At 37.7% G+C, this 72,089-nt stretch overlaps 5 protein-coding genes across 6 annotated transcripts; 2 read left to right on the top strand and 3 right to left on the bottom strand.

Annotated features, from left to right (window-relative positions):
• Positions 1-507: 507 nt before the first annotated feature.
• LOC132122888 (F-box only protein 46-like) lies at positions 508-8,931 on the top strand. The gene is made up of 2 exons (XM_059533383.1): positions 508-907; positions 5,968-8,931. Exon 2 carries the CDS (start codon positions 6,062-6,064, stop codon positions 8,054-8,056), a length of 1,995 nt encoding a protein of 664 aa, XP_059389366.1. The 5' UTR covers positions 508-907; positions 5,968-6,061; the 3' UTR covers positions 8,057-8,931.
• Positions 8,932-17,458: 8,527 nt separating this feature from the next.
• Positions 17,459-23,195, bottom strand: LOC132122886 (kelch-like protein 1). The gene is made up of 5 exons (XM_059533380.1): positions 22,731-23,195; positions 21,815-21,968; positions 21,339-21,417; positions 20,288-20,515; positions 17,459-20,212 (listed from the first exon to the last, which is right to left on the bottom strand). The coding sequence occupies exons 1-5, from the start codon at positions 22,731-22,733 to the stop codon at positions 18,688-18,690; spliced, it is 1,989 nt and encodes a 662-aa protein (XP_059389363.1). The 5' UTR covers positions 22,734-23,195; the 3' UTR covers positions 17,459-18,687.
• Positions 23,196-24,076: 881 nt separating this feature from the next.
• Positions 24,077-32,708, top strand: sars2 (seryl-tRNA synthetase 2, mitochondrial). 2 transcript variants are annotated; one of them, XM_059533381.1, is made up of 16 exons: positions 24,077-24,387; positions 24,506-24,601; positions 25,123-25,152; positions 25,349-25,489; positions 25,626-25,680; positions 25,958-26,021; positions 26,103-26,208; positions 26,364-26,411; positions 26,579-26,687; positions 30,774-30,819; positions 30,938-31,025; positions 31,171-31,283; positions 31,573-31,666; positions 31,803-31,895; positions 32,094-32,159; positions 32,253-32,708. In XM_059533381.1, exons 1-16 carry the CDS (start codon positions 24,112-24,114, stop codon positions 32,376-32,378), a joined length of 1,551 nt encoding a protein of 516 aa, XP_059389364.1. In that variant the 5' UTR covers positions 24,077-24,111; the 3' UTR covers positions 32,379-32,708. The 2 variants fall into 2 exon arrangements, with proteins under 2 accessions (XP_059389364.1, XP_059389365.1); XM_059533382.1 differs by lacking the exons at positions 32,094-32,159; positions 32,253-32,708 and having other exon boundaries at positions 31,573-31,692.
• A 4,338-nt stretch (positions 32,709-37,046) lies between these two features.
• On the bottom strand, positions 37,047-50,294 carry LOC132122884 (prolyl 4-hydroxylase subunit alpha-3-like). The gene is made up of 13 exons (XM_059533379.1): positions 49,982-50,294; positions 49,353-49,507; positions 48,966-49,189; positions 47,610-47,753; positions 41,069-41,120; positions 40,713-40,876; positions 40,301-40,477; positions 39,400-39,464; positions 39,025-39,184; positions 38,776-38,838; positions 38,413-38,481; positions 37,826-37,922; positions 37,047-37,448 (listed from the first exon to the last, which is right to left on the bottom strand). Exons 1-12 carry the CDS (start codon positions 50,161-50,163, stop codon positions 37,902-37,904), a joined length of 1,476 nt encoding a protein of 491 aa, XP_059389362.1. The 5' UTR covers positions 50,164-50,294; the 3' UTR covers positions 37,047-37,448; positions 37,826-37,901.
• Positions 50,295-60,938: 10,644 nt separating this feature from the next.
• or95a1 (odorant receptor, family 95, subfamily A, member 1) lies at positions 60,939-62,090 on the bottom strand. The gene has a single exon (XM_059533853.1). The coding sequence runs from the start codon at positions 61,967-61,969 to the stop codon at positions 61,019-61,021; it is 951 nt and encodes a 316-aa protein (XP_059389836.1). The 5' UTR covers positions 61,970-62,090; the 3' UTR covers positions 60,939-61,018.
• Between the last annotated feature and the right edge of the window lie 9,999 nt (positions 62,091-72,089).

Raw genomic sequence — 72,089 nt, 5'->3', positions numbered from 1 at the left:
GCATTTCTTCTGAATTATCTTTTATTTTCAAGATTTCCATTACGAATCAGTTAACATTAGGCCCAAATTTCAGATTTTTTCCTCACTATTTCACTTATATATCACACATCAGCATGTGTTTCATTATCAGTGGAAATGTGTTTCAGAAATGGGGCTGTAATTTCCATGTGCATCTTTAAATCTCTTTTCCGGTCTGCAAATAACTAGACATCATAATCCTACTGTAAATATTACATAAAGATTAGAATTGGGTGCAACGTCTGAAATCACAGTGTCCTTGTCATGTTGTGCTCACTACAGTACAGAAAGTATCTAAACAGACTCTACAATTATCTTTTCTGCTCAGACTTGACTTTTATGTGAAATGTAGTAAAAGTGAGAGATTTTACAGGTCATTATGATGATGAGGTAGAAGAGTTGTCCTCTCTGTGGGTGTAGAGATAGAGGAGGAGCCTAACCATCCATATATGGGCATGCCATCAACTCTCTCTTCTCATTGGTTACTAGCGGTTTTGCAGCTGCTTGTCAACAAAATGGCCTTCCTCAATTGCTTTTCGAGGACCTACTAACTATTGTGAAATAGTATTGAAACTCTGGTTAAACAATAGAGACGATCTTTTTTCTGAAACACAGTATTAACCAACATATTACTGTGTTCACTATAGGCATATATCGTTGACAAAGCCAGATCAAGACTGGGATATTTTGCTTCTTTCTCGAGTTAGCCTAAATGCTAACCTACCTGCAAGCCCTTATCGACCTCAGCTTACATCTCTGATTGTTTTTAAAACCTCACATAGAGGTTTGAAGGATTCCTGGCTTGAATTCAACACTATAGCCACTTCTTTGTTTCAAAAACAAAGCTGTCGGAACGAAATCAGCGGAGAGGACTTGGTTTCAGAGGAAGGTAAGCAGAGAAATAATTCTAGCAGATCTGCTACTGTTTTTGCTTGGCTTATTATTTATTGTTGTTGGTCGAGGGCAAATGTTACAAAACGTTTAATACAATCGAAAATAAAACCTTTTGATACCAAAGAGTTACTGAACGTGTTCCGTGTAAAACTGAAATAAGCCAAGTTAGGAAAATATAATGCAGCTTAGCTGACCAAGCTAAACATATGCTAATTTCACACTGGCGCAGATATACAACAACGTCAATAAAATACATTAATTTTAATTTAGAGTATACGAGTGTTAGTTATATTGCTACCGATTATTTGGGTTGACATAATTGCCAATTAAAACCGAAGCAGAGATGTTCGCTTGCTTTAAGATATTAAAGCTGGCTAACAGTTTGCATTAGCCAGTTAGCAGATCATCTTTTAACTGCCTCAAGTCAAATGATCCCATAAGCTTTGTCTTTATTTGGACTCTTTGTTGTTTTGAGTTGTGTTAATTGAAAGGAAACACTGAAGATGGCAAGCCATTACGTTCAAATAAGCCATAGATGAACTTGCTGAGTATGCATGGAGAAACCGGAGGACAGCTTGAAAAGCACGTTCGGATGCAATAAATCACTACATGTTTCACTTCTCATTTAATATGACTGTAGAATTATATATTAAATTATTATATTAAATATTGTATGATCTTCATTTTTGGACTGAAATATTTGTTTTGCTGTCTGATCTTGGTGAACTGTTGGTATGAGTTAATTCAGTGGTTTAGTCCTGTCGACTTGTAGGACTTCATTAAGAGCACTTTGTGGTCAAATAACATTTAAACGGATACAGACGATTTCACACTGTTATGTTTAATTGGCTTTCAGAAAATAAGGTGCAAAAATTATGTCCTGTGTTGTTCAGTTCTAAATGAATCATCTCGTGGACTGACTTGTTAAACAAGTCTTTTAACATTTTGTATGTACTGGTTATCTGTAAGCTTACTGGAGTCTTCAAATTTCTCAATCCTTTGTGTCATGATAATAAGATTTTTTTAAAGCAGTTTTCAATATTATTTTCCTGATGAATATATACAGTTGTTAATAATTATAGATTTATAATATTAGAATATATACTAGACCAATATATTATTGTACTAACGATATCAGATCAACTTTCATAGAAGGCACATGGTGTCATCTTTCAAATGCAGTAAAAAATGTTTTTAAGATGTGTTGCAGGCTAAAAATAGCAGCCCGAAAGCATTTTGAAAGGCTATACCCATTAGTGTTGTGATTGTTTTTGCAAGGTCTTTCAAAATATCACATACAGTGTGGTTAGAAACAAGGCTTTTCATACTCCAGTTCAGAGAAAAATCCAAATAAAACATCATTTGTAATGAAATACTTTGAGAGACATTATTTTGTATTTGAAATACTTAAGTAGGTAATTTTATTCTCTGAAAATACAATATCTTTCTTCACCTGTGTTAATAGTGCTGCCAAATATAGCCTATCACAGTTTTTGGCTAGATGCAAGGGAATCACATGAGGTCATGTTGGATCCATAGGGGAAGTCTTAAAGGGTTAGCTCACCCAAATATAAAAATTCAGTTGTTAATTACTCACCCTCGTGTCGTTCCACTCCAGTAAGACTTTTGTTCATCTTTGGAACAAAAATGTAAATATTTTTTTCTGTCCCTTTACAGTCAGCCTTGCAACTTACACATTCAGGATCCAGAACGGTAGGAAAGACATTAAGTAATCAAATTTTATGAAGCGATGTGAGTGCTTGGTGTCAAAAAAACAAAACATAATTTACTGAAAATAAACACATGCGTCATGGTACTCTAGTGAACACTCACTCATGTCTGTTGTGTTGCTGCCTATGGAGGGACAGAAAGCTCTCAGATTTGATGGAAAAGATCATCATTTGTGTTCAAAAGAAGAAGAAAGAAGGTCTTACAGTTGTGAAACGACATGAGATTGAGTATTTAATGACAGAATTTCCATTTTCGGGTAAACTATGCCTTTAATTCGTTCATGGTTCCATCATCCAACTGGAAAAAAACAAACATACAAACAACAACAACAAAAAAACATTGAAATCAGTTGTTTTGGTTCTCAGTGCAAACTAGCTAAGTATGTACTAAAATATGTAATATCAGATATTGCTCACTGAATGTTATTACAGGACCGAAGGAAAAGCTGTCTTTGATTGCTAGCTGAAGCTAGCTACTTCTTTCTATGGACAAAATACATTTTTTAAAGGGGCTTTATGATTTTGCAAGTAATAATCCATTTTTATTTCCAATATGTAAACAGCATGTAACAAGCAGGAGGACTGCTAAATTTTTGACCCGCTGATAAAGAAACATGAAAAATAAAGCGTAGACAAGCTCAAGTAAACGTTTATAAGTTGTTCAAGGAGGGGAAAACACTTTTCTTTTTCTTATGTTTATCTAACTCCAGTATTGCTAAATGTAATGGCACTGTCTCTTGCACTTCAAATGATTGCTTGTAAATTACTGTTTGTATTTTCAAACTACAAATTTTATTTTAAATTAAATACATTTCTTACACCAGTATTATAAATTACGTACATTTCATGGTCACAGAAATGGTGGGTTTTGTTACTGAGTATTGTGGTCATCCAGAATAAAAAATAACAACTTAAAGGGTTGGTGAGTTGTATTAAAAATTGTCCTGGCCCTTCCAAGCCTTTCAATGTGAGTAAGTGGGTGTTGGTTGTCAACAGTCCCAAAGACGTGAAATAAAGTTTGTGCATCCATAATTAAATGTCCCTCACACGGTTCCTTCCGGTGGATGAATAAAGGCCTCCTTTATCAAATCCATGTGTTTTTGTAAGATACATATCCATATTTTAAACGTAAAAAACGTTTTCTCACTTCCATTGACTGCCGTACATAGAAGCCGTTCCGGCAGATGATGTAATATATCGCATTGCGTGATTAGTGACGATTGTGAAGACAAAACAAAACGCCAGTTGTGAATTAGCACAAAACGAGGATTTGTAAAGAAAAAGGTTTGGATAAAACCAAAGAGGAGACTGGTTTTCCTTTGCTAAAGTAAGGAAACTTTGTTTCCTTTACTCCTGCATTTCTCAGAGGCACGAGCATGATGCATACGTCCTAATTCATCCGATCCATTATATACTACTTGTTGGCATGCAGTGGAATTTTTGAGATCGCATTTAATAAATGGTTTTGGCCTAAGTGTTATTTAACCTAACCACATTTAATGAAAGGTTTTAGACTAATTTGATTTTGAAAGCAAAATTCCTGAATTTCTACCTTCTAATAACGACCAAAGGATGGATTCTTGCAGAGGTTACAGATACACAAGCCCCTTTAGTAGCATGGTCATGTCTTGTTCCTGTTAGCAGGGATGATAAGTCTATTTAATTGACTACTAAAATTCATTGACATTTGTATCAGTCATTAAATTAATAGAATTGACTGTAGTCTGTCAGACCAGTCTTTTGTCTTCCTGGTCTTGTACAAAATGACAGTACTTGGCAGTAATGCTTCCCAACATGATTTTTCAAATTCATGAAAAATAACTTCATATATATTCAGATATAGCATGAAGTCGTGGCAGTATTTCAGAGAGGGCAAGCTGATGTGTGTTATGCTTACAGTGATGGCTGTCTCAAAAGAGCACATCCTTGGTTTGAAGAGCAATTGTGTTAACATGCTATTAAAATAATGGCAACAACACTCAAAATACTTTTGAATACACTGAATAAAATCTAAATCAATGGCTGGTTGTAAAAATCTGTGACAAACTTTGTGCAAATGGCAAAAAGACAACTTGCAATTAGCTGCTCAATTCAATATTATTTTTGGAGAACAATGGGTGTGTTCACATTCATTTCAGATGATTCATCACTAGGCATGGGCCGATTACCGGTTTCAAGGTATACAACGATTTTCAAATTTCACGGTTTCAAAACCACTAATATTTTTTCATTATACTGTTCCTCCGGTATGCGCTGTTTTCCACTTTTCCTCAATGACTGAAAGAGTAGGAATCCCTCAGGCTGAGTGTAGTGTAGAGAGTTACACTGATCTCTCCTCCTCCTGTTGGTGTGAGCGAGTTGTCAGTCCCGTGTGTGTAGGATGACCGAACTTAAGGAGCTGCCGTGGAACTTAAGGCCCATGTACACTTAACATTCAGCATGCCTTTCCGTCTGGCGAAAATAACGCAATGCCTATGGTGCGTGGACTGTTTAAGTATACTTTGGCCTTTATGCGATCGCCAACCAGCCATTTTTTTCCTTATTGCAACTCTCCGTTCTGGACTTACACATAATGCTTTGCAATGCAATAATTTTACAAAATGTCATTTATATAAAAACATGAAGTATGTTAACGCCCGTTAACACAGACCAGAGACGCTGAAGAAAAATACTGTAACTGTTGAAACTATTGAAAGAAAGTCCTCTATATTGATTTCGGGGTTTATATGAATGTCTTCTGAGGGGAGCTGACTGTCTTCTGATAAGTGTCTGTGGTATAATTTCACAAAGCTTGTCAGAACATTGTTTTTGCTTCAAATTGGGTTATTATTAAATCAAATTAATGTGTATGGAATACTATATATGTATACTAAATGGTATGAAATTATATGTATATGAATTATATAACTAAAATTAAATAACTGTAATTACAGATTTAGGTTAAATAAAGATGTCAGTTTTTATTTCTTTTTTCATTTTAGGAAACGAATCAAAAAAAAAAAAAAAAAAAATTCTACTGTTTCAAATATTCTGCATGTTGCTCAAAAACAAAAGATACTGTGTCCAGCGTGAATTTTTTAAATTTAAAAATTACACATTTCAGAACTGTAACAATAATATCGTGAAACTGATATTTTTGCTTAAGGTTATCATACCATCAAAATCTCATACCGGCCCATGCCTATCGAACACTATTATGATTTTATTAGAGAGGACTTACTATAGTAATGCTCATTTATTGCTGAGATTCTAACTGAGACCTTTTAACATGGTTACATGAATGCAGTAAAGCTAAGTCCTGTTTCTTTTTCTTTTCTTTTTTTAGTCCTCAGATGGAGTAATCTGTACGGCTGGAGCCTGTGGTGAATTGCAGAGTAGCTGCCCAGCATAGAGGCAGGTATGCTCCCCATGGGCTCACAATGAACCGTGACACCTTTTCTCACATCCGGCTGTGGTGCCCACGCCCCTTTGGCACCTACTCCCAGAATAAGCCATACAACAATGGTACAATCTGTAATGGAACAGCTAATACCCTCTGCAAGGCTGATGATTCGGGGCTTACAACCATAGAGACCCATGGAGTCAGTGAGGAGCAGGATGAGGATGTTGGCACTGAAAACACTCCACCAGATGCTTCGTCTACACTTCTGGCTCCACCACTATCTGCTTCACCCTCTCAGAATTCACAGATGGAGGATGGCAGGGTATTGCTTGATACCTGGTATGTCATTAAACCAGGCAACACAAAGGAGAAAATTGCCTTCTTTGTAGCTCACCAGTGTAATGGTGCTGGAATTCCCAGGCCAAGTGCCATGAAAGTTAAGGGAAACTGGGCTACTGATTGTACCAAGGCCAAACGCCGTCGTCGCTGTTCCTCTTATGACCCTCCCACTAGAGCTCAAAATGTTGTCATTGATGTACCCACAGAATCCGATTCGACGGAGGATGGTGTTGGAGTTAGTGAGACAGATTTGCTCTCTGTGGCTGAAATGGTGGCCCTTGTAGAACAGCGTACAGCCTTGGCTCTTCAAGGAATAGTAGCGCAAGGACAAACTAGTTCTTATACAGTCCATCAGAAACCTGTTGTAATCCTTTCAGAACCTCTTTCATCTGCACCATCTTCTCAAAGTGACTTCGATCTGCTGCAGCAACAGCAAGAATCCCGACGGGTTGCTCAGGCTGTTGCACAATTTGAATCTCGGCAGCAGAATCTCGACAGTACGACTTTGCGGCCAGAGCTGAATGGAAGAGACTGCATTCATACTGGCGATTCTGTGGGGGGTGCTCCAAGTCATGGACGAGGGGAAGTACGGATTGCTTTCCGGGTGTCAAGTCTGGACCCTTGCACCCAGTCTGAGCCTGTTGGTCGGCCAAAATGCATGTTTATGAGTTGTGGAGTTGGAGGGGGGCAAGCAGGAACCAGGAGCAAAGAAAAGATCACTTGCGACCTCTACCAGTTGGTCAGTCCCTCATCTCGAGATCCAGGTGCCCTCCTGGCCAGCTCACCAAAGGCTGATCCCCTCGGAGAAGGCATCACTGACAGACCTTCCTCCACAATGCCAGATCCTAACCAAGACCCTGCCTCAGGAGAGAAGGCAGCAGTTGCTCGAGAGCGGGTGACTGGCTTCCACGTAGAGGTTGTGGTCACGGGTTCAGTAGACCAATGTGTCTTCTATGGGAAGGACAGCACAGAGAATGTTCAAGAAGAGACTGTATGTTTTGCTATGCCTAATGGCACTAATTCAACTGATGCCTCAGAGGACCCACCTCCTGGCCAGCTGTTTTTTCTGCAGTCACCAGCTACTGAAGAGAGTTGCTCAGTGGTAAACAGTGGGATGCGGTCTTTAGATTGTGCAAACAACAATGGGCCAGTCGGGTCTACTGTAGAGAGGCCAGATTCCCCACTGGCAACTGTGGATGATTGTTCTGATCCTTCGTTGTGCCGCCTCTACCGTCATGTCTCCCATGACTTCCTTGAGATTCGCTTTCAGATCCAGCGGCTTCTGGAACCACGGCAATACATGCTCTTGCTTCCAGATCACATCATGGTCAATATATTCAGCTACCTGCCCACCCGTGCGTTAGCTGCCCTCAAATGCACCTGCCATGACTTCAAGACCCTAATAGAGACCTACGGTGTGCGTGCTACAGACTCTCGCTGGAACCAGGACCCGCTGTACCGTGATGACCCCTGCAAGCAGTGCAAGCGGCAATATGAGCGGGGAGATGTGTCGCTCTGCCGCTGGCACCCTAAACCTTACCACCATGACTTGCCTTATGGACGCTCCTACTGGATGTGTTGTCGGCGCACTGATAAGGACACTCCTGGCTGTCGAGTTGGGCTACACGATAACAACTGGGTACAGCCATGCGAGCTGGTTCAGGCCCGTGCCAAAAGAGACGATGGGAGGTAAAGGAGATTGTCAGGCGATTGTCATTTCTCTCCCTGTTTTCGCTCTACTGAAACCTCATGCCACTGTACTATTTATGGTTGAGCTTGCCTCTTCTATCATAGATTATTAACCTTTCTATCATTGTCAGTATCATTTCCTATCAGTGCACCATAGTTGATTCTCAGTCTCGTCATGCACAGACCAATGTTCTGAAATTTGAAAACAAATGCTGGTTAAATAAGGTAGTTTGCTGCATGGGACTTGTCTTTACATGTACTTCTGAATTGGTTAGAAATACTCATGGCAATCTTGGAAGACCAGCTCTGATTCTGACCCCAACCAGGCTAGACACAGGACTTGTAAGTTTAACTTCAGGGGTTGTTGTCAAGTTTAATTTGTTGTCCCTTTGGTCAAAAGGGCGCAAAATGATGTCACTTTACAAATCCCTGATGTCACTTTGTAATCAACAGTTTGACTGGTTGTTGGATTTTTCTGTTTTATGTGTGAATGTGAGTGAATAATATTTTGTTGTTGGACTTCATTTTTCCTCTCCTTCAAACTGATTTATGAAATCACTCTTATATTTCTTGACCAAACCTTTCCTTTTACCTATCTCTTTGCCTGCCAGGCTCTCTGTGTGCTTGTTGGCAAAAGCTGCTTTTGCCAAAGCAGTAATTAGCTTCATGTGGCTGAAAGAAAAACAACAATGAACAGGACAACTCAAAACCTGATTCTAGCCTTAACCCTGTTTGTTCTGCTCCACCAGTCTGTGAAATCTTACAAACAGAAACACTGATGCTGATCCTTCTGGTTTGGGAGACCGTTATAGGTTTCACCGTCAATCTGCTTTTGGGAATCTTTGCCTCTAAAGTGAATTAAAGTGATTTAAAACTGGAGTCGGTGCTATTTCTGTTAAAGTGTTTTAGTACTTCAACAGTCAAATATTTGTAATTCAGTTGATTTATATAAATTATTTTGTTTACGTGTAGTTTTATCTTGTTGCATTTAGTCTTTTTATTTTATTATTTTATATTTTTGCAGTGTTCATGGCTTTATTTGGTGTCTATAAGATTTAAATAAAAGGTGCACTGTGGAACTCGGTCCTCTATCACCACCTGTGGTTGAAATATAAAAAAGTTAATTGTGGAGTTGTTCTGTTTGTCTTGCTGTTACTTCGGAATTGTGGAATATTACCTAAACCCTTCCATAGTGCACCTTTTACGTGTACAGGAGAAAACAAAATCATTATAATAATTAAGTTAAATAATAAAGTAAGAAAAAGGTTTTTACGCAAGCTTTTATTTTAGTGACACCCCTTATTTATATTTCACCCATAAATGAAGATCTCCTGAACACCCTCAGGCCATCCAGCATGTAAATGAGTTGGTTCCTTCTCAGAAAAGATTTGGAGAAATTTAGCATTACATCATTTGGCTTTGCAATGTATGCTGTCAGAATGGGAGTCCAAACAGCTGATAAAAACATCACAATAATCTACGCAACTCCAGTCCATCAGTTAATGGTTTGTGAAAAGCTGTGTGTGTGTAAGAAACAAATCCATCAAGACATTTTTAACTTTAAACCGTTGTTTCTGGCTAAAATACTTTATACATGATATTGTTTTCTCCAGTGAAAAAAGTAATCTTGTCTGAATCAGGAGAGAAATATACACAGATCAAGCACTATTTTTAGGTGAAAACAGTCCAAAACAGGTAAGGACTTTTTCACTGGATGACTCGTATTTTATCCAGAAGCGTCTGGAAGCCTATTTAAGCCAGAATTGATCGACTAGATTCGTATGGATTACTTGTGGACTATTATGATGTTATTATCAGACTCTCATTCTGATGGCACCCATCCACTGCAGAAGATCCATTAATGAGCAAGTGTTAAAATGCTAAATTTCTCCAGATCTGTTGCAATAAATTGGATGACTTTAAAGACCTAGGGGTGAAAAAAAAAGAGAAAGAAAATCAGCAAATTTAAAATTCTGGGTAAACTACTCTTTTAAACATGAGGTATCTTTACTGTTTGAGATTACTGTTTGAAAAAGATGAAACTTTATGAAACTTCGAAAAGGATTTCATTTCATTTTCAATGACCCATTTAAATGAATATTTTCACACATGACATTTGGTAGTCATTGATTAACAGACTCTATAGACCGGGGTGTCAAACTCAGTTCCTGGAGGGCCAGAGCCCTGCAGAATATAGATTGAACCCTAATTATACCTGATCCAACTAATCAAGTCCTTCTGGCTTATTTGTAAACTACATGGTATCTGGAGCAGGGTTGAAACAAAACTCTGCAGGGCTCTGGCCCTCCAGGAACTGCTATAGATGGACATGAAAAATTCATTGAATTTAAATAAGTACCCATGTCCTGTAAGTCCTAACTGTACACACTTTGGAGGTCTCCCTTATCTGATGCACTAATTTCATAAGTTTCCAGACTGATGAGTTGAAACCGATGTGTTTGATTAGGGAGAATCCTGAGACCAGGCTTGGGAAGCAATGATTTATGTACTATGATCGGTGCTTTGCCTTTATGCATAGTAACCCCATAAACAGCCAAATAAACAGTCACTTACATTATTAGGGCATTAGCATTGACTAAATACTTCAACGGTGGGTCTTCACTTTTGTCAGGTAATGGTTTTGATGCTTCAGTCACTTCACTTCTGTGGGCTCTGCACTATAGTGGCCCTTTAGGAGCAGGAGTAGACACCCCAAATCTGCACATACATAAAATATCTTTTATGTACAAAAGTATTTTTCTCTAAACTATCTTGCTTTGATCCTCCTCAGTTACGACCTTTTTCTCTTCCTCTGCTTCTCTTCGAGCTTTCCTTCCTCGTTCCTCCTCTTCCCAGTCCAGATCAACCCTTTCTTCTTTAGAATGGCTTAAGGTAAAGAAAAGGTGATGGAGCTTGGCAAAGAGAAAAGGTAAATGTTATTTTTAAGAAGTATCCTCAAGTAGCTTCAGCAGTAGCTAAAACTTCTTACATGTTTGTCCTCTATGGGTGGAGTGTTGTTGCTAATGAAAAGCATCAGAATAGCAGTGCAGAAGAAGAGCAATACTGCAAAATAAAGGTAATGAACTCCACAAATAAGTTTTGTGCAGTCGGAGGGAATGAGGCAGCTTCGTGAACCATATGCAAATTTGGGTACCATACGACACAGACCCATTACCAATCCTACCATCAGGCCCCAGAAGACTCTCTAAGGAACAAAAGGTAAAGATTTTTTAGTTAAATTTGTGTTCTGGCATTAAATGAAGACTAAATATGTTTAAAGCAGTGAGTTACTTACTGACTCGTTGGCCCTCTTCACAACAATGGCAAGGAAAAAGAGTTTGCAGTAGGTGGAGCTAAGTAACTGGTCACAGATTGAATATAATCAAACAGATGACCGATCTGGGCTGCCTGGACAACTGGGATCCAACAAATGCTAATGGCGACCATGCAGAGTATCCACACCCTGTCACAAGTTAATGTGTTCAAACGATGAAAATAATAGAAGGGCAAATTTTTTATATAGATTTTTTTTAAGCATATATGAGAAAGCATCGTCTTTTTCAGAAACCTTTGACTACTCAAAATGCATCATCATGAAAAACTGCAATAACTTTTTTTTAAGTAATTTTAAAGTAATAATGATGTAATCTACTATGGAGCGAATTTTGTGCCATCATTAAACAAACAAATCCAGCATTTTGCAAACAAACGCAATCTGATTGCAAAGGAAAACTCAACTCGCAAACAAACAGAAAACAATGTTCAAATACAAAGGTCAATTTGGCGCTAAACCAAGGGATTAATTTAGCTAGTCACTTTCATCCTTCATCTGCCATTTCCATTTCAACACTTGAAAAATCCAGTCCTTTATCCTTTATCTTCAGACCTGACCAGTGTTGGGCAGTAACTATGTAACTAAATAACGTAATTTAATTGCTAAATAAATGTAACTGTAATCTGTTACAGTTACTGAGAAAAAAGTATAATTAAATTACAGTTAATTATGAAAACAAATTACAGTTAATTATGATTACAAAGGGCGTTACATCTGAATATTTTCACAAATATACATATTTAAAATTATGAGACACAAATGTTTCAGGAGTTGAAGACAGAATACGACACACGCTTACTCCAACTGTTTTATTTCCTGTTTTGGTTTATGTATATGATTATTTATTTTTAAGAACTGCCTTTTTTCAAAGTCATTATTAGATGCCAGTGTTTCCTGTCATAGCTATGCAAAGATTTGATTTCAAAAACAGTATCATAAACTATATCTTATTTTAAATCTGTATTAAACCTCAAAAAGATTGCAAAGTAAAAAGAGCTGCTAAAGTCCTATTTTGAGGTGGATGCAGAGATGTATAAAGTACTAGAGACCCAGACTTGAGTAAAAGTACAAGTGCTCTATCAAAAAAATGACTTGAGTAGAAGTTGAAGTGCTCTTTAAGCACCACACTTAAGTAGAAGTACTAAAGTATTCAACATTTTTTGTACTTAAGTATTGCAAGTAGTCTATTTGAAAATGTACTACTCAAGTACTGAAAGTAAAATTACAAGTGTGTTATGTAGTTATTAAGAAAGTACTCAAAAGTTTGAACATATTGTTTTTACTATTTCAAATGATTAACCTAAAGGACAATCCAAATTCCTTTGACTGTAACTTTTTGTAAACAAAAAACAGATTAAAGGGTTAGTTCGCCCAATTTGCAAAATTATGTCATTAAAGGCAGGGTAGGTAAAAAAAAATGTATAAAAAACTTTTTTTCCAAATTTGTTTAAACTTTATTATATATCAATACATAATTAAAATGTAAGTACTCTGAAAAAGAAAGTATAAAAATCGAGTGACTGTAGACCTCTCACGACTGTTTTAAAGACAGCTCATTATTTCCATTCACTCCACCCCCTCCCTTCTGGGCTCCTTCCAAAGCCTCTACTATGTATGGCTCGCTAAGTAATGTTATGTTAGCTATATTACGCAGCTACGTGTGCTAATGACACATGCTTCATGAAAAAAATATGTATGATCAAAATACAAAAAGAAAGATTTACCTGTCCAGCAGAAATAAAGCCATCAAGGAGTCACTTTTCAGCCCCTTGAGTTCCCTCAGTTCTCGCCATCGCTGGAAAGCCACGCCGATTTTAACTCGCGTTTTATTTCTTTGTTTATCCAAAGACTTTTTGTTCATTGCCTTTTCTTGTACTGTTACTGTCTTCCTTTTTTTGCCTGGTTTGCCTTCACTAACTGCATAGGCTGGTACTGTGAATTTTGCTTGCTGTTTCTCTGCCATTGTTTTGGTATTCCTAGGATCCGTGCCTGTTGAATCAAACGTGCTGTTTCCTCGAATCAAACGTGCACGCGCAAGTGGGCAGGTCATGTGTGGCAAAAGGGTGGTTGCCATGGTTGCGAGAGAGTGACAGTCGCCTAAGCCAATCCTATGTTTCGTCCTGAAATGGAAATAATGAGCTGTGTTTAATACAGATTAAAACTCGATTTTTATACTCTTTTTATCAGAGTACTTACATTTTAATTATGCATTGATATATATAGAAAGTTTAAACAAATTTGGAAGAAAGTTGTTTATACATGTATTACCTACCCTGCCTTTAATAACTTACCCTCATGTTGTTTCAAACCCGTAAGACCTCCGTTTATTTTTGGAACACAGTTTAAGATATTTTAGATTTAGTCCAAGAGCTCTCAGTCCCTCCATTGTCCAGAAAGGTAAGAAAAACATTATCAAAGTAGTCCATGTGACATCAGAGGGTCAGTTAGAATTTTTTGAAGCATCGAAAATACATTTTGGTCCAAAAACGAATCATTCGATGTAACTGGATCTTTTTTAAACAGTTCACCAAATCGAACTGAATCGTTTTAAACGGTTCACAAATGAATTAAGCCGTTAACTTTTTTATTGTGGCTGACACTCCCTCTGAGTTAAAACAAACCAATATCCCGGAGTAATTCATTTACTCAAACAGTACACTGACTGAACTGAACTGATGTGAAGAGAGAACTGAAGATGAACACCGAGCCGAGCCAGATAACGAACAACAGACTGACTCGTTCACGCGTCAAGAACACTGATCTATATATATAACTTATATTATAGATCAGTGGTCAAGAACCGTTTCTGTCAGACGTGTCCGATTCGAGATCCGAGGAGCTGATGATACTGCGCATGTGTGATTCAGCGTGAAAGCAAACCGACACACAGAGCATGAACTGAACTGATTCTTTTGGTGATTGATTCTGAACTGATTCTGTGCTAATGTTATGAGCCCAGGTAAACCGAAGGCTTGCACTCAACGCCAATGACGCCATTACGTCGAGCGCAAAAGAACCGGTGAACTGTTTTCTTCAACCGGTTTATTGAATCGAACTGTCAGAAAGAACCACTGGTGATTCGAAAACCGATGCAACCTGTTCTTGACTCGTGAACGAGTCATTATCTGGCTCGGCTCGGCGTTCATTCTCTCTTCACAGCAGTTCAGTCAGCACGCGCAGTCTTCTTAATCGCTTGATTCGCTCAATGATGTGCCAGCTTCATCAAACCTGCCATCTACAGTTCTGTTTGTAATGGAATGATTCGTAACATTTTTATAATTGTAACGAGTAACGATGCAGCACATAAAAAAAATATCGGAGTAAAAGTATTAAACTCATCGAAAATATGTACTGAAGTAAAAGTGGAAGTAGGAGAAAAAAATAATACTCTAGTAAAGTACAGTACCGCCTTTTAGTACTTAAGTACAGTAGTGAAGTAGTTCTACTTCGTTACTATACATCTCTGGGTGGATGTACATTACAATTCAATTATTATAATCTTAATTCAAGTGGAGAAGGATTCTGAAAGTCTGACAGTAATCAGTGTTGAGTGCACTGTAATATTAACCCTGCCTGCTTTAAATGATTCAAAATAATCCAAATTTGAAAACAATAGAAATTTAGAAAAGTAATCAAAAACGTATCAAATGTAATCAGTTACATTACTTTAATAAAGTCACTGAAACAGTTATACTACATATGACATTTTAAATAAGGTAATTTGTAATCTGTAAAGCCTGGTTCACATGGCAGGATAATTAGGCCGATTTTAGCCCTGATTCACCCCTTCCGACAATCTTAAGGTTGCTCCGATTATCGTAAAATAATCTGATCAGATATTCCTGCCGTGTGTGGTGTGTTAAGACTGCTCTCCTCTGCTCGGAAGGACGTCAGGACCGCTCCGATCTCAAATCGGGGATATCCAACATGTTGGATTTATTTGGCCCGATTTCTTCTCGTGTGTGGTGTCCCCCGAGGACAAACGATCACGCCGCCTGTGGCGTGTAGCCAATCAGAAAGCAAGGTGACAAGGCGGCGAGGAAGTACCGGGAAACAAAATCAAAACAGCCGGCGGCATGGCGCACCAGAAAGTCTGGTGGACGTCGGAGATGGAGGACTTTGTCTCCACTCCTTTGACCATCGCCTTTTCTTGTTTTTCTTATGTTTTTATTTCGGTTACAAACAAAGCACAAACTATGGTCACTGCATCCTCTTCGTCCGCCATGATTGTTTACTCTGAAGTCACGTTTGATCTCGAGGGATTTTGCGAGATTTCCCGTCTGACCTGGGAATGCTCGGGAGTCCAATCGGTTCGTGTGTGATGTGTTGATTTTGCCGTGTGGCTGCACACCACACACTGTACGACCAAAACTGTTAGACCCGTGATTTTTTTATCGCCGTGTGTGGGGTCTCTCAGGTTTGGAAAATCAGCCGACAATTTTAAAATCGTACCGTGTGAACCAGGCTTAACCTATAACATTTCCAAACTAACCTTCCCAACACTGGACCTGACACCTTGCAACTCAGACAAAGAGAGTTGACAAATCAAACTAAAATATAAACCCATATTGGATTTTAAAGGGTATCTTTCCCTATAAAAAAACTTTTTTTTTAAAACTGTAATAATAACTTGGTTAATCCCCTATCTTAGCGCCATCTACTGTTTTGGAAGAGGAAGTTACTCAACTGCATTTGTGAGAAAATCAAGCCGAGAGATCTGATAAAAAGCCAACTGTCTCACACTCGTAACAGACAGGTATGCATTTGTATGCACTAGATTTGGTATTTGTTCAAAGGTTACATGCAATTTGTTGGATGGTTTGTATTTATTTGTGAAATATCATTTAGGCTCATTTATTTATATTTGTAAAACACTATTACTTAACTGCGCTATCGCTTAAATTGACCTTTGTATTTGAACATTGTTTTCTGTTTGTTTGCGAGTCGATTTTTCTTTGCAAAGCAGATCGAGTTTGTTTGCAAAATGCTGGATTTGTTTAAAATATGGCACGAAATTCGCTCCATTATGTGCATTAAAACAGACTCAGACTTACATTTTCCATATTCTGTATCCATATTAAAGTGTTGTACAAACATCATAATTAAAGTAACAGGATAAATGAAGTGCTACAGCATGGTTTTTATTTTAGAGAATAACATTTTCTTCAATTTTCCTAAATTTAAGTTTGTATTTCTCTTCAACATACAACACCTAAACATTTTTTTTTTTTAGTATTTCATGGGCTTTAAATATGTCACTTGGTCTCTACATTAAAATATACAGTTCTGACCTTATTTGGAAATGACTAATAAGAGGAGGGATTAACTCTTTCAAGGATGATGAGATTGTGAATGCATCAGTTGTGTCACTAATGTCTAGTTAATAATCCTGCACTTTGGTGTGCAGCATTATTACTACTTAACTACAATTCAATTGCAACAACTCACTTATATTTGCAGGACAAGCAACAAAGTAACATCTGTTCAGTTTATTTAATGCAAACCAGAGCACAGACTTTCCATTCGAACAATGTTCAATATTCGACAATTCTAGGTCTTTAAAAGCAAACAGACCTGTTTGACATCAGATGGAAATACAGTCTCTTTGTCTCTGAGAAAATGTTACTGTAAGACAAAATTACAATAACTTATCAAATCAATCATACAAAAAGCAGTCATTTGGTTTCTATTGCGAGTCTATGCTTTAAAACATTTCAGATGAGATGACCAGCTAAACCCAAAATATGCCAATAAAACACTACAGATACTTAAACTGATCCACTTCATTGAGGGCAAGCTGAACAGTGCGTTACAACGATGTGCAGAAAATCAATCACTCTGTCATTGTCTTTAACTCCAACTTCAAGTGGACACCACAAAAATCACACATGATACTGTAACATGGATTGTGTCAATGCTAAGACTCTTGTTTGTTTGCATTATTGTTCAATATTAGTTCAATAATGTGAGATTATTGAAAAGAGATTAGTGAAAAGACAGAAAATTCAGCCAAAGCGAAAGCGTGTTTTTTGATTTCATTTGTCATCTTATTAAAAAAAAAAAAGGGGGAGTTTAAAATACAGTAGAGTTTGCAGCACATTAAATCTGAATAGTCACATCATTTAGAATTAAATAATGCTGTTCATCAGTGTTTATCAATGTTTTAGACTGCATATGATGAAACAAAATGTAATGCAAAAAGATTGCAAACAAAAAACTGTTTCAGACCATTAGTTCAAGAGAAATAAAAATAATATAAAAGGGAAACTGTAGCCAATAGAAGCCACTCCTTTATTAAATGTAATACATTTCTTGTGGTTGAGTACTCCGATAAAACACTCTTACAAACTTCATATGCTAGCAATCGCCTACAATGTAAAATTTCAGAGTGGCCAGATAAACTTGTTTTCCTTTCTCTAAGCAAATTATTCAGGCATATGATTTTGAGGCCAAGACGTCTTTTGAATGCACATCTAACAATTTAATTTGCACATGTATTTCCATCATAGTTTGGGTGCATGTCTTCAAAAAAATAATAATAATAATAATAAAATTATCCACCCCAAGCAAAGTGTACACATTTAAGCACATTATGCTAATTTTATTCACATAATCGTACATCCAGAATTTTTAATGCAAATGTTGGGATATGCCATAAAAATGCTTGTTGATGGAAACCCTGGAAGAATCTCATGATGTTGCTAAATAGCTGTTAAACATAAGTGTAATTTGACCACACGGTCATCAAAAAACAAACAAAAAAAAGATAATTTAAAGCTTACACTGTTTAGATCCTATATTGAGCGGTTATGACTTTATAGTAACAACTGCTGTTATGGTGGGCATCTAGATGTTCTTATGTGTGTAAAACTACATTCAGCCTCAAAGCAATAACTTTAAGCAAAAAGGTTCAGACTTTTTACTCATCGAGTCAAACATATGCATAACCTGTTTTTTATATATATATATATATATATATATAAGTTTTGTTTTTTGCTGTGATTCAAACATTTTATTATTCTCCAAGATGATACCATTTCTAAGATCAGATTGGGGCATTTATGAAGAATTGTCATTATTAAGTTCAAAACATTCTGAAATCATATTCAATTGTTACATATATTTTCTGTCAGTACTTCTGTCAGAACAAAAACTCGCGTTCAGCTTGCAGAAATGAAATAATGAAATTTAAAACATCTAGACATCAACCAAGAGTAAAGATGCAAAAGTAGGTGCATAAACGTTTCCAAAATGCTTGTGTGTCTCACTGAAAGGAAAAAAAAAAATAAAATAAAAGAAAATCACACTGCCTGATTCGTCCTGTCGATCCGCAAGACTCTGCACGACCGGGTCGGTCGTTTCTCCTTCCCACGTTTCTGCTGAGCAGCCCGAAGACGTGTTAAAATGTGTTTTTTGGGGAACTTAAGAGTGGTACATCCAAACTGGCTAACTCCTCCTGTATCCCCAGGTAATTTCTCCCGTCTTTGGACCCAACTTCGCCAGCCAGGTTTCCAGCAGTAGACGCTGTCATAAAATCTTGATCCATTCTCACCACCCAATACATAAATCCTGCGTTTCCATCTAGCCACACCTCCGGCAGCAATCCTCCTTGGCAGACCTGGAAAAACCACGGGACTAGGCGCACGGTCACTACCTCCACCCCCTCGCTCAACTCCGACCGCCACCTCCCGCTCTAATCCTGATCCCCGTCCTTCTCGGAAGAACAACACACGTCCTGTGGCATCTAGTGGTTCTGCCTGGGTGTAGTTGCCATTGAGGAACTTGGCGGCATCGCGTAAGTAACCACCAATGGCACAAACGCCACCACGTACTGCTACACCTCCAGCCAGGCAGGTGGCACCAGAGTCAAGCGCGACACGGCTCCAGGTATTTGTAACGGTGTGGTATATAAGCACACCAGCATGCACCACAGCTCTGCTCTGCTCCAGTGTGGTACCGCCAAGCAAATAGAGACGACAGCGGAGGGCAGAGCAAGCAAAAGATCGCAATGGCAATGGCAAACGAGGTCCTGATGCCCAGGTCAGCGTGTTAAGGTCAAATTTTTCAGACGTGTCCAGAAATGCTGCTCGGTTACAGCCACCAAGAGCATATAAAAAACCTCCGCAGCCAAGAAGACCCAACATCGCACGTGGTTCAGCCATCGATGGCTGTTCAATCCAGCGGTTTAGCACGACATCGTACTCATGAAGTGCTGAGGAGACCTCGCTACTCCGCAGGATGCCTCCCGCAACAAACAGTCGGCCTCCGACAGCAGTGCAGCCGGGACAAAGCAGCGAGCCCAAGGCTGCCAGCTTCTCCCACTTCCCTGTACGAGGGTCGAAGCAATCCACCGTGAAGTCCCTTTTCTGTAAAGACTCATCCTCCCTTGGCTTAAGGTCTACACAGACTATTTTCTTCTCAAACATACCTTCTCTAGGCCTCAGCGGTCCTCCCATGCCCTCGGTACTGGCTCGAGGCCCAAGTTCTTGGTTCATTCGGTGGCTCTCTTCAGGGCCAAAAAGACCGGGGCGTAAATGGCGTAACAAATTGGGCATGTGAATGTAACGATCAGCTGGCTGGTATTCTGCCCAGCGCCTTGCTGCATCGTAAACCTCAGTCTCAGACTCCACACCCAATCGATCCGACTCCAACAAGCTGCCGAGAGTCCCTGGGTCCAACAGGAGGAAGTCTCGCTGCCGGGCCACTCGAGGAAAATGCTGGCCTACCAGCCTCAAAGAAGCCCGAAGAAGCAGCTGGTCATGATGTGAACGAGCCAAAGAGTACATGCCCAGGCAATTGTCCACAGACAGGTGCTCAAAAAGGAATCTAACGAACAGGAAAATAAAATGTGAGCATCAGCCAAACAAGACACAAGGTAGAATGATCACATCTAAATTTTACCTAGAGCAAAGGTCCTGCAAAGGCATCACTTGAAGACGATTGGCTGCTACAAACAGATCCTCTGCCGTGTCGAGACTAAGACCGGCTTCCCCTGTATAAACAAAGTGGATAACAGTCTCCATAACAGAAGGGGTCACCTCCTCCAGTCGGATCTCGGTAAGACGAGACTCTACGAGAGGGCTGGTAAACATGGCACGGAAATATGGACTGACAGCTGCTAAAAGAACTCTGAAAAAAGACAAACGGTGCACACGTGTCAAAACGGAATAGTTTTATATGTACACTACCATTTAAAAGTTTGAGATTTGTTATGCAAAAATAAGCCCCTTATGCTCACCAGATTTATAAATATTTTTACATTTATTCTTATGCAAAGTGGAATTTTCAGCAGCCTTCAGTGTCACGTGATCCTGCAGAAATCATTTTACTATATTGATTTGTTGCTCAAGAAACATTTTTGTTGTGGAAATGACTTTTCAGGATTCTTTGATGAACAGAACAGGGTTTCAAAAGAACAGGGTTTATTTGAAATATAATGTCTTTTGTAATATCACTTTTGATCAATTTATTGCATCCTTGCTGAACTAAAGTATTAATTTGTATAGGAATCTTATTAACCCCAAACTTTTGAATGGTACTGTACATCATTATATTGAAATACATATAATTAGAATCTTATCAACAATTTAATGTATAGTTACACCATTTTTTAAACGATTCAAGTTTCATTTTTTATATATATACACACACATATATACACACACACACACACACAATACAGAACTACCAAATTTTGCTACAAGTGTGATTGCATCATATAATAATTGCTGTTAAGTGTTCATCGTCTGTTTGATTACGTCTTTAATAGATTTTTCCGAAGAATTTCTGCCATATGCACACAAACTGACAGTTACCCCTGATAAGCTACTACTAAATATTGTAGAAACGTAATTTTCTGTAAAGTTGCTTTGAAATTTGTATCGTAAAAAGCACTATACAAATAAACTTGAATTGAATTGAGCAATATGACTATCAGACAAACATAACTCACCTGTGACACATAAACTTTTTTCCCTCCACCAAAAGAGTGACATCACACAACTGCTGAGCATCAAGCAGCTGTTTTAACCCTGAATCAGATGACAAAGAGACAAACAAGGCTGATTAAAAAAAAGTGGCTAAATGATTAATCATTGTACTAATCAGTGTCACTTTGCCACATTTGATGAATATAATGGCATTCCATTGTTTTGCTGTTTTTGAAGTACTGAAAAGTTTTTGTTTAATCATTACGGCAGAACAAGATCTGTGGGGTCCAAAGGTCTATCAGTGAAAATGCATCTATTTTGCATTATCATCTAGTTTAAATCTAATCTGACGTTTTAATTACAATGCACTTATTACAATTTGAAGTCTAGTATAGATATAAATGGTATAAAATGAAACAATAAATGTCATCATAGAATCCATAATTCTAAAGTAACAGTATACATAATCCAATGTTCAAAAGCACAACCATCGTCTCACCTTGAGTCACATATTCCCCCAACGGAGTCGAGTAGTCATCAGGAAAATCTTCTTCTTCGGAGTCACTATCTGAGAGAGGTTCTCCTCCACCTCGATCTGCATCCTTCCATGGCTGTGGACGCCAGGTGACCGCGCCACCTTTGACAGCATTCATCTGTGACACGAAGTTCATTTAAAGTACATTGTTTAGATCTGATGCTCATATAGTGACAGTACAATACTGTGCTCACATTTATAGTTTCTAGGGCTGAATATATATATATAGTGGTGGAAATACACTGAATGGTAAAATTACAATGAAGACTTTTAAAGTAGTTTGGATAACCAAATGAGACGATTATCATTATCGCCGCCTCCTTCCTTTGGTCAAAAGTTTTTCTTTTTTTTTTTACAATTTTCTATACTTTTCCCAGGCCTATTGACCTTGAGTCTAAAAGAGGGTGAGGAGACATTGGGTTCGAGTGCCTCAGATGACTTACAACATCTCTAAACTTCTCAGTGAAAATTTAACGCTTACATGTATGGCATAACCTGCTTGAAACCTTCAGTTCGTCCCTTACATTCTTAAGCTGTTCTCGAAGCAATAACTTTTGTCCTCCTTCTCTAATCCCTTCAGAAACACCAGATATTAATGAACAAGAAAGGTTGAAAAGCTGTTTTCAATACATGCAATGAAAATACTGAATTATACACATGCATGTCAAAAACGAATGGGATCTTTCATGCTTTAAAAGATATGCAAGTGGATCTCTGTGACTTAACAAAAATAAGATTAATCGTATATAAGCAAATGACATTGATTAATATATAGTAAATATCCACAGTAGATTTATTATACAGTTTTCTCAAAAGCTATAGTAGCCTGATGTGTAAACACATATTAATACTACACTACATTTACGTTAGTAGATATTACCATTAGAGGAGCAGGTTTCTATCAGAGAGAGTGAGTTGATCCCAGCAGTACAGGACTGTTAGATGGTTTATATTCTCGTATCTCTGGAGGGGTCTCGAGCTCGGGTTTGTGTCTCAAGACAGACGGCCTGACACTCTTCGGCCCGTTCACAGCGCCTTGAGCTTCTCGGGTAGTTTCAGCGCAGATTGTTCGGGTCATCACGGTGTGTTGTCCATCCTTAGCATATGAGCACAAAGATATACCCGCGCGCCTGATGTATCCACACTGACTGCTCCGTGTGGGTTATTAACGGTTGGTAATCCGGACTGGACCAAAGATAACGTAGTCTCGAGAGAAATAAACGGCTGTTTGATCAGTAATATCAACTATTGCTCACAGCTGCCAGCATTGCTCCATGATTGGAGGCGAAGCAAGCTGAGGGAACAACACACTCGTCTTCTGCTTTTCTCATTGGCCTGTTTACCGGATGTGACGGATATTTACTTCCGTTCCAATTGGAACCGAGGGCCGTTTGTTTTAACTCTATGGTTTTAACCTTTTATACAGTCTATGGTTTTAACCATAGACATAAATACCAAAGCTTAAGAAATAATTATTCGAATTATTATAAATATAATATTAAATAATATTAAAATGATTAACTTTTATATGCACGCAGTGAAATCTTACGACGAAAATTTTTGGATTTGATACTATTTTTTTTGTATGTATGCAGCATTATGCCTCCATATTCACGATCTTTAGTAAGTCTATGTTTTTACGAAGTTTCCTAACCTTAGAATGGTTTCTCAAAAGGACATTGTTTATGGACTTGTGAGTAACATCAAAGATGTCTTTCTGGATAATAATATTATATTATTACAATATTCTGGGAAATTCACATCTAAGAACTTGAGAGTGAAACCTTGGTTTTGTGTATTTTGTGTTTCTTTCTTTCACAAATTTCCTTAAGGCGATGTATAAAATGTAATTTTTTCCATGATAAGAGAATATGATTTACAAGAAAAAACTTAGCCCTTTAATTTCATCAATTTGTTTAATTTATTGTTTTTTTTTTATGCACCTGATCGCACTGATCTAATGCAAATATATTTTGTTGTTGCCAAGCTGCTTGTACTTGTGTACAAATGGTTCAATAATACAAAATAAGAGTCTTACGTATTTCCATATTAAAATAATGTAGCACTACTACAGCATAATAAGCGTGAACGTTTTTGAGTATCAACGTGTGATAAGTTGTCAAAATCGTTTATTAAATGAACGAATTAATATTCTATTGATGTTTTTCCCCCTTTTTTTCTAAGTCACACTGTCATCACATTTCCGATCGCGTTTGGACGAAATCAATCCTATCGGCTTCCGTACGTGTGTAACTGTCAACATGTTCAGCATGGCGTCCTCTGTAAGGGCAGCTACACGTCTTTCCTCTTTTTATCTGTTTATGTCTTCCAGTCACAATGTCAGCAGTGGGTTTAGTTGGTCCTGCCGGCTCTGCTCCTCTCGAGCGGTCAGGAGCAGTCTGTATGAACACGTGCGGGAAGGTTACAGTCACAAACCTGAACTGGACATGCAGCGCGTGTGTGAGGAGCCTGACGCAGTGAAGGCAGATCTGGAGCATCGGAAAGGAGATCTACGAGCAGCTGATGTCGGAGTCATAGTAAGACAAACATTACATGGCATTCATTAAAACAATACTGCTGCGTGATCCCCACGGCTGTTTTAGATAATGCATGTGAATGAGTAAATGAAACATCTTTGTGATGCAATGTGTCTAGATCTCAGTCTGGAAGAAACTACAGGAGGTGCAGAAAGAAATCTCTGATTTGGAGACGAGGAAGAATGTGATCAGTGCCAAAGTCCGCGCTCTTGTGGTAGGTGTACGCATGCATTTATGTAGTATATGTTTTAATCTAAACGTGCATAACAATTTTAAGGGATAGCTTATGCCATCCTTTACTCCCCAAACCTGTATGATTTTCTTTCTTCTGTTTAGCACAGTTGACGGTAGCCATTAACTTCCATAGGATTTTAATTTTTTGAACTTACCCTAACCCTATAACCTAAAATGTGTCTTATGCGATTTAATGTGATTTTTTATAGTTCTTAAAAATCCTCTTTGCTTTATACATAAAACATTTTAAAACCAACAGTTTACCAAAAAATTGTGGATTAAAGTCAATTTCTGGTGTATACTCTGGCTGTTCTCTTCTGTAATGGGGACAAAAACATATTTAGCAGTCTATATAATTAATTCACTATATTATATCTTTAACTTTCTATCTTGATGTTGAAATAAAGATACTGTTTATGTTATTTGTCAACTGGTTACGTGCATCATTTATTTCTGGATAAAAATTTGCTTTAGTCAGTGCACTTTTTTTCTTTCTTTTAGGATGAACATGACAAATCTACTTTGGCTAGTGTAAGTGTCAGCTTTCTTTGATTTCTGTACGTTTTTATGATTTATGATCTTTTAATGAATGAAAATTTACTTGAGAATTTAAAGCTCTGAATATAACTATATTTCAGTGATGTTTCTGCTTTTCGGTGTGTACTATGCATTATATGCATGCCTTTTTCTACAATACTGGTTTCTTTCTCTGTTTCGTACTTGACAGCTAAAGGAGTACACAAGTGCTAGAGAAGAGGGTCGAGCAATCAGAGAGAAACTTGGTCAGTTGTATGTGCAAGAGGGGGAGCTGGAGAAAGAACATTACTGCCGTGCCTTAAGATTGCCCAACAGATCACATCCAAGTGTGGTACAAGACCGCTCACCTTTTCACAATACAGAAAAATATTTTCAATTCGAAAGGACATTTTATATAGTAGTAAACAGGAAAGCAAAGGTGTGCTTTTACTTAAAAGGAATGTTATTTTTCTCCTCTTGTCTTTTAGCCCATAGGGGATGAGAGCCATGCAAGAGTGGTTGAATTGGTTGGTGAGAAACAAGGTACATTTATTTGACATAAAAAATATTCATAACCATATCTCCTTCAATTGTTGGTCTAAAATACAATTTAGGGTTTGGTTAGTAGCAGCAGTCATGACTTGTATTGACCTTGAGGTCTGACTTTCCTGATTTCTTGCAACAGTTGACAGAAATTCTCTAGTGAGATCAGTGTTTAACACAGTATTTTAGTTATTTTATGTAAATATTTGTACCTTTATCATGGCAGTGCCTGGTAAAATGTACCACAAGATGTAATAGTGTCTTGTGTCCACTATAGAATTTGATTTTAAACCAAAAGGCCACCTGGAAATTGGAGAGAGTCTTGACATCATAAGACAAAGGTTAAATGTTTTCTTTCTCTCATATTTTAATTTGATTTAATAATTTATATTAGTTTATCATTAGTATCTCTTTCCTCTCAGACGGCTCGCCCATGTGTCCGGGCACAGGTCATACTATCTCAGAGGTGCGGGGGCCACACTTCAGTTTGCCTTGCAAAATTATACTATGGATTTTCTCCAGAAACGCGTTAGTATGTTTTCATCTTTTGGAATAATTTGTACCCATGAATGGAACTTACTCATGCAAACTGGGTTGATTTTTTTTCAATTTTTCGATTTCTTCTTGGAGGGTGAGAATACTTAATACATCAAATGTTGTTTTAAATTCTTATAATTTTACAGGACTTTATTCCCATGGTTGTTCCAGACATGTTGAAATCAGTGGTTTTTGTGAGTTCTCCTTTGTTTTAAAATGCATTATGTTGATTTTTATGTAGCAACATTTTTATTACATTATAGTTGTGTATTAAGATTCTAAATGGAAAGATGTCGTATAAAAGTTTACTTAGTAACAACCTATAAAGAAACTCAATGACATTTTTGCATCTGTTGTTTAGGAGGGTTGTGGGATGCAACCTAATGCTCATAAATCACAGGTGTACTCTCTGGACCCGTCACGCTTTCCTGACCTTAATCTTGCTGGTACTGGGGAAGTAGGAGTGGCAGGTGAGAAAATCATGAACTTCTGTCATATGATCATTAATCATATGATAATTAGAATGTAATAAACTATGTAAGTTAAAATTTCAACTCTACTATAAATTCAACTGTTATTTTATAGATTAAATGTCATTTTTCGTTACATGTAAGCTATTGCTATTAATCAAATTATTCTAAAATAAAGACCAGCAGACTCCAATATTTCAGGTGTTCAAATATTCTCATAGGGTTTTGCGGGGCATTGAAAAGCATTAAAAGTCATTAAATGGATTTTGCGAAAATTAAGGTCTTAAATGGCATTAGAAGTCATTAAATTTAATTTCTACATGCATTAGAATTTTTTAGATGGTTTTGGAGAAAAATTTCACCAGTTTATTTTGAATAAAGGGCCTTCATAATGAATAACTTTGATAATAAATAATAAATACATTTGCTTGACACCAGATATAATGTATTTTTTTTACTTTTACTAGTGGGTGAAGGACACTATAGTTCATTTATGTAAATTAGTATAGCAAAATTAAGTGAACTGTGAAATTACACCCAAAAATTCTTCATTCAGTGAACTACTACTAAGAGACTTGTTTCAAACAAATTAAAAACCTTTGACCAGTAATGCGTGTGTTAAACATACGGACCAGACCCAAGATTTGGCACACATGTGATTCGTGGATAAATTAAGTTTAAACATCATAGAGTGAAAGGTTAATAATTGCACATTTCGTCTTGCCAATTTACATACTAAAGCAATTTTAACTCGCTAGCTGTTTTCTGTGTGATCAGCCGCTGCCTCACACACCCGAAGTGTTAACATGCAGAAAGAGAGAGACACCACGAGATCACTGAATTGATTCCTCTTTCACATAGACACAAAGTCATGTTAAAATACTTATTTTTGTATTCTGGTAAACACAGTCGGTTTTGTTTAAAAGGACACCTGTTATGCCCCTTTTTACAAGATGTAATACAGGTCCTTCTCAAAAAATTAGCATATTGTGATCAAGTTCATTATTTTCCATAATGTAATGATAAAAATTAAACTTTCATATATTTTAGATTCATTGCACACCAACTGAAATATTTCAGGTCTTTTATTGTTTCAATACTGATGATTTTGGCATACAGCTCATGAAAACCCAAAATGCCTGTCTCAAAAAATTAGCATATTTCATCCGACCAATAAAAGAAAAGTGTTTTTAATACAAAAAAAGTCAACCTTCAAATAATTATGTTCAGTTATGCACTCAATACTTGGTCGGGAATCCTTTTGCAGAAAAGACTGCTTCAATGCGGCGTGGCATGGAGGCAATCAGCCTGTGGCACTGCTGAGGTGTTTCGGAGGCCCAGGATGCTTCGATAGCGGCCTTAAGCTCATCCAGAGTGTTGGGTCTTGCGTATCAACTTCCTCTTCACAATATCCCACAGATTCTCTATGGGGTTCAGGTCAGGAGAGTTGGCAGGCCAATTGAGCACAGTAATACCATGGTCAGTAAACCATTTACCAGTGGTTTTGGCACTGTGAGCAGGTGCCAGGTCGTGCTGAAAAACTAAATCTTCATCTCCATAAAGCTTTTCAGCAGATGGAAGCATGAAGTGCTCCAAAATCTCCTGATAGCTAGCTGCATTGACCCTGCCCTTGATAAAACACAGTGGACCAACACCAGCAGCTGACATGGCACCCCAGACCATCACTGACTGTGGGTACTTGACACTGGACTTCAGGTATTTTGGCATTTCCTTCTCCCCAGTCTTCCTCCAGACTCTGGCACCTTGATTTCCGAATGACATGCTAAATTTGTCCAAAAGTCCAGTGCTGCTTCTCTGTAGCCCAGGTCAGGCGCTTCTGCCGCTATTTCTGGTTCAAAAGTGGCTTGACCTGGGGTATGCGGCACCTGTAGCCCATTTCCTGCACGCGCCTGAGCACGGTGGCTCTGGATGTTTCTACTCCAGACTCAGTCCACTGCTTCCGCTGGTCCCCCAAGGTCTGGAATCTGTCCTTCTCCACAATCTTCCTCAGGGTCCGGTCACCTCTTCTCGTTGTGCAGCGTTTTTTGCCACACTTTTTCCTTCCCACAGACTTCCCACTGAGGTGCCTTGATACAGCACTCTGGGAACAGCCTGTTCGTTCAGAAATTTCTTTCTGTGTCTTACCCTCTTGCTTGAGGGTGTCAGTGATGGCCTTCTGGTCAGCAGTCTTACCCATGATTGCGGTTTTGAGTAATGAACCAAGCTGGGAGTTTTTAAAAGCCTCAGGAATCTTTTGCAGGTGTTTAGAGTTAATTAGTTGATTCAGATGATTAGGTTAATAGCTCGTTTAGAGAACCTTTTCATGATATGCTAAATATTTGAGATGGGAATTTTGGGTTTTCATGAGCTGTATGCCAAAATCATCAGTATTAAAACAATAAAAGACCTGAAATATATTAGTTGGTGTGCAATGAATCTAAAATATATGAAAGTTTAATTTTTATCATTACATTATGGAAAATAATGAACTTTATCACAATATGCTAATTTTTTGAGAAGGACCTGTATAAGTCTCAGGTGTCCCCAGAATGTGTCTGTGAAGTTTCAGCTGAAAATACCCCACAGATCATTTATTATATGATTTAGAAAGTGTCTATTTTGAGTGGAAACAGAAACAAACTTTAGCCGGATTAAGGTAATCAAAAATCTCTGTTTACATGGTAGATTCTTAATCAGAGTATTGTCTTAATCATATTAAAATCTGAGTATTTTTGTGTAGGGGAATTTACAGTTAAAACCCAAGGACCAGATATGTCGCAATGAAGACCAGGAGTCAGAGATGAGTTCAATTAATAATAATAATTTTACTTGAAGAAAATAGTTTGCAATTTCATCAGCAGAAGTCAGCTTCAATACTCTCGATGGAGTTCGTAGGCCGCTCCAGTACAACTCAAAATCAACCACAGTTATACCCTGACAGAAGATACTAATTGCGTCAATACATAAGTCAACAAAATTCTGATTGGTTCCAAAACCTGGATAAACTCTCCAAAGACGTATATCTGATACGCTGGACACTGGCAGTTGATTGTTTGTCCCGGGACTGTCTGAGCTTCTCCCTGTACAGACAGATACTAACACACATACACAGAGAACTTATCTAAAATTCAAGGCTTTCTAGCACTGGCGAGTGTCTTATCATTACGGTTGGATACACACACATAATATGTGGACATTAATCTTGAGGAAAAGAAATACAGGGTAGAACAGGATTCTTTAATATCTCATAAGCGCACATAAGGTTACACATTTCACTCTTGCCAAAACTTGATTAATAGTCAAACAAGAAATCATGTAATAATATAATTAATATCAGTATGAAGGATATGGCAACTCGGCATCCACTCCTTCAGTTGTCCATGTAAACATACTGACTGACTTGCTGCCACCTGATGGCGGTTTTAATTTCACATTTAAATTAATTGTAAATATCAGTATTCCATGTTTATGTTTTTAAATAACAAAATATTATTTATGCATTTGTAACTTCAGGTTAAATGCATTCATATCCCTCTGTGTGGGAAATTCATCCGATGCTGCTTCTGTGTTTCCTCTGCTGAGCAAAGATGAATTTTGTTGATACTGATATAATTTGTTTGGCAACAGCCCAAATGTCTTTTATTCTAATCGACTGATTTAATGTAAGAATTTGACTCAAAAGATGATGCACACTTCGTGGCTTTATAAAGGTAAAAATGCCCATAAAATTTAAAAATCAATTTAAACTTATAGGAACAGATTAATTTCTATCACTGCTGTGAACTAACCCGCACACAGAATATGAAGGATATCAAAAACAGGTTTTACACACACCAGTACATAAAAGCACATTTAAGAGGGTTTATTCTCCAAATAACTGTTCCAAGTTATATTTTCTGTCCACTATATTATTACTATTATTTTGATTTATACCTTAGTTTGGTTTGTGTATAGCATTTAATAAGTATTTATATGGCATTAAAAACATTCAATTAGATTTGATGATACCCGCAGAAACCCTGTCACAATCAAATTATGATCTAAAATTGTGAGCAAGAACAAATTTTCCTTTGTTTTGCTTTCCAGGCTATTTCATGGATCATGCTGTTAATTTCAAGGATTTACCCGTCAGGTAAAAAGAAGTGCCTGGTTGACCTAAATGCCTGCCTGAATACTACATTAAATTGTTCATTAACTGCTGCATGTATAAAATATTATTCATAAGATAAACTATTTCTTTTATGTTCTAGGACAGTCTGTAGTAGCACATGCTATCGAGCAGAAACAGATACTGGCAGAGAGGCCTGGGGGCTCTATAGAGTTCATCATTTTAACAAGGTAATCAGAAAACAGAAGTGGTAGCATGCAAAATAAATGTCCATGTCAAGATCAAGACCAGTGAGGTCAAGATCAATGCAAATATAGTACAATGAACATTATGTGTTACCTTATTAGGATGTTTACTATGTTTACATTCATGCAGGTTGAAATGTTCGGTGTGACTTCGAATGAAACGGGAGAGGAAAGTGCGCAATTGTTGGATGAATTTGTCATGTTACAGAAGGAGATTTTCTCTTCTCTGAAACTTCATTTCAGGTTTGCAGTCTAAAACCAATGTTCCACCAGTAACCATCATCAATATACCACATATAGCATGTCACGGGTTGCTAACTGATGGTCATTTCCTTAAATGTTTTTGGTATTCTGCTCTAAATTCAATAAAATAGAAGTATAGCATTTTCTTTTTATTTAACTGGCTTGACAATTTAAGCTAATAGTGGTTCTTAATCTCTGTTCATACCAAGGACAAAATAGTTTATTGTGAAATATTCATTTTCTGCACTATGAAGATTTGAAGATATGCTAATAACTATTTATCTCATAGAGTCTTGGATATGCCCACTCAAGAATTAGGGCCTCCTGCCTTTCGAAAATATGATATTGAGGCATGGATGCCAGGACGTGGCGGCTTCGGAGAGGTTGGAATGATACTTTAAAACAAAAAGTAAAGAGTCGTTGTATTTGTAATTTATATACACGAGTAAAAACAAAAATAATAATAATCTAAAACATAAAAAGAGTATGCTTTTGGTAAATATCAACTTTCTTTGTTAGATTTCCAGCGCCTCAAACTGCACAGACTACCAGAGCCGGCGCCTTAACATTCTCTATGAGGGAAATGATGGAAACCTTAAATATGCACATACGGTAAGAGACTATTTATAATAGTTTGTTAATAATATGGGAAGTGTGGTTTTGTGTCTGCAATATTTCCATTCTATTTATCATGCTGTTAAAAAGGAAATTCAATTGTAGGAGATAAGTGAACAGAATCATCCTTCAGCACAAAAATAACTTTAGCAGTCAATGACACTTATGTTTGTTTTTTTCCTTCCCATATTTTAGGTTAATGCTACGGCTTGTGCTGTTCCACGCACTGTCATTGCAATTTTAGAGACACACCAAACCAAGGTAGAATTTAAAGTAAAGTAACTTGTTTATTTTTAAACCGACATTTATTTTATTTTGTTGTTTATTTTGTGTTTTATTATTGTCGTCCATTAGGAAGGGACAGTTCTGGTTCCTGAAGTCTTGCGGCACTACCTCGGCTTGGAAGTTATAGAAAAACCTAAATACACTCCTGTTAAATATATAGGACCAAACCAACCCAAGCGTCATACCACAAAATAACTCCTTAATAGTATATCAGACTTCAGTGAAGTACAGTGAATGCAGTGCAAATAGGTCTTTGAAAAAAATCTTGACCAAGGGCTCATCAGGTAATCACAAGAAAGACTATGGGTGCTCCAGAGAGGGAACAAATTGTCAAAAACAAAAAGTGGATCCCATTGCAAAAAAACAAATCCACATCCATGCACTCACATAGCAAGCAAAGTAAAAAGCCTTTAATTATAAGACAGGGCTACATATTAAAAAACACAAACGTGTACCAGCCCAAGCACGCTTTCATCAGGCATTTAATCAACACCCTGATGAAGACCTGCTTGGGCTGATACACATTGTAAAAAAAAAAAATAAAAAATAAAAATTTGTATTGTTGGTGTCTCATAATTAAAGGCTTTTTACTTTGCTTGCTGTGTGAGTGTCTGGATGTGGATTGAAGCATGGATGCCAGAAAGTGACGACTTTGGAGAGGTTGTAATGATAAAAGTAAAGAGTTGCTGTGATTGTTATTCATGAGTAAAAAAATAAAATAATAATAATTTAAAACAAAAAGAGTCTGCTTTTGAGTCCTTTTGGTAAATATGAGATCCATTTTGTGAATATTATCTCAAACATTTATGTGGCTTATACAAATTTTCAATAAAAAGTGAAAGAGAAGTGACGTGTCCAAGTATGGTGACCCATATTATGAATTTGCGATCTGTATTTAACCCATCTAAACGCACAAAACAGTGATTACACATCCGGAGCAGTGGGCAGCCATACTGGGCTTCTTCGTAAATGGGTCACACTTAGCTTCCTCCCGCCCGAAAACGGGCGAAGCCTTAAAATTGTACTTTACTTTTTCCCAGGATAACCAATCAAATATATTTTTGTTCTATAATGTTTTCTGATTATTATTTAGAATTTTTAGATTTTTTTATGATACTTTGCATTAATTATATAATTTTTATGAGCTATTTTTTCCATTAGAATTAATATATCATTTTTTATTTTATATTTATTAAAAAAAAAAAAATTCAATAAATGCAGCATTTCACATCAAAATAGAGTGCCAGCCTAAAAAAAAATGTTCCAGGAGAAGAACTTCATCTAGTGGCTTTAAAAAATAGCCACTTTTGTGTAATGTCCTGTACCAGCCTGTAGGCTGTCTATAGCTTCCTATATATCCTATATAGAAAGGCTTTTTGATTCCTTTTGTTGTTTTAGACATGATTTCTCTATCTTATTCGTTTTTTTTATTTAGATATACATTTAGATATTCTAAAAGATGATTACTTTATTTTCTTAACAAAAATGTTTAGATAAGTATCAGGCTTTGCATTATGATTACAATCAAACTATAGCATTTGGTTAGAAAGGGAACACAATGTGTGTGTGTGTGTGTATGTGTGAGTGAATGTTTGTGTGTGTGTGTGTGTGTGTGTGTTGCATTTGAGCGAGAGTCTCTTTTTGTATTTTTTATTTATTTATTTTTGCATATTCTCAAAATTTGCTGTTGCAGTCTTACCAGTCTCTCTCTTTCTCTCTCTCTCTCTGTGTGTGTGTGTGTGCATTTGAGCAAGTTTTTTTTTTTCATTTATTGATTTTATGTGGAATATTCTACAAATTTGCTGTTGCAGTCGCCAGTTTATCTGTGTGTGTGTGTTTGTGTGCGTGGGTGTGTGTTTGTTTGGGGGGGGGGGGATCTTATTTGCACTCTTGATGTTCTAGAGTGTCACCCCTTCATTGCTGTACACTTTTTTTCAGCACAGTTGCTGATCTGTAGCTTGTACCACCAAAAGTTTCTCTGAGTTTTCCTATTTTTTCGTATTTCCCATTCATTTCCTATGTCGCCCGTTTTCGGGCGGGAGGAAGCTAAGTGTGACTTTTTTTTTTACGACCCTTTAACATATCAGAATCATCTCCTTGATTTTTTTGTGTGCTCATATAGGTAATACAACAAAAGTCACCAAGTTTCATCCCCATCCGATGAAGCAAAAAAATTAAACATTTCAAAACGTTCCAAGTTTTCGCCCGTTTTCGGGCGAAGAAGCCCAGAGGGTTAATATGAAGGCAAATACTTAAGGGTTCATTTATTTGCTCGATCTACTTCAAGTGCTGTTTTCAAACCTGTCAACAGTGTGACATTTAGGATAGCTAGGGCAAATATCTGCATGGATAACTTGGGTGAGAATCATATGGTATTTAACAATTTCTTAATGTATTGAGAAGTTACAATTCCTCTTTACTTCTTCTTAAAGCAGTACTAGTTCTTGTGGTATTTTTACTTGGGCAAGACAGAAGAGATAACTTTAGATCATTCTTATTCAGACTACAAACTCATGGCAACAAGTAGTGAAAATGACTGATGAAATGAGGTTAACAGAAGGAGAAAATATTTACAGAAGTATTCATATCATGCAGTTAGTCTCTTGCCACAATTGAGAAGATAGCATGCTGGTAAACTTTCCATTGCTATCAATCATATCATGGGTGCCAGTTTAGCAGAAAAATCTACCTTTAACAGCCCAACTGGTGTTTTTTGAGAATAAGTCTACGATTATGACTGTGTGCACAAAGTGTGTAGTTATTATGTCCTCCTTTGTAGTCTATAGAAGTAAAGCCAAGTGAAATTTATTAAGTAAATAGCTTAGGTTGTGACAGAAAACGGGGTCTTTCCTTCTGTTAAAAAAAAAAAATTCTCCATGCGTTTGAAAACGTGCAAGAATAGTACTATGAAGCACTGTCAAGAGCATGCCAAACCAACAGGTGGTGATATGATATCAATCGGAAATCCATGTTGGCCCATCAGAAGCCTGAAAAAGTTTCCAGTAGGCGGAGATAACAGTGCATGCTCCGAATATCACAAACCAAAATCAGTTTTCACTGTAGTTTACTTGAAATTATGATTATAATGAGAAAGTTCATTTAAAGTGTTGTATAGATATATTTATCATGTCTGTGAAGTCAATATTGCCTAGATGGACAGAGATTTTGCAAAAAGTTAACTTTTGAAACTGCGGTCAAAAATTTGTAAATTGCATTATGAACGAGTTTTTGTTTTCGACTTGAATTATTTATTTTTAAAGTAGTATTCAAAGCACTTTATAGATATGCGTATAATGTCTATGAGGCAAGTATTCACTGAGTTTCTGTAAATTTTAGTGAATATATATATATATATATACAGTCGTGGCCAAAAGTTTTGAGAATTACATAAATATTAGTTTTCAGAACATTTGCTGCTAAACTGCTTTTAGATCTTTCCTTCAGTTGTTTCTGTGATGTACTGAAATATAATTACAAGCACTTCATACGTTTCAAAGGCTTTTATCGACAATTACATTTTTTTGCAAAGAGTCAGTATTTGCAGTGTTGGCCCTTCTTTTTCAGGACCTCTGCAATTCGACTGGGCATGCTCTCAATCAACTTCTGGGCCAAATCCTGACTGATAGCAACCCATTCTTTCATAATCACTTCTTGGAGTTTGTCAGAATTAGTGGGTTTTTGTTTGTCCACCCGTCTCTTGAGAATTGACCACAAGTTCTCAATGGGATAAAGATTCTGGTCCCCGAGCCACTTAGTTATCACTTTTGCCTTATGGTGCTCCATCGTGCTGAAAAATGAATTGTTCTTCACCAAACTGTTGTTGGATTGTTGGAAGAAGTTGCTGTTGGAGGGTGTTTTGGTACCATTCTTTATTCATGGCTGTGTTTTTGGGCAGAATTGTGAGTGACCCCACTCCCTTGGATGAGAAGCAACCCCACACATGAATGGTGTCAGGATGCTTTACTGTTGGCCAGACACAGGACTGATGGTAGCACTCACCTTTTCTTCTCTGGACAAGCCTTTTTCCAGATGCCACAAACAATCGGAAAGGGGCTTCATCTGAGAATATGACTTTGCCCCAGTCCTCAGCAGTCCATTCACTATACTTTCTGCAGAAGATCAATCTGTCCCTGATGTTTTTTTTGGAGAGAAGTGGCTTCTTTGCAGCCCTTCTTGACACCAGGCCATCTTCCAAAAGTCTTGGCCTCACTGTGCCTGCAGATGCGCTCACACCTGCCTGCTGCCATTCCTGAGCAAGCTCTGCACTGGTGGTACTCCGATCCCGCAGCTGAATCCTCTTTAGGAGACGATCCTGACGCTTGCTGGACTTTCTTGGATGCCCTGAAGCCTTCTTTACAAGAATTGAACCTCTTTCCTTGAAGTTCTTGATGATCCTATAAATTGTTGATTTAGGTGCAATGTTAGTAGCCACAATATCCTTGCCTGTGAAGCCATTTTTATGCAACGCAATGATGGCTGCACGCGTTTCTTTGCAGGTCACCATGGTTAACAATGGAAGAACAATGATTTCAAGCATCACCCTCCTTTTAACATGTCAAGTCTGCCATTCTAACCCAATCAGCCTGACATAATGATCTCCAGCCTTGTGCTCGTCAACATTCTCACCTGAGTTAACAAGACGATTACTGAAATGATCTCAGCAGGTCCTTTAATGACAGCAATGAAATGCAGTGGAAAGGTTTTTTTGGGATTAAGTTAATTTTCAATGGCAAAGAAGGACTATGCAATTCATCTGATCACTCTTCATAACATTCTGGAGTATATTCAAATTGCTATTATAAAAACGTAAGCAGCAACTTTTCCAATTTCCAATATTTATGTAATTCTCAAAACTTTACTCATATAAACATCAGTATTTTCAATTTTCATCAAACATTCTGGTGTTTATCTTGGAAATCAGAAAGAAGAGGTCAGCTTGCCCTTAGGGCTGCATGCAAAACCACTCCTCAACCCACAAACAAACAAATACTGTGGCAATCTCTTTATTTCCCTGTGCTCTTCAGACAGTAATGAGAATTATCCATGTGTCTCTCTCCTTAAGGCTGTGGTCTCAAATCATCAATGAAGGCAAACACCTCTCCCCCCTTCATTTTCATCCTTTCATTCCATTGCTTGCCAATGTTGCTCCTTTAGGAGGGTTGACTCTTGTACTTTAAGTGGTCTGTTGCTTTCTTCATTCCTCAGGGTTAAGGCTACAGCGACGTTGGAACTCCTGCCCATACTCATGAACCCACTTATTGGCAACTAGAAAAGAAAAGACTTGAAAGGCTTCAAAAGTCTTGGAATAAAGCATATTAAAGGATCTGTAACATCTTTAATGATTTGTTTTAGGCTTAACAAGACAGTGAACGAGTAAATAATAACAAAACTTTAATTGTGTCCTATAAAAGTAAAATATCAATTTGCAATTCGGTGAAGGTCCACATTTTTCCTTTGCTTTTTTAATTTGCTTGAGCATTCCTGTAGCTCAATTAGTAGAGATTGGTAGACACTGTCAACATCAAAATCATCTGTTTGATTTCCAGGGAATTTTTATCAGATCAACTTATCAAATGTGTATCTTGAATCCAATGCGAATAGCTTTGAATAAAACAAGACATCATATGAATCCACAATCATACCCCATTTATCGCCAACGATCACAGGGCAGCCAGCATGAAGAGTGTCAACATTTCCTTGACCATTTCTGTGAAGATTTCACCAGAAGAGAGCACCATTCTGGAAAGCAAACGCATAAAAAAGAAAATGACAAACTAATTTCAACCCATCAGTTGATACTGTAAATCCTATGACATAAGTATAGAATAAAGAAAAATCCCATAGTAGTTATTTTTTATGTTTATGTAGTCTAAAAGCTTATTTGACTGTGTATGTAATAGCCAAAAACCTGAACTTCTATTCATTCACATTCCCTTTTATCCTCTATAAGAAGTTGTGCTGGGATACAATCCCCTTAGTGGGTGGTGAAAACCGGAGTGCCTGGAGGTAGAAGTAAAAAATTATAGATAGCTATCTGTCAGGGTCCTCGAACACTTAATTTATTGAAACAACACCGACTCCCGACACTAAAGCTTTTGGTGTAACATGATATCCAATGAAATGCCTGACCTAAAAACAAAAGCGAACTGTTATCATTTAGCATTGCGTGGCATAGCTTTATGAAAGCTGTGCAGAGTAAAGTCTGGTTGTCTTCTGTCTGGTTTCATACCTCCACTACAGGAACACTGAAGTTAGCGTAAATAAAGGCTGTGAATCCTCCTGCTTCCACAGAGCTCAGCTAAAGAGGGAAAAAAAACAAGTTAAGTTGCTGAATGCTTCTAAAACTCACTTACTTTCTCAGTCCAAACTATATTGACAAAATATTGTGTTTTAATTAAATTTATGCATTTAGCAGATGCTTTTATCCAAAGCAACTTACAGTGCATTCAGGCTATCAATTTTTACATATAATGTGTTCCTGGGGAATCAAACCCCCAACCTTGCGCTTGATATTGCAAAGCTCTACCAATTGAGCTACAGGAATACAATTAAGAAAGTAAAGCAGTCAAGAGCTGGACTATTTTTTACTTACATATATCATGAATGTAGCCACTCGATTCCCAGTTTTTAGTCTGTACAATGGACTTGAGTCAGACTGCCATTAAAAAAATAAAATCCACAATGGGTATGCATCATGACATATAATGTACATGCAATATAAATGATCAATAAGAAATTTCTGCATTGAAAAGAACTTTGTATTTCTGAATTTTTGGAAATGTTTTCCCATAGATGTGTATCAATGAAAAGATAAGAGTAAAATAAAATTCTTGTTACTCACTGTGGCATGGTCGAAATGAGGCTCATAGTGTCCCCCAATGCCATAATTTACAACTTGGAGATATTCAGCATAAGGAGGCTGCACATTCAACCCAGTGACCATACTGATGCGCCTGTCCATTTTGCCCACAACTCCATGGGCTGACTCTTTAAGCCATGCACTGAAAGATAAATGACAAACATTTTAATGTGAAAGCCGGGTTACACACTAAGGAAGTACAAAACGAAAGAAAAAATTGATATTATTGGAAACTGTATATAATATTACTAGTAGTATTTACCATTGAGATATGTCGGTTTTGAATGTTTAGCAGTAGGCTACTCTAGTATATGAGCTTATTTAACTTTCATGGGGTCTTAAAAAAATGACTTGTACCTTTTGCTGATGCGATATTCTGCAGTGGCCTGATTTACTCCTGATGCCACAACTGACCTTCTGAGCTGAAGGACAGCATAAAATATATAAATATAAATCACTGTGAAGATCAAAAGTACACATTTGAAGAGAGATAAAGAGCAAGACAAATAGATAAGATCAGAACAAAATAATATCTTGCCATTTCTGTTATGTGAGAATTCCAAAAGGAAAAAAAAATACCAAACTGCTGGCAGGGAGTTTTAATCCAGCAAAAAAAAAAAAAAAAAAGGACAGAAACACATGATTTAAATCTCAATCTGCTCCCACAAAAAGAAGAGAAAAAAAACACAATCTGGGTGGAACAACTGACGAGCTGTGAGCACAGTTGATTCTGACTGCATGACTTATGTGCTCGTAATTTTTTTCTCCAGCTCAGTTTAAGTCGTCAGGCTCATGTTTTATGATTAATTATTCCTGGAAGAGGAGGAAAAACTAGCACACAAAATGTTGTGTCTCTCTTGAGAAACTGCCTTTATACAGACACTTTGAAGAGTTTATACATGTTGAGCTGGCCATTAAGTGGGATACATAGTTTAAGAAAAGTGGGTAAAAATTGTATTGTTCAAAAGAGGACAATGGGAAATGGTAGCACGATAAACTCACCTGGCAACAAGTGAGAGCTTTAGTCTTTGCCAAACATTTTCCCTCAATCCAAAAATGATCCAAAACTTAGTAACATCCCAGTTATGGTCAAAATTCAATTATATCATGTCAATTTATATTTATGTCAATTTATAACGAAGCAAGCATACTGCACCATCAGTGATGCATTGTTTAATTTTCAATAAATTACTTCCAGATCTTGGCAAAATACTCATTGCATATCCAATTCTGTATGTTTTCACATAAAGGAACTCACCCCTGGAACAGCATATTCTCTGATGCTTTTAGCTTCAGCTCGGGTGACAAAGCTATGGAAGAGCACAACATAAGGGTGCAGGCTGATTAGCTCTCGTTTAATTGGTTGCAGAAGTAAACCAGGGTTGCCATTGGTGAAATAGTCACAGAACAACCTAGGGTTCTCAAAATGTTTTGGCTGCAGAAAGAAAGTGTGTTACTATGATTATTATTATCATTATTATACAGACAAGTATTAAGTATACACCACTGGTTGAGCCAACATTGTCCAACGTGACTGAATAGCCACATTGTTTTACTAAAATTCCATTTGGTGCCACTAGTCGTGCAGAAATTGCACACTTAAAGCAGGATAAACAGTGACCACCACATTGTTTGAATCACAAGCTGCGTAGCATAGTGTGGAATGATACCTGAGAACCTTTTGTTTGACACAGCTTCTCATAGACATTCCTGGTTCTCAGATAGGTGGAGTCAGGCCTTTTCAAATCCAAGCTTTGGTTAGTAACAGGCGGACTTTCATCAAGGAGCTTCTCATACTTCTCCACATTGAAAAATACCCTACTGTTCATAGGATCTAGAAAACAAGATTGAAACTGCATTGTGTAACTGCAATATGATAGCGAACTTTACATATACATTATATTTAAAGTCATCTTTATTTATTAATTAAAAATAAATGGATCTGTTTGGCCAACCATTTTATTTAATTTTTTTCCTCATTGTCTCACATATTGCTGTTGGCTGATAGTAGACTGCAGAGGTTTACCATGAAGCAATAGTTCCTGGGAGAGACTGAGGGCGTAAGATATGTTTCCAGTCTAAAAAACATTGAAAATAGTTAACAAGTGTAAAATCTTCACGAGATTGCAAAATGCATCCATAAAAACGAGAATCTTTGGCCCCCGTCTATACCTAGTACTAAAATCCATTGAGTGATCCAATCATAAGTTGTCAGCCAAGACACATTGCTGTTAACATCTGCTTGTAAAATGCATGACCACAGATATTAAGAGGAGTTTTTGGTTTTGTGAATACATACACTGCTCAGTATCTACACTGTTCTCATTAGTTTTTAATTTTATATTTTCCATTTTAATTTTAGTCAAAGTAATTTCTTTAAAATTGTTTAAGGTAATTTTGTTGTTTATTTTTGTCATTATTATTATTATTATTATATTGTAAGAGGCCAAGCACCGGAGGTGTGTAGGCACCTTTTGTATCCGTTGGCATTACTCTTCTTCTTCTGTTTCTTCCGCTCTTGAGTCTATGATTGCCCATAGAACCATTAGCCTGAAAAATGTCTCGACATTAACCATAGCTAACTCATCAAACTCTCTAGTGCAACCACTTGTCCAAATTTTCACTCATGTTTATGGTAATAACTTTTGAACCATAAGAAGGAAAATAATTTTTTCGTCTTCGCTCATGCCAAGTTGAATGGACACCAAAATTGAATTAAATTAAATTACAAATAAAATAATCGTAAGGTTTTGTTTTTTCGCTATTTTTAATTGTTCGTAAAACCTACTTTGGGTCCAACCATTCTCGAATAACACACGAACAAATTATACGAAAAGCACACAACAATGGATCTGAGGCTATATCTCTGCAACGGTTTGGCGTATTGAGACCAAACTTGGTGTGTGTTATAACAAGCATGGCCTTAGACTACATGCAGTGTTTTGGCGCTGTGCTACCTAGTGGTCAGGAGATATGGAAAAAGCATATTTTTTGCTTATACACGTCTGAATGGCTTTAGATTTGGTGTAGCATGCTGAATTGAATGATGCCCAATTTTCCCAGGTCAGCCATTTTGGGGATTTGCCATCTTGAATTTTATTGTAAAATGCTATATTTTTCAAATGCATAGACGTATCATTATGAAACTTGGTCCTGAAAGAGCCTAAAACGTTTCGAGGCAGATGTATGGCACACTCTTAGGACACATAAAAAAAATTTGGTGGTATTGTGCCGCTTGGTGGTGCTATAATTGAACAAAACATGAAATTGCCATTGTCTATAGTCGTGGCCAAAAGTTATGAGAATTACATAAATTTTGGAAATTGGAAAAGTTGCTGCTTATGTTTTAATAATAGCAATTTGAATATACTCCAGAATGTTATGAAGAGTGATCAGATGAATTGCATAGTCCTTCTTTGCAATGAAAATTAACTTAATCCCAAAAAAACCTTTCCACTGCATTTCATTGCTGTCATTAAAGGACCTGCTGAGATCATTTCAGTAATCGTCTTGTTAACTCAGGTGAGAATGTCGACGAGCACAAGGCTGGATATCATTATGTCAGGCTGATTGGGTTAGAATGGCAGACTTGACATGTTAAAAGGAGGGTGATGTTTGAAATCATTGTTCTTCCATTGTTAACCATGGTGACCTGCAAAGAAACGCGTGCAGCCATCATTGCGTTGCATAAAAATGGCTTCACAGGCAAGGATATTGTGGCTACTAAGATTGCACCTAAATCAACAATTTATAGGATCATCAAGAACTTCAAGGAAAGAGGTTCAATTCTTGTAAAGAAGGCTTCAGGGCATCCAAGAAAGTCCAGCAAGCGTCAGGATCATCTCCTAAAGAGGATTCAGCTGCGGGATCGGAGTACCACCAGTGCAGAGCTTGCTCAGGAATGGCAGCAGGCAGGTGTGAGCGCATCTGCATGCACAGTGAGGCCAAGACTTTTGGAAGATGGCCTGGTGTCAAGAAGGGCAGCAAAGAAGCCACTTCTCTCCAAAAAAAAACATCAGGGACAGATTGATCTTCTGCAGAAAGTATAGTGAATGGACTGCTGAGGACTGGGGCAAAGTCATATTCTCCGATTGGGGCATCTGGAAAAAGGCTTGTCCGGAGAAGAAAAGCTGAGCGCTACCATCAGTCCTGTGTCATGCCAACAGTAAAGCATCCTGACACCATTCATGTGTGGGGTTGCTTCTCATCCATGGGAGTGGGCTCACTCACAATTCTGCCCAAAAACACAGCCATGAATAAAGAATGGTACCAAAACACCCTCCAACAGCAACTTCTTCCAACAACAGTTTGGTGAAGAACAATGCATTTTCCAGCACGATGGAGCACCGTGCCATAAGGCAAAAGTGATCATAGGTGGGATCGACAAAGGACAAAAAAGCAGGAAACTATACGGTGCACTTACCACCCCCCCCCCACCACACGCACACAGTGACATAATTTATATAGTATAATAATAAATTAATAAAAAATATTGTACTTGTTTTTTCTTTAAATGAATTTATAAATTAAATTTAAAAAGGGAAGAAAAATTTAAATACACATCTAAATTATTTCCATTTTTATTCCAAAATTATATCCATTTATTGGGCATTTCTTGTCCTCCCAGATGTTTTGTTTTTCCTTATTTCTATGGTTCCCTTTACATCTATTAAAAATAACATCTTTATTTGCCTCTATAGTTTTGAAAGGTATCTTTTCTTGTGTTTTTGTTCAGCCATTTTGTCAGTTCTTTATTATAGACTTCTATGATTGCTAATTCACAACAGAAGACGATTATTAGGTTGAACGTTCAGAATACGATTCCATAGGTTATATTTCAGCACGAATTTCGCGAATGGACAGCGACTCTTAAGTAGCATGTAGAACGCGTTCATGTCAAGTAAAGTTTTTGGGAAAAGCACATGGAATTGCGTCGAGCGTTTATAACCTTGCACGTTGAGAGCGCTCTTCAGAGCTAAGATACATTGTTATCGGGAAACTCGACCCAGATCAGATTTAAGCATTCATTAAAGTGAATCGGTTCAAAGGAGTCATTAGCTCGCAAATTGGACGTGTCGTTAGTGGACAGATATGCTCATATGCTCCACACATATAATATATATTTTATATATATTTATATATATATATTTTATAAATATTTTTTAAGGTCGCACAGATTAAATTTCAGGAGCATATGCGACAAAAATGTTGGCAATTTCGAGCCTTGTAGAAGCTGCTAAACTTTCTAGCTAGAAGTAAGCAATAACCAACATGGCGTTACTTTGCTAAGTTAGCCCAGAATCGTTTAACATTAATGTTATGGAATCATGACAAAAGTGATCAATTGATTGGTCAAATTTTATAAACCTGCATATAAAAATGAAAGACAATATATTGGATTTGCTTGAATCACCCGTGTTCACGGTCTTCGTCAGTCAACTGAAGCTGTTCACGTGAGTAGATGGTTGGGTGAGCGCGCATTCAGAACGGTGCGAGTACACTTTGAACTTCAATCGTGACAAATTATTGGACTACTTGCGGAGTGACATGACATGATTCAAAGGCACAAAAAACGTTGACAGCGGTGAGCGATCATTATGTTTACCAATACCCGACCCATCGCAATCGCCTACACCCCGAAACCCCACCCCTGAACTTGTGGTCAATCCTCAAGAGGCGGGTGGACAAACAAAAACCCACTAATTCTGACAAACTCCAAGAAGTGATTATGAACTTTATGTGCCATAGAGACAATGACCATAAAGTACTCAAAAATTGAGACATTGCCACCTTGTGGTCAAAGGTTATAATGACATTTCAAATAAATGCTAATAACGTTCTGTGAATTTTGCCTATTCTAATGAGACTGGTATTAATAGATTCATTGGGTCATGCTGAGAACAGTGATACCAATGTTTCCATAACCAAACTTCCTGTCTGGCATTTTGATTTTCTTTACAAACCTACTTTTTCGAACTCCACCTAGACCGTTTGTCAGATTTTCACCAAAATCGAATCATATCATCTTGACTAAAATCAGACCATGCTGACACAAAGTTATGGATTTTGTGTTGATAGAAAAAAACATTTTCGTATACCACATCAACGAATTTGAGGCATTATGCTAAAATGACACTTGAGGCTGTATATCTGCAATGCTTTGGCATATTGGCACCAAACTTTGTGTGTCATTGTCAACTCACACAGAAAACACCACATCGATTTGATAACAGCGCCACCTATTGGTCAAACGTGATGAGCCAATAAATCATAGTACTAGAGGTTGTATTTTTGATTTTTCAGCCGTTTTGACTAAAATGATCCTAAAATGGATTCAATTACTTATTTCTGCAGTTGGTCTGATGCTAGCTTCTTTAGTGCTTGGCCCCGTAATTGCTGCTTTCAGTTAAATTTGTTATTATTATTGTTATCTGTCTATATAGTTTAGTACATCACAAAATTTAAATAAGAAATGTTGTTTTGGTAACTAACTTAAAATGAAAATGTGCTGTACACAATTAAACAAATTTTAACCAAGATTAATCGCATGACTTTTTCTGCAATTAATCACATTATATTGCACAAAATTCAATAATGAATTCAAAAGTAGTGTGTTGGACACTTTTATTTTAAAAGTCCTTCTGTATGAACAAAATGGCGAAGTATTCCCTTTACATAGAAGCAGTAAAAATCCTTATTGTAAATCTCAACTTAAACATTAATGTAATCAAATTAAAAACTTGTGTATTCTTCTTGTGATGGTGCGTCTTAAGGGAGGCTCATACGTGCCTTCATTCATTGCGATCCTATAGGATATATAAATATATATCTTAAAGTCTGTCTGGACGTGACAAAGTGACAGTTGCAAATCATTTGTATGTCATAGATAGAACGAGGCATCAGTTTACCTTTAGGGATTTGTTGTGACTCGTTGGAAATATTCATCACATCCAGTGTAGATAGCATCACTGGTTATAATGGGTTCTATAGTATTTTGTCGCGCCGCTAGTGTCCAGTGTAGACAGACACAGTGTTAGGCCCACCCCAAATGCTCTCATTGGTTGAGACCAATGATGACACCGATCCCAAGACAGTACTGATGAACATCACACCCCTCCTGTGACCAGTGCTTGAAGTGGGCTGGTACGCACAAGTATGCAGAACCGGCACTTATACAGTAGGTGGCCAGCCTAACTGGGCCTTACCGCCGCGCGTAGCCTTTAGAGTACCTGCACTTTTTTGTGCACTTCTGATATGCTGGTACTCAGAATAAAAGCATCAGGGTCTAGGTGATTATATGTGTAATGAATTCAACCTTCGTAATCTTCGGGAAGAAGGAGGCGGGAACCGGCGGACACTCAACTGAAACTTTAATAATCCAAATAAACACAAAACTGCGCACCAGCCCCTCACGGACGACTGATGCACACAAAATAAAACCAAAACATAAAATAAAGCCCAGGCCTGGTCCTCTCTCGTCCTTCACTGTCGTCGCTCCAGTTTTATATCCTTCCATCTCCTCCGTGGGCCTCGAGACCGGCGGGTCGAACAGGTGTAGCTCATCTCCAATCACTCCACCAGCCTCGCTCCCACGTCCCTCGGCCCCGCCCCACTTGTCACAATATGATACCATTTATATGACTAAAAAGGACACTATATAAATCACACTACCCAGGCGGTATCACCTCTCATCTCAACCAATCACATGAATGAATGAAAGTAGAGTGTATGGGGCGTGAGAGCATGTCAGGGAAGGCTCAGAGGAATAATAATGATTTATTGATTACTAATTTGAATCAGTACTTTATAATGAAAATAATCACATCACATCATTTTGAACCGGTAAACTCCTGGAAAGTCCAAGGATCCAGTAAACAAATTCAAACAGTAAGTTCAAAACAGCTCTAATGCAGAGAAAACACGGCCGATTTCATCAAAGATCGCGGAGAGAATAGTGACTTATGTCCAGATGTAAGTAAAATTATTATTTTCAGTGTGTATTTTGCTTAAAAGCAGGAATGTTTTATAATGAATGCTGAGTATGCGGTGGTCAGAGATTTAGCGATTCTGAATGGATCCGTATAGTAGTAAAGGCAGGCAATTTAGTGGTCTTTGGTGTCTCCTGGTGGTCTTGTTTGGTATAGCAGCTTGACTTGTGCTAATTTGTGTAGAAAACTTGACCGATCTTGACTGATTTTGTCACTATACACACTCATTGTGAATTATTAAAGTGATTCTTTATTTAATATAAATAAATAATAAAATAAATGGGGGTGCGGGTGAGTACCGGCACTTCTTTTCTACCACTTCAAGCACTGCCTGTGGCCCATGGTTTGTCTTTATGTGTATTCAGAGCCAGTGAGCAATGGACATTCAAAATAATAATAATTATATTAAAAACTGCGTTAATGCATGGAAAAAAATTTTTTTTGGATAATAATGTATTAACTTGCCCAGCCCTGATTTTATTTAAAACTGTTCAGGACCCAGTTTAAACTGGATTGGATCACCGAAGATGGATCTTAATACCTGGTTTGATCATATTTATTTTATAAGAGGTACCATACCTTAAAATGAGAGAAAGCTAAATGGTCAAGGGCATCTTCAAGTGTGCCTTCATTTTCTGGACTCCATTCTCTTCCTCGAAAGAGATGAACTGCCTCCTCAAACCACTGCACAGAATGGTAGTAATCTTCCAAATCATAGGCCACCTACAAAGCGAAAAGGATAATGACATCCCACATATCTGGATTTAGAATCTTTCTTAAAGGGGTCATATGATTCTATTTTAAAGATCATTATTTGGTGTAACAGAATATGCTGACATGCTTTAAGGTTAAAAAAAAAACACATTATTTTTCAAATTCTGCATATTATTGTAGTTTCTCTATGCCCCGCCTCTCTTAGTATCATTTTCTACAAAGACCCTCCTTCCGACAAGTACAGTCTGCTCTGATTGGCCAGCTTACCCAGTGCATCGTGATTGGCCAAATACCACAAGCACACGTCAGAAATGTTACACCCCTTTCCATAATTGCGAGCTTCAGCTTTAGTAAATAATGTCCTTAGTTTTACCATCAGTTCAAGCCCGAAAAGGGAAGAGTTGAGTGATAGACACAGTGAAGATGCTCGTATGTAACTGCAGTACACAAGCCACGATTAAAAAAGCTGACTCCACTGTGATGTGACTGTCTCTCTCTCAAGCACACACACATAACGCATTCTCTACATGGCGCAAAACTCTCCATTTGAACAGTCATTTATGTCATAAATGAGGCGTTTTAGCCCGGTCTGGATAAGCCTTCTCTCTTAGATTGAACAAATTATTTTGTGGGAGACTTTGAGCTTTGTAACTCTGCAGATCTTACACATGCACAAATAGATATAAAACATACCAAAGAAAAGGTAAAATAGAAATAGCATCATATGACCCCTTTAAACAGTTCAGTCAAAAACCATTTAGTCACTGATTATTCAGTGTGTTACTTTATGAATGTTAAAAGAGTTTCCAACTGTTGGCAACACAGCATATTTTACTTGGTAGTTGTTCAGATGGTGGTGAAGAAACAGACAGTGCTTATTACAAGATGGCAACAAAACAGGGCTTTTCCTTATGCATGAAGGAATAAAAGTATAAATCATTTGGTATGTTATTCACCACAAAAGAGGCACCATTACTAAACAAACTTGAGTAGTATGGAATGTACATCAAGAAGTAATATTATGCTCAAGTGCCGGGAACACATTCTGAACACATTTTTCCAGAGGTTTTCCTAGTGATTCATAACACATTCCAAACTCTGAGAGCATGTGCAGGAGTGTTTCTTGACCCCTCTTAGTGTTACGCTTGTGACAAATAAGAAATGATTAGCCTTAATGCCATGCTATGCTTTGCAGACTGGAAATAAATCAGTATGTCCCACCTTTCCAACAAGGAAGCAGTCGTCCCCAGATAGTGTATCAGACACAGGAGGTTTGTAAATGTCAAACGCATTTCCATCTGTGATTCGCTGGAAGTGACCTCGCACAAGCCCCTCCACACGTAGATGATACACATCCTGAAGTCTCATCAGCCCCTGTGCTGCTCCCTGAAGGTCCTCCAGCGTGGGTAAGCTGCCTTCCATCCTCCTGTAGCCCTCCCTAAGGGCTTAAAGAAAACAGTAAATGGGGGTTGTGAAGGGGTAGAATTAAGTGAGACAAGCAAGCCAAAAGTTCAGTGAAAGAAAACCTATGAAGCTCCAGGTACATTTATGAAGCTGTGGATCATGGCTTATCTTAAATGCATATATGTGTGAAGGTCAGCAAACTACCGTTAATATTTTCTTCTGCTTCATTGCTATTGACAACATTCATCCATTCAGACTTGAGTCTTTTGACCAGTTTGAATGCAACAATTGGATTAGCTATGGTAGCCGATGGCTCATTGTATATCCCACTGTGCAATGATGTGACCCTTGAGAAGAACCTAAAAAATATAGAATGTTATTAATATTTGGCTGTATTTTTTATTTATTAAAAAAAGTTTTACAATAACAACAAAATAACAACTAAATCTGCCTGTTGTCACCTTCAGTGTTGGCATAGCTGTCAATTTAACAAAACAACATGATACAGAAATGCCCTTTACAATTGTGTCTTTTAAATTTTTATGTTTAACTTATAAAAATACTATATATATATATATATATAGAAAGCCAAAATCTGAAAAGTATATGACATGTATAGATACAAAACTTCGCTTTGTTGAGCAAAGTTTGGCATAGTTATTAAAATATACTGTCGTACATTTTATATAAACTGTCGAAAAGTGTCGTATATTCAAATGAACATTTAATCACATATATTTCTCACAGAGTAATGATTAAACATCATGTGCCAATTTATTAATTAGTTAACACTTTTATACATTTATATAAATAATAAAATTACTTTCTCTTACCTTTTAATATCGTCAAGTCTTTGTATTTCTTGTTCTAAATAAATTCTTAAATAATCCACGAGTTGTCTTTCTGCGAAAACTGCTTGCTTCACGCTCATCACTGAAGTGAACATCTCACCGAGCGATTTGTCAGATATATTAACTACGTATAAAAATATGAAGAGACTAAAGTATGAAGACATCTTATAAGGAAGATTTTTAAGAGGTCTTACATATTAATGAATTGAACAGAATGAGTTATTCCACAGCTTTTCTTTCGTCTTCAAGTTCTCACGCAGGATATGAGAGAACTTGCACAGCTCATGATGAGCCATGCGCGCGCGCGAGGGTGGGGGTGGCTGTAATATGGGGTGTGGTTGTGGTTTTAGTAAGACCACAAGGATAATAATACAGAATAAAACATCGTTGAACTCATTGCTTCTAAACAGTCCTGTGTTCTAAATATATCGTAGAAGCTTTAAAAAATGATATTATTATAGACATAAATAATATCATGGCATCACAAACAAACGTTTATAAAGAACTTTTAAACGATTAATCTTAATGAAATTAAACCGAAAAACGTTTACAACGTAAAAAAAAAAAAGGGGGCCCTGCATCAATGCTTTTGATGGTCTAAGTTCCAGGTGGCAAAGTTATACTGTATGAATTACCAACCCAGTATAAAGATCTTCCTCAAAAACTGAATGTGATGTCAAATGAACAACCAATAGTATTCCTGCTGCTTTCTTGCCACTGTATCCCATTGCACTAATGTTATGGAACAGCTGGAACATTTTATAAGAGAGTCATTGTGCAGTGAAGGATTAATACTGCAATATTGACTGCCTGTGGTCAAAAGAACTGCTTTGAATAAGCAAACCTCAGAAATGTAGCTCCCACAATATATCTTCCCTAAAATATAAACTATAAGGACCACAAGAATTGAAACTGCAATTATACACTCTACTTAAACTTAAACTTGTTGACAGAATCATGTTCAGACAAAGTAAATCAGAGAACTATAGATGATAACAATTTACTATGTGTTCTGCCTCTTTTAGTTAAAGAGTTTTTATTATACAGCCTATTTATATACCTTATATTGTTTATAATCTGCAGTCTATGTTAACTTTTTTATAGACTAGTACAGAAATGTTTAACTACAATGTAACATGTCTAACCATTTTCAGTCATAAGATGGAGCCATTTAGCTGTGCTGTCTTGCATTTATATAAAAAGACTGTATAGGCCTGTGTTTAATATTGAAAATAAATGCATGATGTCAAACTGTGGTAACTGAATTTTACAAAAATATTACAAATTCAGTTTATTTTCAAATTCAGTTTATTTGCATTTTTTTATTTAATATGCAACAAATTTACCTGCCACACACATTGTGCTTTACACACTGTCCTGTTAAGGAGAATGTTAATGAACTCCCACTGTTTCCTGATGTTAATGAAGCTCCAAAGGTGTCAGTGTATTCCAGAGTTCCTGTGGCTCAGTGGTAGAGCATTGCATTAGCAGCGCAAAAGAAGATGGGTTGAATTCCCAGAGAACACACATACTGGTAAAAAAAAATGCATTGCCTGAATGTACTGTAAGTCACTTTGGATAAAAGTGTCTGCTAAATGCATAAAAATGTAAATCCACTCATCAGATCTCTGCCTGTGCTGCTTATGAAATTTTGTTCTGCTCTAAACCAGCTGAGGAGGCCCTCTCTGAACTCTCGTTATGTCCTGAACCTGCCATGGAGGCCTTCAGTGAATTTTCGTCTGGTCATGTCACTGAATATGAACTCTTAGCCCAGTCTGTTACAACCAAAGAGGCCATCTTAGAACTCACAACCATGCCTGTAACTACTCCAGAGACAGTATATGAACTATATTTTTGCTCCGTTACAGCCGAGGATGCTGTCTGTGAGCTTCCTGACTGTTCTGTTGTGGCTACAAGGGCCATTCTGGAACTCTTATCCCTGCCTATTATGGCCATGGAAGCCTTAAATTAACTTTCTGTATATCCTGTTAACTCTGTCATTGCCAAAGAGGACCCCAGTAAAGGGTTTGTCTATCAAGTTTCAATCAACGAGTTTGATTCAGAAGAATCTATCTGTCCAGTTTCAAACTATGAGTCTGAATTTGAATTATCAGCCTGTCCAGCTGCTATCAGTGCACTTGATTTTGAACTATCTGTCTGTCCTAATGAGTCTGACTGTGAATTGTCTGCCAGCTTAGTTTGATTCAATGAAATGTCTTCCAGTCCAGTGATAATTAATGAGCTTGAGTGTGATTTATCTTCCTGGCGAATTTCTGTCACTGATCTATCTGCGTTAGCTTCTGTCAATGCCCTTAAATGCATAGTTCACCCAAAAATGAAAATGTCATGTTTATCTGCTTACCCCCAGGGCATCCAAGATGTAGGTGACTTTGTTTCTTCAGTAGAACACAAACTGAGATTTTCAACTCAAAACGTTGTAGTCTGTCACTCTATAATGGATGTGAATGGGAATCACGGCTAAAACAAAAAAAAAAACATACACAAACAAAAACAAATTAAACCATGTGGCTCTTGACGATACATTTATGTGTAAAGACACAAAACGATTGGATTGTGCAAGAAACTGAACAGTATTTATGTAGTTTTTTTTACCTCTAATGCACTGCAATGCCTGAACTGTCTGAGCTGTACTGAGAGCATCTTCGATACAGCCTGCAGTGATGCATCTTCTTCTTCTTCTTGCTTTATGGCGGATCACAGACTTATACGTGCATTAGCGCCACCTATCTCTCAACCATTGACCATTGACACTCTATCTACAATCTCAATTGGGAGTGTCAATGGTCCATTTTTGGGTGAAATATCCCTTTAATTTTGAGGTACATGCCAGTCCTATTCTAGCCAATGCAGTTGATTTTGAACTGTATGTCTGTCCAGGTCACACTCAATCCCGCTTTTATGGTTGTCCACCTTGTCTGCTCCGCTGTGGGGGTCTTCTGCTCCGTCTGCATCTATCGTGGTGGAACTGTGTGCGGTCTGCTCTTGCCTGGTGGTCTTCTGCTCTGTCTGCTCCGCCATGGTGGTCTTCTGCTCCACCGTGAGGATCTTCTGACACATCTACCCAGCTGTGGTGGTCCTCAGCTCCACTTGTTCTGCTGGCTCCGTCATGGCTCCTTGTTTTGCCGGTCCTGCCTCAGTCCAAGGTCCTATATCTCCACATGGACTTGGCCCTCTGGCCTCCTGGAACATATAGTGTTTGGAGCATCTGGAAGCTACTCCTTGGGAAAGGGCTATGTCACGAATCTGGTCCGTGGCCTTCCATCCAATTGCCATCAGAGATCACCCTTCTATTATATTGACTCTCACACTACACAGACTGTTTCACATTACCTTGGATTACATTTCACATGTGCCATTTCACTAATCACATGCTCACCTGTAGCCGGTTACACACTATATTACACCACATCTTTTTCAAATCGCCAAGTATTGTTTAGCGTTTATCACTGTTTTAGCTGATAGCTACTTTACGAAGCCGGTCTAGTTTTCTTAGTCTAGTCATAGTTCTGTCTAAGTTTTCCCAGTCTAGTCATAATCTTGCCTTGCCTGTTTTCCCGTGTTCAGATTCTTGCCTGTGTATTTCGGAATAGCCTTTCATCTTGACATTCTGACTCTGTTTACCCCTGCCTGGACTATTGCTGTGTACCTGGATTATCTCTCTTTACCTTGCCCTGTAGGATATTGTTCACCAGAGATTGATCACTTCTGTCCTTTAATTATTATTTGTCTTGCGGTTTAAAATAATTTCTTAATAGAAATCTGCATCAGCAAATCTTGGGCACAAAATGCACAGTATTTCAAAGCAGTGAAACATCTTTAATCCCGCAATCCATATTCAAGTGGACAGAAGCACCACCACAAGACCAGCATAAACTAGTGATGGCAAGATGAAGCCATAGCATTGAAGCTTTTCATCCAAGTGGTTCACAAAAGGGTTCATTTCTCAAGGCTTCATTTGCTCACAATACCAGCTGGTGGCCAAACAAGAAGAATCATTACAGATGACTTTTGCGCCAGTTAAGGCATAGAAATAACGTTGAAGAAAAAACAAAAACAAACAAACAAAAACAATTCCATATAGACTAATCTATTTATTTAAATATTGTATAACATAATATAACATAACTGTGTAATAAACGTATTGGCTTAAAATTAATGGGGCTATCAAATGTGTGTAAATCAAGTCTTTTCTTATAATAGGCAGGAGGACCAACATTATTAGTCTAAAACTGGAAAGTGGCTGGGTTTAACAGGGCAGAGGACTGTGAATTTACAAGACTTGAACCCCTTCCTGAACCAGTCAGGCCAAGCGAGGCATCGGCACACAATATAATCATAATAGGCCACCTGACCTCCGTGTATATGTAAATATCAACATTTAACAAGGCCTGCTCAAGCTGAATGAGTGGAGGCAATAACTGGAATCCATGTAGAATAACAGTTTTTAAGACTTTTACAGCTGATTTAATATGATTAGAGCTTGCTATTTTTTAAGAAAGGTAATATGCAGGACGCAGAACTGGAGTAACTCAGGAGATATGATTTGGAAACACAGATTAGTCACCAGTCACAGGCGAACTTGAACTCGCAGCAGGTTGGTAATGGCGAGCGATCAGCCCCGGCCGAGACTCAGCTCCACAGAGAGCGTCCAGAATGACACACAAATGCCGGGAGCAGTGTACTGGACAGGAAACATGTGAGAGACACTCGACGAGACTTAACCTGACTTGAGAGATAGACTTTTTTTAAATCAATTTTTTATTTTTATATTAGCAAAATAACATGCATTCAAACAAACAGGGAAGGGGGAGCAACAGACATATTATCAATAATTTACAATCCGAAAGAGAAAAAAAAATTATATGATCATTCCAGAATCTCAGAAGAAAAACACTGCCACGCATCAATAGTACCAGGTTTTTGCCCCTTTAATTTGTGCCATTGTACATTCACAGGCCACTATCCCAAGGTCTCCTAATCTGAAATGTTTTTACACACATGTGCGGAGTAAATCAGTTTTGTATTATTGTCTTTTTTGCAGCTGTAAAGACAGCAAACAACATTCTCTTCTTTAATGAACTTATACAGGAGTTAGAGTCATCATTGAGAAGTCATAAACCTGGATTAGATGTGTAATCAATATGTAGTTAAAAGGATAAAACAGGATTCACATGTGTCCATAGATTGACAACAATTGGACTGACATTCCCAAAACATGTGGAGAAAAGTACCTTGATGATACAGAGTTACAGATATGACAGTTATAGGTTGATTGCAGTTTAATTTTAAACCTCTTGTAAGTTATGTATGCTCTATGGATGACGTTGTATTGGATAAGACAATGAGCCAAGTTTTTAGAAGTTAAGATTAGATTAGACCACAACCTCTCCCAGTCGACCGACAAGTCAAAATCTGTTATTTCACGATTCCATATGTTTAATAGAAAGAGGCTTTGCAGTGTGATCATTAAATTGATTATGTATTACAGAAACAGATGGCCGAGCAGAGGATGGTGCGATCCAATCCCACATAGGATGAGAGGAAATGGGGGATGCAGGGAACTCCATAGACCTTGAGTGCAGTGCTTAACTGAAAAAAGACTGTGCTGGTAAACAAAACTTATTTCTTAATTATTGAAGCAAGCAAAGTCCTTGGTTATCATATAAGTCACTGCAAGTGGTTATGCCCAATGTAGACCAAGAGGGCTGACAAATGGCCGATTTCCACATGAAAAATGTAAGTTGTGCCATTAGCGTGTTACAAAATTTGAAAGCTCCTCCCATGAGGTGTTCCACCCTTTTCCAGATCCTAATAGAATTGTCTACAACCGGGCCAAATTTATTTTTTATAATTTTTTATTTCCTGAGCCGGCAAATAAAATATTTTGGAGCCTATGTGGTTTAATCTTGTCAGCTTCAATTACTCTCCATGAAACTTTAGATTGAGGATCGACCCAAGTATGAAGAGCCTTAAATTAAAATGGAAATGGAACAGCCAATCCTCCTGAAAGTATAGGACACTGAAATGTGACAAGTTTTATTCTGGGTCGTTTACCATTATACCAGACAGACTTCTTGAACAGTAAATCAGAAATGATACCATGAACATTAAACGTCAAACAGTAAACTGGCAAAGAGGCCAGAAGCATGGCAACATTAAATGGCATGGGAGATGAGAATGCTGATTGCGATTGTGAATAGCTGAACTGAATGCAGGGATGCAAGAGAGAGAGAAAAGGAGGACAACAAGCCTAACTTATGACACAACTGACATAACACATTCCTAATCACTGTAACATTGAGAAAGATTAAGATCACGAAAATATTGGTTATAAGAAACAGACAGTCATAAAAAATATATATATAAAGGTAAAAAAGGTATAAAGGTAAAAAAATATATATATATAACGCATCTTGGTGCACTTTTTCCCTGCCTTGTGGAATTGAGAAGTTTTTGCTAGTGTGATTAGTTGATCTGTTTTGAACCATTTTTTTTTTTACATTTGCAGATATCAGTGCAATCTCAAATCTCTTATATCACGAGGAAACATGGTGTTTCACTGTTATGCTGATGATACTCAGGTCTACATTTCTTCACAGCGTAACAAAACATACCAATTCACAAAACTAATGAAATACATAGTTAATATATTCCTACTGCTAAATTCTTTAAAAACAGAGGTGCCATTGTACCAAAACCTCGACATTTAATAACCTAGAACACTGTCTAACACTTGATGGCTGCTTAGCTAGGTCTTCGTCGTCAGATAGCAACGTATGTGTGCTATTTGATAGCAATCTTTCATTTGAAAGTCATATTAACATTTTCCGTTTTAGATTATTAGGTTAGATTATTGTAAGATTATTGCTTTACCGGGTGGTTGCTCTGTGCACTTAATAATCAAACTCCGGCTGCAGGCCATGTTGGTTTTGTATGGCCAGAGAAGAACTGGCCCCTCGAGAGAACCTGGTTTCTCATTTTGCGTTTCTGTCACAGATGGGTTTGGGTTCCTTACCACTGTCACCTTTTGACTTGCTTAGTTGGGGACATTTAATAATGGGTAATATTGTCTATTTGATTGCACAGACACTATTGAAAGAGAAGAGAACTGAGCTGGACGAGGACATCACTGAATCAATGTTGAACTGACTTTTACTCAAAATAATAATAATAATAAATGACTGTTAACTATTGTTTTATTTTTGGAGATGCTTTAAATCAGAATTGAACTTTGAAGTTAGTTAATAAAATTGAAGTTAATAAAAAATACAACTGTTCATTGTTTTTCATGTGAGCTCAGGTCCAATAAATAATGTTAGAAACAATTTTAAATTTTACTAATGTATTAGTAAATTAACTAAGATTATTAAATGATTTGTAATTATTATTCAATGCTATTGTAACGTGTTACCAAAAATGCACAAAAAAAAATCGCAAAATTGTTCTGTTTATAACTCACTCAACATTTTATCGATTTAATTGTTTATTAAGATAAGCGAGTAAATATTTAATTATTGGCCAGAGAAAATATACCAAGCCCAATTTAACAACTATTTTAGCCGCCATATCTTTAAGCCCAAAATTGTATTTTCAATAGCTCATGCTTAAAAAAATACTGGAGAGGGAAGAATCATTCTAGTTGAGATGGACTGAAAATATAATTGCAGTTTTATAGACCCAACTATATTGTACTATACACAATGGCGTTAACTACTGTAGCAAGTTAAGAAAATGGATAGGCAGAAATGAAATCATTGGATATCACGGGATGCAAAACTCAAGATCTGACTAGAAATGTTGCTCCAAAATAGGTATATATAGTTATTATTTTATTGTTAAATATAGTCTAGCATCATTACAGCATAACAATCTTAATTTCCTTATTTCCTTGTGTTAAAGTTTAACATGTTCAAATGTACATTTATATTAAGATTGTGGGACTCACACAATGTGTGTGTCTTCATATTTTTAATTTTTTTAATGTGTCATCACGACCATATCCTGCTTTGATATAATGGCCTGGAATGGTAATGGCTTGCTGGAATAATTAGGTGATTGCTGGTTATTAGATACAGTATTAGCAGGATATTATATTTAATAAAGTTAATAAAATGTGTTTCATTTCAGATTATTTTAAAAATGTGTCTCTCAGCAGAGGTAATGGTAGAGAAACGGTAAGTAAGGACTGATGTAACATGAGACTACTCATTGTTGCTTGTTACCTTTGTCAGATAACCCAAAGCAGGATGAAAACATGTTTATTTCATGACTCTGTGCTTTAATTAGGCTCAAGGGAGGCAATCTAACTGTCATAACGCTTCTAATAAGCACAAACTATTATTGTATTGTATGTGTGGTCAATAAACATTTGCTCTCTGTATTGGCTCAATCATATCATATGTTAAACAAACAAATATACAAATAAACAAATTTTAACAAATAAAACACATAATAACAATTCATTCTTTATTGGTTTATATGTTTATTTGTTCATTTATTTGTATTCATATTTATATGCACTGTTTACTTTTCCCCAATAAAGAGGCAATTACTGGTAATTACAATGTCTCCCAAACTTCACCGCATTTTGGATGTACTTTTATTTATTTTCTGAAATCAGGTATTTTTAAAAAAAAAAAAGGTTTCGTTTCATGTAGAATACACAGAAGTATCTAAATGAAAATATGACACCGTAAACCACTGGAAGCATGTACAGTTGGAATATAGCACAAATACTAGTATTTTTAAGGAAATTAGTAGTCAGTATACTTGCATTACACACTAAAATTATGTACTTTGCTGGTGAAAACACATACATTTCAGAATGCAGCAAGGAACATCTACATCAGAAACAGTTTCTTAATACCACAGACATCATTGCTGTGTATTTGCATATACAGTAACATAAGATTCTAGCCTTATTATCATCTACCATAAAATCATTAACTTGTCTTTTACTTTTTGATACCTGTCACAAACAAGGTGTATGGCCAATAGCTATGAGGGTTATAAAGCATGCATAAATGCACATTTAGCGTATTGTTATTGTTATTGTTAACTATAAAAACTCAATCAGCTGAACAAAAGATCTTAAGTTGGGAGACATGTGACCTTACTCAGTGAATTGAGTTAAGTGAACTACTTCATTTAAAAGTTGAGTAAACTCAAAAAAGCTGTGCAGCAAATTACCTTGTAATTTTAAGTTACGTCAACTTTTCTTTTTTTACAGTGCAGCCATGTGCTGCGGTGCCCTGGGAACAATTGTGGGTTTGGTGCCTTGCTCAGGGGTCTCACCTGAGTCTGTGCAAGAGTGTGCTGGTCATTCACTCCCCCCACCTACAATCCCCCTACAACCCCGGTACTGAGAATCAAACCCACGACCTATTGGTTACAAGTCTTATTATGTGCATCTGATTACACTTTCATCAGGTTATAACGTTTATTGTTGCTACATGGGTGTTCTGTTTTTCATGTTGTTGAATACTTTTGGTAAAAACTTAAGTAAGTTATATTGAGACGGTAGGCGAATGCTATCTTCTCCCTACTTTCAAATACAAAAAAAAAAATATCCTAAATAGACATAGAGTTTCTTAAATGAAAAAAAACCCACTGTACTTATTCAAACATCAGTTCTTTATTTACCCTTGTACTGGAAACAAGCAGAGATCAGTCTCCAAACTGTGTTCGCCACTTCATTCTGCATGGAGGCAGGGGTGGAGTTTTAAGGTTTGGCAGACAGTTTAATGATCCAATGGCATTACGAGGTTTAGTCACAAGCTCTTTTAAATGCTTTTCATTGGTTAAATATTTGTAAAAACCCACAAACAGACATAAAGATGACCAATAGCACTGATAAAAATAAAAAAAAGCTGAAATGTAGGGACAAGAAATTTCAGGTCGACAGCGGCAATATGTAGCATGTATGTTTATTTACATATTTATTTGTTTGAATTCAACATGTAAGACTAAGACATTTATGCATATGAGTAGGATATGCAATTACAGCAACTTCATCTTCCAAAATGCAAAGTATCTATATTTGATGGTTGTGTGGAATATATTTTATATTACTTCCAAAAAAAGCATGCAGTACACACATTGCAGTGTAGCAGACGACAATAAGCATCATGAATGGTCAGATTTGGTTTTAGTTGATAACAGCCTCCATATCGACTGTGCTCACATTTTCACAAATATACCTTTAGCACAAGTACGCTATACACAGGTTTAGGGTAAGTAAGTTCTTTAAGTTTTTAAGAAATTAATACTTTTATTCTGCAAGTATGCATGAAATTGACAGTAAAAGGGACAAAAGTGATAGTAAAGACATTTATAAAGTTACAAAAGATTTCAGTTTTTATGCGTTTGAACTGTATATTCATCAAAGAATCATAGAACATATATCATGGTTTACACAAAAGATATTAAGCATATTAAGCAACTGTTTCCAACATTGATAAGAAATGGTTTTTGAGCACCAAATCAGCATATTATAATGATTTCTGATGGATCGTGCAACACTGAGTAGTAATGGCTGCTGGAAATTCAGAGATAAATAATAATAATAATAATAATAATAATAGTTATTATTATTATTATGCTTCATTTGTCCGACATGAACTTTCTTACAATGTTATCCTAAATTATATATTTTCGCAGAATTTAATATATTTTCATTCTCAAAGATTCTCAATCTTATAGCAAATAATGCACATAAGTTAAAGGATGAATTCCTGAATGATATTAAGATCTTACAGTAATGTAATTATTTTTTTACACTCAAGCATGGGTATATTATTATTATTATTATTTAGCTTTACATTTTTAAAAATATATTTTCAATCCAAACAGATAGATAGATAGATAGATAGATAGATAGATAGATAGATAGATAGATAGATAGATAGATAGATAGATAGATAGACAGACATTACAGAATGTAAATTGATTTTAAATGCTTGATCTGTCACTCTCACAAAACCCATTGTTCTTGCACAGTTATTTAATTATTTTGACTTCTTTATGTGGGTCAATCCGTGCACCATAAAAAGGCATGGCTTTCTTCATATAGCTTCTGAGGCTCTCATCTCTAAGTCCATAAATGAGCGGGCTCAGAAAGCGGGGAAGCAGAATAAAGCAGAAATAATAGATAAAAGATATATCTGCTTGAGACAAGTTTATACGCTGGAAAAGTAAGAGTTCTGCGACAGGCTGGGAGAAGGCCATCACGCTGAGGAGCAGCTGGAACCCGTGAAGCAGCACTGTGTGCAGAGCCTTCCTCACTGATACCCGGTCCTGCCGCATCCGCCGGGTCTCCAACAGGATCCGAATGTATGTGAAGAGGATAACCACAGCGACCACTGCAAAGAAGATCCCATTGAGGCTCACTTTGAACAGAGCCTGAATGGGAGAAGCAGTGAGCACAGTGGGTTTACAGAGCACAGGTGTTGAATGGATGTCTACATTGGGCTTGAGCCGCATCAAGACAAAGTCAACAGTGGGCAGGATGCAACTGATGATCCACATGCTTAGAATGATGATCCAAATCTTCTCAGCTCTCCAGATGGCAGGACGGTGAAGAGGATAGAAAATAGCCACGTAGCGCTCCAATGACATAGTGGAAAGGATGAGTGGGGTGTTTAGGAAGGTAGCAGTGGACACAAAAATCAGTGGAGCACAGAAAATGACCGCAAATTGCACACCACCCATCGCAAGCAAGAAAAGAGATACGGAGGAGAACAGCTGCAGGGTGTCGTTGATCAGCATGTAGGTAAAGAGGATATAACGGGAGCTGTCAAAGAATTGCCTGTGAGATGCAAAGGTGCACAGCGTCAGGAGGATGAAGAACAGGAAGGCAATGAAGAACGGAATCACCACACACACCTTCACAATGACAGAGAGGTTAATGCTGGACGTCGTGTTGCCTGTGAGGTCTGTCAGATTCTGCATGGTTTCAGGCACTCTGCAGAGCAGCGGATGTTACAAAGGCTGAAAGGGAGTTAAGTTGCAAAATCAAATTAACTTAATCTGAAATGTAGTAAATGAGAACAATATAGAATAGCAGGAGTTATCTCAAACATCTAATGTAATGTTCACTGGATTATTAATAGGAGATTCTGCATCTGATCTGATTTCCATTCACGAAATAAACTTTACACTTGTTCACTCACCACACTGCCTCTGTTGGAAGAGAAATTAAAAGATAATTAGAGACAGGCAGCCCACTTTTATACTGCTGAAGATTTGCTTCATGATAAAGGAATGGGATCTATTTTCCCAAAGGATGGATTAATTTCACGCTATGAACGCAAAGCATCATTATAGCAATTAACAACCAAACAATCCAAACAAAACAAATCGAGTTGGCAGTGACTGGAAGAATTGTTTGTGAATCAACAGGCAATGTGCTTTTGAAAAAACAAATCATCTTGTATACAAGGTTTAATATGTAGACATATTTTCTTTATCTGGTTAACAAGACCATATAGCAAAACTGCGTTAAAGAAAATAATGAATTGCTTAAAACGTTTTTATTTTTCCATTTATTAAATACGCTAAATATCAATTAATTGTTAAATGTATTAAGTTACATTTAATAAAGACATTTTGCAGTAAAGTATTTTTAGTTTTTAATTAATCTGTTATATAAGTTGTCAAATATTCACTGTTGGATAAGCACATTCAGAATGTTTGAATGTTTCTTATGGCTAGTCATTAACAGAGCTATCATTGATTGACTGTGAACTGTGGTGTTCTGCCTTATTTTACCATTTTGTTTGTTCTGCAGTGCAGTAGAAGAAGCTGTACTCAGAGACAAAAGTACATTAGGAACTTGATCTGTATAGTCACATGTGTCACTGATAAGGGAAAAGTGATACTTACTTAACAGTTGCTTGTTTTATGGAGTGCACTGACCTTAAATGTGGAGGGAAATAATCGAGCAGCAAAATGTAAACAACAAGTTTTATGATAAGGAAGATCTGGAGCATTTTTTGGGGTGTGGGGGGTTGTGGTTGTGAAAGTATGCATATCCCTGTCTGCATGATTTAGGTCAACAACAAGGACTGCTTCTGCTCTCCAACTATTTAATTGGCTGCAAAATATTAAACTTTGTTATATTAACTTGGACATTGCATCTTTGCTCATTTCTGCATTTATGTTGTAAATGTGAGTCAACTGCCATGTTTTTAAACTTCAATATAGACCTTTATTGTTATTTAATTTGTATTGTTATTTTAATTAATTTATCTTTTTTTTTTATTGGTTTATATATCCTTCCATTCTAACACTGGTAAAATTTCAGGATTAGACGTGTATCACAGAAACTCATTGACCAAATACCTTTTGTGACTTATTACATGCTTTAGAGGTTGTTAAGGAGGCCATCAGTGGTAAACCACATTTTTTATATCAGTGTAATTAATTTGTGTTTCCTAATTGTTTTGCCAATTATACAGCCCACATATGTATATGTATATGTATATGTATATGTATATGTATATGTATATGTATATGTATATGTATATGTATATGTATAGGCCTTCCATTCTAACACTGGTAAAATCTCTAAGGATCAGACAAGCATCAAAGAAAATAGATTACAAAATCTTCCCGGGGTCAGATCCTATGTGACTAATTAAGTGCTTTAGAGGTTGTTAAGAAAGCCATCAGTGGTAAACCATAACATTGCATTTAGGTGTAATTTGTGTTTCCTAATTGTTTGGCAATGATGCAACCCACCTGGCAAGAGCCATGTGGCCAAGCGGCCTGATCCCTTTGCACCGATCCAAGCTTCAAAGCAAATGTTTATTTAATGATTTTGCGCTCTGATTAGACTCCTGAGTCTTTCCTCCACCACACACAGAACTGGTCTGTTAGAATGATTTAAATATTTTTAATAAACATAGGTCCACAAAAAGTGCAGCACCCAAGACACCAAAATAGTTTTGTGAAACTTTAAAGAAAGAAAAGTTATGTGATTATAATTGCTGGACTTTGTGATACTCAATATCTCTCGATATTACCAGTACCTGGTACATTTTTAGTACCACCTCGTTTTTTTTGTACTCTTATCAAAATGTGACATGTAAACTCTGTTGATCATGGATTGGCCGGAGAGAATCGTCACTACATGTGTCACTGAACTTGTGACACAAACACAAAAGAACAGCTAGATTTAAATCAACACAGCAAGCAAAGGATCAAACGCAACTCTTTATAACAAGTGCACCTTTTTTAACAACCCAAAAATGGCTGTCGTTGTTTGTTGGGGTAGTATAGATGTTCCTCTGGTGGAAAGCAGAGGAGCGGATCCAGCGAGAGCTTGATGGGGTGACACGGAATGTTTTTTTTTGTTCACGAGTCGCTGCAGTAAAGGTGGTGCAACTGTAACAGCGTGAATAATCCCGCCCACTCTACAGCAGTACTAAACTACAGTGGAAATGTGAACCGAGCCAAATCAAGCCATGCCGTACCATACTGAGCCGTACCCGAGCCGAGTCATACCACACAGTGTTAAAGCACCAATAGAGAATTTCAGGGCAAGCATGGGCCTACAATCGGCTAACAATATCTAGACGGCTTGACACAAGGGGAAAGCCAACAAAACAAGAAATAGTCCAGGCGCGGTGCCAACACAGTCCAAAACAGAAAGCCAAAGGTTTAACCCGAGAGAAACAGGCAGTAATCAGGAAACACAGGAAGTCAGGCAAGACAAAACTATGACTAGACACTCAGGACTAGAAACTAGGACAGAAAACTGGCTCCGTAAAGTGCTAACACTAGGAGAGTGATATACGCATACAATACTAGGCCTAAACAGAAACACGGAATGGCTCGGTAAAGCAGCTAACACCAGGAAAGGGAAAAATGCAGAATAATACCAGAGGTGGAAAGAGTACAAAAATATTCTACTCAAGTAAAAGTACCATTACATTAATGAAATTTTACTTAAGTACAAGTAAAAGTACCAGTCTAAAAAATCAACTCAAGTAAAAGTAAAAAGTAGCTCATTTAAAATTTACTCAGAGTAAAAATTACTTAGTTACATTTTAACAGTGGGAGGGAGTCAAAAATGGGACAGGCCAAGGGTGTCAAACTCAGTTCCTGGAGGGCCACAGTCCTGCACAGTTTAGATATAACCCTAATGAAACACACCTGATCCAGCTAATCTAATCATTTAGGTTTATTTGAAAACTACATGATATGTGTGCTGGAGCAGGGTTAGAACTAAACTCTGCAGGGCTACGGCCCTCCAGGAACTGAGTTTGACACCCCTGGGATAGGTCTATTAATCTCAAACTAGTTGTTTTTAATTAAAGGAATCAGTTATTTAGAATAATAAAACATTTGGGCTGTTACCAGGCAAATCAGTATCAACAAACTCATCTTTTCAATACAGAGGAAATGCAAAAGCTTCATCGGACGTGGCATTTAGATGTATTTACACACTGTTTAGTGCAGGACAAGAATGCATTTAACCTGCAGTTACAAATGCATGAATAATGTTTTGATATGCCAGACATAAAATGTTGAATGCTCATTTGAAATTATAAAAACTTAATTATAAAAAAAAAAAAAAATCAAAAGATACTTTAAATGTGAAATTAAAATGGCCAGTATGTGTCAGCAAGTCACTGTTAATAAGTGAGTCATTGCGATTGAACCAAATCATTTAAACGGTTGATTCATTCAGAAACGAAACACTGTCATGTTGCTCAGAGATGCAAAATTTTGCTTTGGTGGCTGTGTTTGGAATAAATTTTTGTTGTAGAAATACGGCAATATGGTGTCTAAAACGCAAGTCTCTTAGTTTGCTGTCCTGTTGTAAAATATAAAAATATATAAATATATATATATAAATATAAATATATATTTAATAAATATAAATATAAATATATAAATATATATATATATATATATATATATATATATCAGTGGCGGCTGCTGGTCTTTCAAAGAGGGGAAGCTCATTTTCGGCCTACATTATAACCCTCTGATGGTCTTCATTTGTAGTGACACTCGGGGTCTTTTTGACCCCAGACAATAACATTTCATTTTGTCAGAATCAGAATCAGAATCAGAATGAGCTTTTATTGCCAGGTATGTTTACACATACGAGGAATTTGTTTTCGTGACAGAAGCTCCGCAGTACAACAGAATGACAGCGACAGAACATAAAACACATAATAAAAGAATATAAAAATACAAAAAATACAAATAAGTAGATAAGGAATGACAATATACAAATTTACAATTGTAGGCAGGTATATTACAAAAATGCAGTTATGTATGTACATGTATATTATGTGCAAAATGTAAGTGTATACTAAGTATGTGTGTTAGATAAATTAAGTGTATGTGTATATAAATATAAAGTGTAGTGTGTTCAGTGTGTTCAGTGTGTATCAGCTGTTCATAAGATGGATTGCCTGAGGGAAGAAACTGTTCCTGTGTCTGGTCGTTCTGGTGCTCAGTGCTCTGTAGCGTCGACCAGATGGCAACAGTTCAAAGAGGGAGTGTGCTGGATGTGAGGAGTCCAGAGTGATTTTAACAGCCCTTTTGCTCACTCTGGATAAGTACAGTTCTTGAATAGATGGGAGAGTTGAACCGATGATTCGCTCAGCAGTCCGGACTACCCTCTGTAGTCTTCTGAGGTCAGATTTAGAAGCTGAGCTGAACCAGACAGTTACTGAAGTGCAGAGGATGGATTCGATGATGGTGGAGTAGAACTGTTTCAGCAGATCCTGTGGCAGGTTAAACTTCCTCAGCTGGCGAAGGAAGTACAACCTCTGCTGGGCCTTTTTCACAATGGAGTCAATGTGAATGTCCCACTTCAGGTCCTGAGAGATAGTGGTGCCCAGGAACCTGAATGACTCCACTGCAGTCACAGTGCTGTTCATGATGGTGAGTGGGGGGAGTGCAGGGGGGTTTCTCCTGAAGTCCACAGTCATCTCCACTGTTTTGAGCGTGTTAAGCTCCAGGTTGTTGAGAGTGCACCAGACAGCCAGCTCTTTAACCTCCTGTCTGTAAGCAGACTCGTCACCGTCCTGAATGAGGCCGATTAGTGTGGTGTCATCTGCAAACTTCAGGAGCTTGACAGAGGGGTCCTTAGATGTGCAGTCATTAGTGTACAGGGAGAAGAGCAGTGGGGAGAGAACACAGCCCTGGGGAGCTCCGGTGCTGATTGTACGGGTGCTGGATGTGTATTTTCCCAGCCTCACTAGCTGCTGCCTGTCTGTCAGGAAGCTGTTGATCCACTGACAGACGGAGGTGGGCACGGAGAGCTGAGTTAGTTTGGGCATGAGGAGGTTTGGCATGATCGTATTAAAAGCCGAGCTGAAGTCCACAAACAGGATCCTCACATAGGTCCCCGGTCTGTCTAGGTGTCGCAGAACATAATGCAGTCCAATGTTTACTGCATCGTCCACAGACCTGTTTGCTCTGTAGGCAAACTGAAGAGGATCCAGCAAGGGTCCAGTGATGTCCTTCAGGTGAGCCAGCACCAGTTTTTCAAATGACTTCATGACTACAGACGTTAGAGCCACAGGCCTGTAGTCATTTAGTCCTGTAATTTTGGGTTTCTTGGGGATGGGGATGATGGTGGAGCGTTTGAAGCATGAAGGGACTTCGCACAGCTCCAGTGATCTGTTGAAGATCTTTGTGAAGATGGGGGCCAGCTGGTCAGCACAGGATTTCAGACAGGCTGGTGTAACACAATCTGGGCCTGGTGCTTTTTTCCTTTGTAATAGTAAAATATTTAAATTTTTTACAAATATAATTTTACTCTGTTCATTTATGTTTTTACTAAACTTTGTACAGTTTTTGGAGGATTTAAATCTTTTACATTTCTATAAATAAATAAATATTTATTTAAATAGGCTTTTTTTTTTACAAAAAAAGAAAAAAGCATTTCAGGTAAAATTCACTTCATAAAAGACCCAGATTTCTAACTTTCATACATGGGGATACCATGGATAATTTTATAAGGTTTAATGTAAGATTTTTGCCCATTTTTGGGGAAATTCAGTTTAAAAATTGTAATAAATCACTTTAACCACTAGATGGCTATAGTGTGTGTGTGTGTGTGTGTGTGTGTGTGTGTGTGTGTGTGTGTGTGCGCGCGCGCACATTTTCAATCTGTCTTAGTTACCAATTCAATTTTGTGGTGGTTCTGCATTTTACAAATATCAAGAAATATTGCCGCAGTTTGTCTTTCGAATACACTTGAGAAATCCGCGATCATGGGACTGAGCGTGAAACAGCTTCACCGACTTCTTATGGTGCAGACCGCTGTCAGTCAAAAGGAGATCGACAGATCCTCCAATCATCACGCGGAAGCCCAGTCTTCATTCACCTCCAGAGACGCTGAGCGTCCGTGGGCGGGACATAATCGCAGCATTTATCCAATGACCGTCTAGCTTCGGAGCACTGAAAAAAACTGTTCAAAGCAGCCCCATTGAAGTCGCTCGGCTTCTTCAGGGAAATGCACGGTGACGCTACGGGAATGTATGAGAAGAAAATCGAGGCAGCCGACATGTAGCTGATTAACACAATACATAATACACAATAGTACATATTTGACCGTTGGTTTTTTTTTTTTTTTACATTACGTGGGGTTGATGTCTTGTCGAGATTTTATAAACTGCTAGTTTGGTCTCCCTAGGCAAGCACAGCATACACAGCATAATAGAGTATAAATATGGGAAGGGGTTCACTTCATTTCCTTCAAGTTCAACTTCAGAATATGACGGGGTTTCGTTTTCAGCGGTGTCTGCACCACTAACGCCTGTTTTGTCCGTCTGCATCTTTCTTGTGATTTTAGCGCCAGTTTGCCCTCCTGCCCATTATTTACTGACATAGCTTCCAGGGAGCGATTTTTTTTTTTACTCAGTAATTAATGTGTTTTAAAATGTAGCGAAGTACAATACTTCAAACTAAATATACTTAAGTAAAAGTAAAATTACAGATTAAAAAAAATACTTAAAAAAGTAGAAGTACACAAAAAAGCTACTCAATTACAGTAACGCGAGTAAATGTAATTCGTTACTTTCCACCTCTGAATAATACTAGGTGATTTGAGGAGGATCTGGGTGGGTGATATATAGTATAGTGTGTGTAATAGCTTTCAGGTGAGCATGTGATTGGTTACAGCTGTGTGCAATCAGTGCAATGGATGATGGGAAATGTAGTCCAGGGTGTAGTGTAACAGTCTGTGTAGTGTGAGAGTCCATGTAGTGAGTGGGTGACTTCTGATGGTGAGTGAACAGAAGTTCTTAGACCGGATTCGTGACAGAACATGCCCCCCCCCCCCCAAGGAGCGACTTCCACACGCTCTAAACATAACACAATCTAGGAGGGCAGTGAAGCGAAGGCAGAACAGGGGGAGGACCAGGTCCATGTAAAGGTGTTAGACGCTGAGGCAGGACCCTGAAGGCCCCAATATACTTCAAACAAAATCGAAGAACGAACTGATATGACGTCATTTCGAACAAAATCAGGCTGAAACGAAGTTTGTTTTGAGTTCTTTTCGGCACTTTAAAAACAGCTGACCAAAGCGAACTTTCTGGGGGAGTTTGTTTCAGCTCCTAAACACCTTTGAGTTTCGATTGGTCCGTGGCGGTTACGCAATCAGTGGGCTGAAACTCCACCTTCTTTGACGTGCAATTATTTATTTTTTCTTCCGGTTCATTTATCATTCAACGGAGGTCAGGCAAGAGAGAACAATATCTCCTAGTCACTAGGAACAGGAATACACTGGAGCGTCGAATAGCTGAGGTGCACAGACATAACCACACCTGTACGATCACTCGCGGAGAGACTTTAAAGAATCAGAGAAGAATTTATCCAAAATAAATGAACACTAATAAAATAAAGTAACAAACTGACTCCAATATTTAATTTTTCCACATCATGCTAAAGTTTTACAGACTATGAGACATTGACACATAAAAGACTGATTATGGTTCTTTTGTATTTTAAACATGATACTTGACTCTAAACTGCTGCTAAACATTATTCATTTGTTTATTATTCTGACCATTGGTGCCCGTCTCACACCTAGATTGCTTACACTTCATCACTTCATCTTTGTTGTGTTTAGGGGATACGCACAAGAGTCGCGAGTCATGTTTACATGAATCTACACCCCACCTCCAGCAGCACGGGGGTGTCGGAATGTTCGGAAACAGTATACCGTCGCTCAGCATTTTTGAACTTCTTTTTGCCCCCAGACAAAGAACAAAAACTAACTTAATTTTAAGTATACTGGGGCCTTGATGGAGCCTGCAGAAAGGGTGGAGCTGAGGACCACCACAGCAGAGCAGATGAGTCCAAGGATCTCCACGACAGAGCAGAAGACCACCAGTGCAGGACAGAAGAACACCACAGCTAAGTAGAAGACCACCAGAAGACCAGCACGGCAGAACATACGGGTCAGAGGATCCCCACTGCGGACCAGAAGACCACCAGTGCAGAACAGAAGAAAACCACAGCTAAGTAGAAGACCACCAGAAGACCAGCACGGCAGAGAATACGGGTCGGAGGATCCCCACTGCGGACCAGAAGACCACCAGTGCAGGACAGAAGGCCACCACGGTGGAGCAGGAGCCCACCAGTATGGAGCAGACAGGGCAGAAGACCTCTACAGTGGAGAAGACTGAGCAGGAGCCCTCCAGGATGGAACAGAAAAGCACCACAGCGGAACAGGAGAGCATCACAATGGAACAGGCTGATCAGGAACCCACAGCAGAGATTGGAGCCTAGGAAAGACTAAGACACCGAAAACATAGAGAGCATATACAGTCTCAAGGAACAGGGCAGGGAACACAATAAGTTATTTAACAGTTTCCCTGGTGACAACTGAGCAGGAAGACAGATCAAAATCATGGGCTTTGACTAAAACTTCACCCTCAGCTTCATTAGTTGAGAATGGAAAGACATTCCAGAATCAGATTTAATTGCAGAGTTTAAACCAACAGACAATTCACAATTGGGTCTATTGACTGTAACTGGACAGACAGACAGTTCATTGACAGAACCTGGCAAGACAGACAGTTCAAAATCAGACTCATTGAGTGAAACTGGACCGGCAGATAGTTCACAAACAGATTCATAGGTTGACATGGGATAGACTGACACCTCAAAACTAGCTTTATTAACTGAAGCTGGATTGGTGGACATTTTAGTGACTGAAGCTGGAAAGACAAACAATTCAACAACAGACTCAATGATTAAATCAGGAAACAATTCACAATCAGCTGACTGGGCTGGTTCAGAACAGGGTGAGAGTTCAGAGATGGCCTCCTCAGCAAGTTCAGAGTAGGACAAAAGTTCAAAGGTGGCTTCCATAGCCATGACAGGACAGGATGAAGATTCACAGACGACTACCATACAATGAGCTGAAGCGAGCACCACCACTTCGGGAGGTTCTGCAGTCACCACCTTGGGCAGGTAATAATCAGGAAACAGGCAGGCAAGACAAAACAATGACTAGGAACTAAGGACTAGAAACCAGGACAGAAAATTGGCCCCTTAAAGTTCTGCCACTAGGAGCTATATACACAAACAATACTAGGCCTAAACAGAAACACGGAATGGCTCGGTAAAGCAGCTAACACTAGGAGGGTGAAAAATGCAATACTCAATACTCTTCGACTTGAGCAGGATCTGGATGGGTGTTATATAGTGTGTAATAGCTTTCAGGTGAGCGTGTGATTGGACCCAGGGTAAAGTGTAATAGCCTGTGTAGCGTGAGAGTCCATGTAGTGAGCAGGTGACCTCTGGTGGTGAGTGAACAGAAGTTTGTAGACCGGATTCATGACAATACTGATCATCATCATCCAGGCCTTTTACAGTGCAAGCGCCGATCTGAGCGGTGCCTAGCATGCCGTCTTTCTGTGCAGAAACTGGTGTAAGCGTGACGGGACAGAGTTGTTCCCTCTGTCAGCGCAGACCGCCAAGCTGCTCGGTCTTCCGCAAGGTGATGCCATCGGTCAGGGTTGATGTTAAAGACGTTCATGTCCTGCTTAATGACATCCTTAAAGCGGAGCTTTGGTCGGCCACGAGGGCG

This window comes from Carassius carassius, chromosome 41 (assembly GCF_963082965.1).
Source record: "Carassius carassius chromosome 41, fCarCar2.1, whole genome shotgun sequence".
In the NCBI taxonomy this organism is placed as follows: domain Eukaryota; kingdom Metazoa; phylum Chordata; class Actinopteri; order Cypriniformes; family Cyprinidae; genus Carassius; species Carassius carassius.
Note: the sequence above shows the minus strand (reverse complement) of the source record. Positions and strands in the feature narration are given on the sequence as shown.

Bases quoted from the DNA above. Each gene is read 5' to 3' on its own strand.
- LOC132122888 (XM_059533383.1), top strand. From the start codon at position 6,062: ATGAACCGTGACACCTTTTCTCACATCCGGCTGTGGTGCCCACGCCCC.
- LOC132122886 (XM_059533380.1), bottom strand. The intron at 21,418-21,814 runs GTGAGACGATGG...CATCTGATTCAG, and splicing joins GGGGGAATATGTGACTCAAG to GGTTAAAACAGCTGCTTGAT. The intron at 20,213-20,287 runs GTAAAATTTAGA...CCTGTTCGTTAG, and splicing joins TTGCAGGACCTTTGCTCTAG to ATTCCTTTTTGAGCACCTGT.
- sars2 (XM_059533381.1), top strand. From the start codon at position 24,112: ATGTTCAGCATGGCGTCCTCTGTAAGGGCAGCTACACGTCTTTCCTCT. The intron at 24,602-25,122 runs GTAGGTGTACGC...TCTTTCTTTTAG, and splicing joins CCAAAGTCCGCGCTCTTGTG to GATGAACATGACAAATCTAC. The intron at 31,896-32,093 runs GTAAGAGACTAT...CCCATATTTTAG, and splicing joins ACCTTAAATATGCACATACG to GTTAATGCTACGGCTTGTGC.
- LOC132122884 (XM_059533379.1), bottom strand. From the start codon at position 50,163: ATGTCTTCATACTTTAGTCTCTTCATATTTTTATACGTAGTTAATATA. The intron at 49,508-49,981 runs GTAAGAGAAAGT...TATATTTTTTAG, and splicing joins AGACTTGACGATATTAAAAG to GTTCTTCTCAAGGGTCACAT. The intron at 47,754-48,965 runs GTGGGACATACT...TTCGCTTTGTAG, and splicing joins ACTGCTTCCTTGTTGGAAAG to GTGGCCTATGATTTGGAAGA.
- or95a1 (XM_059533853.1), bottom strand. From the start codon at position 61,969: ATGCAGAATCTGACAGACCTCACAGGCAACACGACGTCCAGCATTAAC.